Source organism: Cajanus cajan, chromosome 1, assembly GCF_000230855.2.
Source record: "Cajanus cajan strain Asha chromosome 1, NIPB_CcT2T_4, whole genome shotgun sequence".
NCBI lineage: Eukaryota > Viridiplantae > Streptophyta > Magnoliopsida > Fabales > Fabaceae > Cajanus > Cajanus cajan.
The window spans coordinates 79,839,055-79,911,143 of NC_138517.1; the positions used below are offsets into that span (position 1 = coordinate 79,839,055).

Below are 72,089 nucleotides of genomic sequence, written 5' to 3' on the forward strand. Positions count from 1 at the left end.
ATGAGGTAGAGAACCCTTGTCGCTCTCACGCCTAATGTGACCAAAGCCCACACCTAACCTTATTTTTAGCATAAAGTCTCTGCTTGACTCACGTTTGGTGTCATCTAGGCAAAAAGTTCTGGCTTGGCCATGCTAGACGCCACTTAACTTGGGACCCAACATCACCAAATTAGAGATGTTTCTTTCTCCTCACGTCTAACGCCATTCAAATCATGATTGATGTGATCAAGTCAGAGAATTTTCCTTTACTTACACCCGATGCCACCAATTCTATGCTTGACATAAGTGAGACAGAGAACTTCTAACGTGAGCCATGCCTAACGCACGAAAACACACCTGACATAATAGTGAAATATGCATTTATAACAGAATCATGATTTTGCTCAATCTACCTGAAACTCAGCCAAAATAAAACATGCACTACAAGAAAAATGATAAATTGCGACGGGCAAATTGCGACGGTTATCTAGAAACCGTCGTCGCTTTGATATTGCGACCCTTCATACGACAGTTTTTCAAAACCTTCGCAAAATTGTTCAACATTGCGACGGTTTATCGTAAACCGTCGCAAAATTTGTTTAACATTGCGACGGTTTATCATAAACTGTCGCAAAATTTGTTTAACTTTGCGATGGTTTATGATAAACCGTCGCAAGTTTAACATTGCGACAGTTAATCATAAACCGTCGCAAATTTAACATTGCGACAGTTAGTCATAAACCGTCGCAAAATTTTCAGCATTTTTTTTATTAGAATTTAAAAGTTTTTTTTTTGAAGTATTATGTATATTATCTTAATGAACTTATATTTTATTAACAATTTTATATATACTTTCTTTAACATGAGGTACACGATTTTTTTTCTTTATATAATTTCAAAATCGTGACTAGAATATAAATTTATCTTTCAACAAACTTATGAATTTATCTTGTATGTAAGATGTGTTAGAATATATAAATAAGTATAATTATCATTTTATAACTTAATTTTTGAGTTATCACATCACATATTATTGAATAATTTACAATGTTAAATTTTATAAATTTTATTTTAAATGTCCATCTTTTTAACACTATTAAAAATATAAAAATAAATATGTTAAATTTTATAAAAATTCAGTTTAATTTATTTATGATATAAATATGTTTTTAATATCTAATATATATTTTTAGATGATAATTTATTTTAAAATATATCTTATAATAACAATTCTAAATGGAACATAAATCTTCTGATTTTTCTTATTTTGATTTTTTTCTTCAATATATACAATTTTACTATTTTGATTTTTTCAATCAACGTATACAATAAATAAAAAAACACAAAAGATAAACATGCATGGTAAAAATTTTATTTTATCAAAAAACTTTTTATTTTAATATATTACATTATATATGTGAATATTAAGACACATATATATATATATATACATATATATATTATAATTAAACTTTTTTTAAAAATTAATTCATTATTAAGAAATTTTTTTTATTACAAGAGAATTAATTTCTTTCAAAAATTTGACAAATATAAAATAAATAAAAATTTTTTCTGAATCTATATTTTTATTTTATTAGAATATAATTTTTATTTTTTAAAATATATTATTTTTTTAGATAAAAAATTATGTATATGTCAAATAGTAGTGGGGCAAGTGCCCACAATTCCAAACGTACATCCGTCCCTGTATATATATATATATATATATATATATATATATATATATATATATATATATATATATATATAATATAGGGGGTTATAATTATACCAATGTAACTTTTATTAAGTATTATGTTGCTCAATAACTTTATATTAAATGTGTATTTTGTAAATCCAACCGTTAAATTGAAAGTTCATATCACTTTATAAGTGTATATCAAATTTTGTTAAAATTGAACAACAACTGGAAGGTAATCAAATTGTTTATATTTTAGTGTATTTTGAAATGAATATATTACATCAATTTTGTTTTATAAAAATGAAGTATCAAATCATCTTGGGTTAATATAAAGTTTTGTATATATAATCTATGAGAGATATGAACTTTCAATCTAACAGTTGGATTTACCAAATTCACATTTAATATAAAGTTATTGAGCGGTGTAATACTTAGTAAAAGTCACATTTAATATATATATATATATATATATATATATATGTATATATATGAGGGGGTTTATAATTACATAAGTGTAAATTTTACTAAGTGTTACACCACTCAATAACTTTATATTAAATGTGAATTTTGTAAATTTAACCGTTAAATTGAAAATCTTTTACTCATATATCATATATACAAAATGTTATATTAATCGAAGATGATTTCTTATAAAAACAAAATTAAATTTGTCGAAAAATTTATATTTTCGATGAGAAAATTTTTGTAGGAAAAGCTATATTATTGATGGAATATTTCAGAAAAATTTATATTTTTTGAAAATGTAAGAACTGGTTTTAAATTTGATATGAAAAGATTATGATATAATTAGATAAGATTTTAAGTTAGTATTTTATTAATGGTTGATAATTAAAAAATAAAACAAGGATAAATACATTTTTTGAATTTTATATGTTTGATTTAAGATAACTTACAAAATAACTCTTGGTAAAGTTATTCCGCTCAATAACTCATCGTGTGAATTGAATTTCATCGATCCAATTAATTGTTAATTTAAAAATTATTAAATTTTACTAATAATTAATATAAAAAAATTAATTAGTTTTGGAATAAATTATTTTCTAATTAACAATATAATTGAAACATTAATTATTTTAAATTATTTAACTAAAATCTTATTGACAATTTACTATATGATCTTAATATTTTTGTATAACTAATATCTGGTTTTAAATTTGATATGAGAATATTATATATAATTAGATAAGATTTTAAGTTAGTATTTTATTAATAGTTGATAATTAGAAAATAAAACAAGGATAAATACATTTTTTTTAATTTTATATGTTTGATTTAAGGTAAATAAATATATTAAATTAATTAATAATTTATTTAAAATATTAAAATTTAATTTATAAGTATGTAATAAATAAATATTTATAATTTTATAAATTATATTGTCATTATAAATTAAAAATTTTAAATAATTTAAATTATAATTTTAAATTGAAATAAGTAGATGTTAATTATAAAAGTAAGTACATATAAATAAAGAATAACTAAATATATTATTATTATTATTATTATTATTATTTGTAATATAAAATTATTATATATTATTATTATAGTACAAATATGAGATTGTATATTTGAGGATAACTTAAATGAATTAATTTGTACAAGTTATACTGACAACATACATATACATTTCGGTAACTTACTCATCAGAACTTCACAGTTAAGCGTGCTTGACCTGGAGTAGTACAGGGATGGGTGACTTTCTGGGAAGTTTCCCAGAAATTGCACAAGTAAGGATAAAACATGCTAAACAGTGAAATATCGTGAAATAAAATCCTTGAAAGGCCAAATATGAGGATTGTTACATTAATAAATTTATTAAAATAAAAAAAAATTATAATTTCCGACGGGTAAAAAAAGGGTTGTAATATTAATTTAGAGGCAGTTGGTGCGACAGTTGATGAAAGGGTCGCAATGTTAATATAGAGGCATTTGGTGCGACCGTTGATGAAACGGTCGCAATTCCAATTTTGCGACGGTTTGTGCAACGGTTCTGATAACCGTCGCAAAATTGCCTGGTGACGGACGATTCTGCGACGGTTCCCAAACCGTCGCAATGTTGTCTTTGCGGCAGTTCTAACCGTCGCAATGTAGGTCATATAACCGTCGCAAAATCGTCATTTTCTTGTAGTGATGCAACACAAGATATCACATATTCACATCATCCACAACTCATTCTCAATGTGACCAAGTCAAAGAGTTCCATTCAACCCATGCTCCAAAGACATCCGCACTTGACGCCATTCAACCCATGCTCAATGTGACCAAGTCAAAAAGTTATTCTCTAACTCATGTTTGACGCTATCGATCTTGCGCCCAACGTCAATGAGGTAGAGAGTCTTTGACCCATGTCACACTTGACACCTTGAAGTTGTGTTTGTCGCGATGGTGAAATCTACTCTTGACAGAATTGCAAAATCGCTCAATCCACTTGATCCAGAAGATTTTAAGCATGCAACACAACATTATACATCTAATCACCCTACATAACTTGTTTCTCATCAAACTAACAACATCCAACCACCAATTTGCTAAAATCATCAAAATCAGCCCATAGATGCTTCAAAACACTCAAATCTCACCAAAACATGAATTTCACTCCAAAATCATTAACATAGCCACAAATTTAGATAAAGTCAAGCTCATACAACTTCAACAATTTACAAAATTCTAGTTCTAACTTCCCTTACCTCCGAATCGAAAAAAAACAAGGAAGAAGAAGAAGAAAGAAATGAGCTCTAAACTAGTTCCACACCAACATTAATTCTCAACTTTTCGAACTTTGAATCACCAATCCTACTCAATTGTGAATCTTCACACTCTCAAGAAAGTTAGGAAAGGAAAGAAGTTTAATATGTAGAATCAAATTAATATATAACAGTTAATCTCTATTTCCGGACTTACAATCAGACATCTTAAACTTGAAATTGAGTCAAATTAAATACAGTATATTTTTTTGACATGAATTTTATCAATCCAAGTTACGTACTAAATGAAAATCATTATTTTGAAGGGACCATATATCGAACTGGAGGCCAAATTGAAACCCTAAGCAACGCAAAAGGCTTCCGGAATGAATTCAATCAACCTACTTTTGTCGGTCTTTGTTTGTCTCAATATATAATCTAATTGTTAACATTGACAGCTAAATTTCTTTAGTTGTATGGGTAGCATCTGCCTGGTTAGAACTTAGAACCACGTGTTAACTTGACATGATAATTTATTACGGATTTTTCTCAAACTTTCAGTTGAGCTTCCACCTAAATCCGTAGACTTTTTATTCCTGGCTGCACATACATTATACTCTAATTAGCATAGTTTTAAAAATCGGACCGGTCATCGAATTGGTTAATATACTGGATTAGTGGATTAAAAGTTGAACCAGTGAATCATTAGTTGAACCACATGACTCAATTTTTATTAAAAAATATTCATATTAAATATATTTTATACTTATAAATTTTAATAAATTAATATCTTATTTTAAATTTTAATTTTTCTATCTTATTGAATTTTTTTTATTTTGTAAAAAAATACATAAAAAATTACATGTTAAATTGTATATTAATACAACTTAAAAATATAAATAATGTCTACATATATAATATGCTTGCAATTGATATCACAAAATAATATATGTAATATCTACATAGATATTATATTATTAAATATATAATTTAAAATTAATAATATACTATAAAAGTTATTTAAGTTGTATATATTACAAACAAATATATTAGAACAAGTAGTCATTGTTATATTTAATAAGACTCTTTGCTCTTCCATTAAAAGATTCAATTTTCATTATTATTTTTGTGGTTTATGGTCCCCTAAAAAAAATTTTAAAAAAAGAAAAAAAAGTAGTTGAACCGATTTGACCCACGGTTTACCGGTTGAACCGGAAAATTAACCGGTTCAATCCGATTTGAAACGGGTCGACTGCATAACCGATCCAATTTAAGATTCAGACCGACTGGACCACCAGTTCCCGATCCAACCGATCTAACCGGCCGGTTCAATCAGGGTATTAAATCATTGCTAATTAGTCAATTCATACCAAAGTGTTTGATTGATGTATTTTTTTATTTATTGATTTTTCTTTAACTATAAACATCATATTTAATAAATTGTTTTTTTAACTTGTTAAAAAGTCAAATTACACATCAGATCTTGTACAACCGCGATGACCCCTAATGATTCTTGTCTCTTAGTCTCTTTCAGTATGACTAAAAGTTTCACATGACTGAGAGATTTGTTTCAATATATCTAAAAGATATTTTGGACGTAATGACCCTAACAATATTAATGAACTTTTTGTCAAAACAACATATAAAGTTATTAAACGATGTGATAGAGACCCTATGTATACGTGTGTGAATGAGAAAGAATTTATTTATTTCAAGATTAAGTTTTGATAGATTTACCACATTTAATAAATCATCTTTTACGTTAAATTTTAATGATTTAATTAATAAATTAATTTTTTTAATACATAGATTAAATTTTTAAATTTTTTTAAATTTAAAAATTATTTAATACTTTATTTTATTAATTTAAATTGATATATAATTATAAAAATATTATATATGTAAATTTGAATTTATATAATCAATCAACGTATGATTATCTATATATCCTATTCATACCGATCTTTTTCTACGCTAAATTTCACATGTAAAAGCGTTTGTTTGGGTAGAGTTGAAAACCAGGTTATAATTTCTGACTTGGTTTACATAAGATTAAAAAAATCTATAAGAGGACGAACAATGCAAGAGGACTTTAATTTTTAGTCATGTTCATGATGAGACTAGTGGGATTAATATTACATTTATCAATATCAATTTGTCATTATCCTTTTTTTCTTAATGAACACCGCATCATCCTTTAGTATGGAATCAAACGTTAGTGTAGCCGTATGATTGGTTAGGTTATTATATACCATATACAATGATGTACAAATGTATATTGTCATGTGAATAGAGTTAAAAGAAGTAATCCAATTCTAGGGTGGGTACCCTATTAATTATTGTATAGTCTGACTCTATCTAATATATATACCACTTGTAGAAAGAGAATTTTATACGTCTTACTTCGATTATATTTAAATATAATTAATTTGGAATTAATTATTAAGTTATTTTATATTTCAATTCACAATTAACCACTCCCCGGGTCATGTTCAATTGTGTGCCTGTCCTAACTAATAATGTTCATTATTCTTTTATTTGCCTTTTGAAGGATTTTTATATATATATATATATATTTTTTTTATGAAATCTGTTTGAATTCATGAAAATAGTTTATAATTTGTATAAGTTACTTGCACTTTATTTTTATAAATTATTTGGTGAAATTTATCAAAATAAAATTTGAATAAGTTTATTATATAAATATTTAATTAAATAAAAGCTTACAACATATAATTAAATTTATAATATACACATTCTTATATATGATAAAAATTTAAGTAAATATTTAATAAAGCTGTCCCAAAGAAAATATGCTTTACATTTGATAGAGGAAAACCAATATGTCATATCATCTACCAAATACACATGATCAAGAAGAATTGTGGTTGTTTGTTGAATCTAATCAAGCTATAATTGATAAAAGGCTATACCATAGACTTCTAAGAAAATTAATGTACCTAGTATGCACAAGGCCATACCTTATGTCCTAGGTGTTGCGAGTCAATTCATGCATAATGCATGAGAGGAAAATATATATATGATACAATTATGTTTTTTGAGATATTAAAGTTGTTATGGTTAACACTTAAGATTGTACCGGCAAATATTATGCCAAGTCTTTTTCTCCCATCATGGGTTATTAGCAACCAAATTCCACTATATTTTAATAATAAGGCTGCAGCTAATATAATTCATAGCCTAGTTCGACATGATTGTATCAAGTATATTGAAATATATAAATTCTTTATCAAGAAAAAATTGGATGAGATGATATTATTTACTGAAATTACATAGGATTGAAAGAATCATTTAAAAAAACATCTTAACTAAAATGATTTCAGTTCATATGTTATCGGAGGCTTTGGACAAGTTGGGTATCTGAAATAATGGATATTTATGCATCACTGTGAAGGAGGTGTTGATATTTTTTTTTTTGAAAAATAAAAATTGTAAATTAGGGGATTTTTTATTTGTTAGCACAATTACTAAAAATTAGTTTCATCTATATGAATTCGTTAACCATATATTCCTTGCATAGAATCATTTAGTAAATAATAGAAAAATATTCTTATCAAATTCAAACTATATACATCACTATTATTAAAGTCGATTCAAATGATATACATCACTATTATTAAAGTCGATTCAAATGATATACATCATTACTATTAAAGTCGATTTAACAGTAAAAATATAAAATAATATACAATCTTAAATTTAATTTTTATTGTTGTCATTGTGATTTTTATGAATAATAATAAATAGTTATAAGTATCATTGTTTTATTTGATGTGACTTTTTTCTAACTCAAATTCTTAGTAACTTTGACGAAATATTCTAATTAAAGTTCAAATTTCTCTGTTTAATGAATCAAATTCATTCATCATGTCATCCCAACACTTGGAAATTTTTACAAGTTATCACCAACATCTACATCTATTCAAAGATTTGAATTTAAAAAATGAAAGAGGAAACAAACAGAGCAAGAGTAAGAGATAGAAAGAGAGAAATTGATTACAATTTACAAAACACTATGATTCAAAATACAATACAAAGATCTCACACGTCCACAATAATAGCTTGCAGTGGGCACATGGTATGAACAATGTGCCTATAGCTTCTTTATTAGTAACCTTCAATCACATAATTTCCAATGTATATATATAACTCGTCCTAATTCATTTATATTGAGCTAACCTTACCCTCCTCTGATGATTCTTGGGAGGCCACAGTAGCAATATCAAGTTCAACAGATTTCTTGTTAACAAAATTACATTGTTTTCTGATTTCTCCTTTGTTCCCAGTTAGCACACCAATTTTACCCATTTTAATTATTGAAGTCGCAAAGCTCTTAAAGAAAGCATCTTGGTCACTGCTGAACTTGTTGACAATGCTGATGGTATCAGCACCGGCTGTGGAAAATAGCTCTTGGTCACTCTGAAGCAAGCCCTTCTTAACCTGAAGGTTGGAATAGTAGTTCTTGTCCAATGTATCAGGAGTGGTTGGGTCAAGATTGGCTAGGGTGGTCCCAGGTCCACCATTGGGGCATATTTTTCGCAATTGTTGTAAGTAAGTTGTGTCAAGAGTTGGATCGGGTTTGCCAGTACCACTGAAATTGTACAATCGGCTAACAAATGCAGTGCATTGAGCTCTGCCAAATGTATGAGCACCTGAAATTGAATGAAATCTTGTACTAATTACTAATCCATCACGTGCCATTCTTTTTATAACAAATTCTTCCAAAGTCAAATTAAGTTAAGATGGTGATTTTAGAATGAAACTCTTATAGGTGAAATTCACTAGTATCTACCTTACCCTGAATTTCAAGAATTTTCCATTTATTAATATTATTGCTGTTGCAACACATAGGATAATTTGAATTTGGGAACATCTGTTACCTGAGAGTGCAACTAGATCAGTAGTGTTGAGACCTTGAGCAGCAAAGGCTGCTTTAAGCTGAGTGAGGTTGAAGAATGGAGCTGGAAGATTTTGATTGGCAAGGGTTCTGTTTGCTGTTAAACTATCCCTTCTTCCCAAGGGAACTTTCCAGCAGGGACCATTAGCCTGTCAATATTAAATCATGCTACTTCTATATAAGAGGGATAAAACAAAAGCAATGCTAGCCCAAAAAAAAAAAAAATCTTAAACAGGGTTGAAAACTTGTAACTATGAACCAGCATCGCGTGAAGTAGGTACCACTAAGTTCCTAATTACCATTTAATTAAAATCATTAGGAGAGATTTAAGATTGAGATAATATGGATGATGTCATAAAGAATTTGATTAGTATATTCTTTAAGCTAAAAATGAAAATTCTATTATATAATAAGATGAGACGTACCAGAACAGAAGATACTTCAGCTGCAAGAGCAAGAATATCAGCGCAAGATACTACGCCAGGACAAGCTTTTTCCACTGCTGTCTTGATATCGTTCACAACATCCAAACCTCTTATTGAGTTATTGTTTGGCAAAGCTTGTTGCTCACTCACTATCGTCGCAGTGTTGTTCAACAAAATCGACCCGTCACAACCCTGGATATGCCACAAGCATCAGCAACATATATAATCAACTTATTTCTTGTTACTTCTCAACAACCACATATATATGACTTAAGTATACAAGAATCAATTTCTCTTTAACATGTTATTAGTTCCCAGTAGAAGTTTTCCTCATTCCAAACCGCTTACTTTTGCTTTTGTTGAGACAAACAAGGTGCTAGCTCACTTTTGTGGCCTTCATGCATTATTTAATTATCTAACACAAAATATATGCATGAATAATGAATTTAATTTCTAGAGTTTCTATTCTAACTTGTTATGGTATCTTAGAGAAATTATAAGACATTTGGTACCATTGTTTTTTAAGCTAATAGTTGAATCAGTTTTAACACATTAGGAGAGAGAAAAGTTTCTCAATAACAATACCAAGAGTACAATAACATTAAGTTTCTATAATTTTTAATGCAGCGAATAGCGATAGCTAGTTTTTAGCGTTGTCTAATTATATATAATCTTGTATAATACATTTGTTCACTTTACAATAATCCTTTAAAAGTTGTCACACATAAAATAATTTCTAATTAGTTAATAATATAAATACGTGAAAATTAAACTCAACATAATTTATTAGATGATTTAAATGGGAAAATAGTACCTAAGGGATAAAAATAATTAGGTTATTTGTGAGACTATTAAACCATTTTGATATAAACTAAAGTGTTTTTGGAACAAGGGATTTTTATTTTGATTTTAATTATGGGTTTCTTTTGGCATCTAAATGAGGAAAGAATTGACTTAAAAATGAGATAGAAAGAGAAGTAATTGAAGTATACATACTTGAACAAAGCAGTCATGAAAGTGAAGCCTAACGAGACTGGCAGGCAAACGGGGATCCGTTTTAGAAACTTTCTTTACGACTTTAAATACGATAGAATGCAGTTTGGGACAAGTGTTCCAGTAAAAGTAGGGATCTAGTTGTGCATTTGAGAAGGGTAACCCTCCAAGCACAGCCACCACACAGCTTAAAGCTATTGCTACAAGACCAAGACACCTCATTTTTTTGTGTCCAAATGTTGCGAGACTCACCACATTACTTGCCTTTATTTATAGAGACAAATTGTACGAGATAGAGGAATTAATGACAAATTCTTGTTAGGCACGTTAACCCAATCGATACAAGTGTTTTATATATTTTAAATGATGACTTTATGATATAGATCATGTTTAGTTAAGAGCCACTTGATGAAGGAAGGTGCCATGCTAATGTAAACAACCCCACTGTATTCGTATTGCAATTCTTAATCAACTGATATATATTACCAAGTCAATACATATCGATCACTTCTAAAAAATCAAGGCATATATTTATATATATTTTTTGGTTTGCAATGTTCTCCCATCGATGCTCAACGACCAATTATCCATTCAAGGAGTAGAGTTTACCTAAATGAATTTCGTCTTTCTCAACAAAATCTATCATTATACTTCAAAAATTCAAAACAATAATAATCATATTATATATATATATATATATATATATATATATGAAGTTAGCTAGCTTTGTTGATAGAACATATCCGACGAAAATTAAATTGATAATATATATGGATATTGTGAATTTATATCAGTAGTAAAAGGTTATTGTAACACCTTACTCATAATTCTCAACTTAATTATTTAATATTTATTTCATAAATCAACCAAATTAATTATCTTAGTTATAGGATTCATTTTTCTAAAATAATATTTTTTTTTCAAAAAATAGTTAATATATAACAAGTTATTTGTTAAACAATATTTTTATTCCTTATTACAGAATTTGAAATTGTTATACAAATTTTATTATAAAATTCTTTTTATTTATAATTTATATTTTAAAATATTACTAGGTAAAGAAACCACACCATAGTTAAATATATTCACACAAAAAGTGATTTTGGTACATCAAAATTATATATAACTGATATGATATCTAGATGAAGGACAAAGTCTTATTTTAATACAAACTTTCCTTCTTACTTATACTAATAGATTCACATCCTAGGTTGATATAGATTTATTATAGGATTGACATATGGTTAGTAAGGGGTAGATAGTATGTGACCACCATGAGACCATCAATATATATTGGAGGTTGTTGATTTGGTGAAAATACAAAGGAAGATACTAATAGTATCGAGAAATACAGTTGAAGTAACTATAGTGAAAGATCTAGGTGTAACTGGTAGGTCCACCTCTTTAAGATTTTAAAGGATACATACATATATTAAGAACAAGAAAACAAGAAACACAAAAAAAAAAAAAGAGTGAGACCATTCAAATAATAAAATTAAGAATATATATATATATATATATATATATATATATATATATATATATATTTGCATATCATTATCATTCACAAATTTAAATTTTCACTCCATGGAGGGATTTCAATTATTTTTGTAGTGACTAGTTAGGATAAATGAGTTTAATCATAATATCAAATAATACAAGGATATTTCACCTTAAGATTTACTCATTTAAATCCCTAAGGTTAAACTTTCAACTACAAATTAATTCAAATTGATTAATAATTTATTAAAAATTAAAATTTACATTTACTACTATTTAAAGATATAAATATATATGTATACTATATATATATATATAATCAATTAAATAATAGCAACTAAATAATAAGGTAAAAATATATTTAAAACGTATAAGTGATAGTTAAGATTAACAGAAAATAATTAAATAAAATAAATTATAAACACCTCATTAATTAATTAACATACATTAAACAAGTAAGATGAGATTAGGGACACCTCACCAAATAAATATATATAAGAATAATGTAAAATAGATAATTAAAATAATGTAGAAATTTTAAAGAGATAAAAGTCTCATTCTCCATACCTTAATAGAAAAATGAAATCAAGTAAAAGAAAATTTTTTTCAGTTATTTTTTCTTCCACTTGTTCTTTCTTTCTCATCTTTCTTAATTCTCTCTCTATCAAGAACTCTTATTTCTCTCTTATTCCTTTCCCCCTCCCCATGGTCCCCCAACTATGTCTATTTGTAAAAAATTTTGCAATGATTATTATTAGTTAATTTCTAATGATATATATTTTAGTTACTTTATATTCACATGAATTAATCACTGTACATTAAATGTTTTGGATAAGCACTGGTTATTTGTTTCGGTAGAAGTTTTTCTATAAAATTTTATTATTATTTTAATTATTAATGGTTTTCAATATATATATATATATATATATATATATATATATATATATATATATATATACCACGAACGGTTTTTAATGATTACGTAACCTGAATTATATATATCATATACTGTTTTCGTAGAGATATTATTAGATTTATTTAATCTATTAAAAAAATAAATTGAGAATATTAAAATTTATCTAATAATATAATTAAATATTATATTAAAAATTTAGAATATTACATTTATAACATCGTACTAATTAACATTGTAAATTTTGTCAGTACAAAAATTTAATATATGCTATCTCATATTAAACATTGATATAATGTATTATACTTTTTATGAGTTTGATTTTCATGTTTTTTTTTTAATGTAAAGCAGCACACAAAAAGAAAGTATGAAAGTTGAAGTTATAAAAAGTATATAACATTATATCAACATTTAATATATCAGTGACATATATTAATATGCTGAACGCTGATGTATTATGTTAGCATGGTTTTTAAAATAATTATTATATATATATATATAATCTTTTATATATATATATATATACAATCTTTTATAATTATATAATATTATAAAAGTTTTTATAATGTCAATTTATTTAAATTAATAAAATTTGATGTACTAAATGTGTGAACTAACTGGTTTGAAATTATTCTAATTTAATCAATAGAATCAAAATAGATCACTAGGCATACGTATTTGTTAATACTCATAATAAAAGTGAGAGATTTGTCATCTATAACGTAGTACTATCCAACTTAAGTATAATTGTTTTCAGAAGAAAATACATGTAATTTGTGTTAATTATATTTTTAATAAGTTCATATAATATTAATGCAGATTCGTGATATTTATAAGAACAATTTAATTTATCAAACATAGGTTATATCAAATAAAGTAATCTTAGTACCTAACATCCTTTTGTTATTAGCAAGTAATATATTTTGTTTTTGAAAATAACAAAGTATGATTGAATTGAGGATCATTAAATAAGTAAGAAATGAGATATATAATTTTTTTTTGTAATTTTCCATAAGTTTAAGTTAATAGTACAAAGTATATTGAAACGAGTATGTGATTAGATTTTTTTAGTATATTGAATTTTTTTATTTGGCCAATGTATTTGTGTAGATTTTTTTATGTAAGACTTCGCGGGAAGACCGGGACTAGGAGCAAGTGTACGATTACAATTTAAAAAATTCCTCGTCATGTTCGTTATATATATAGTTTTTGCATAAAATATTAAGTGGTCCATATATAATTTCCGTTGAAAGTTAAAACGAACAAACACAAATGTTACGTGGTTTCTCTATAATAATATTAATTATTTCCCAAGGATTCAACCCATCCTTCGTGGTTGTGGCTTATTATTTATTCTACTTAATTATTAGTGTGGTGGGAGTATATATTATTCAACTGGGCATAAGAGTCGTTAAAGTAAGTTGTAGTTACCAAGTTGTCTTTAGTGACATAATCGTTTTTCTCGCACATATGTTTGGATCCACACATGATACAAGTTTGGACAATTATGTCCGCACATGCTTTTGAATTTTAAAATAAGATAAAAAAGAATAACTTTTAATATTTTCTTTATCTCTATATATTATATTATTCTTCTAATTTTACATTTTTTACTCTCTTTAGAGTAAAATAATTGTATATATATGGTGTTGTTTTTAATCTTTTGATCATTGACTTCTGATGGTCTTCTTCTCCATAATATTATATTATTTTTGGTTGTCTCCTTCTATGGCAGTTAAAACCTGAGGTGAGCAGACCGAGTTTCGCTGGTAACACTCTCCACGTACGCTCTAAATTGCTGGCTAAATTAAAAGATGTATTCTTACTTGATTGTAACGCAAGCTTTCTCAATTATTTATTTATTTTTGTTTTATCCATGATGAAAATATTTGATTCAATTGTCATTTTTTTTTCAACTTTTAGCTTGGAATTATGCTTTAAGTTTTAGGTCATACATATTTGTCTGGGTTTTTCTTTATTCTTTTAATTTTAGAAATAACAAGTTTATTTTCATTTATTTATCTTTTTAATTAAATAATATCTTGAGTTCAAATCTTTTTACACTGGTTAAACTACATTTGTTTAATTACAATCAATATAATATAGATGATAATGTTTTAAAAAATTGTCATTGTACCACATATTACATTGGTCGTAAAATAATTGATATAATGTAGTGTTTTTAAATCTCATTTTTTTATTAGTAAATATAGGGTGAGTATATATATAGGTCAAGACCTGTGGAATAGTCAATTTAACTCATGGCCTGTCTATGTACGAGCTCATCTTTTTTAAATTTGTATGATCATAACAGTTTTTTTTACCTTGTATGTGACATTAAGATGTAACACTTAAATTTTTAACATATTAAGACTTTGATATTTTTGTTAAACATTGATATGTTAAGACTTTGAATTTTTATTCAAAATGTTTGATGTTGTTTACAAATGTATTTGTATTCTTTTTTTTAAGTATTATTTCTCTTTCTCATATCTCAATAGCTTAAAAAAGGAAAGAAAAAAAAAGTTATCTTGAATTTAATAGATTTTTGTTTTTTTGAAAAAAAAATCCAAACTTTTGTTAGACTTGCGGATGGACTAATTATTCGTGAATTTCGTATGTTGGAATGTGTGTCAAATTTTTTTGAATTATTTATTTTGTAAATTAGACTTGTGTGAGTCAAATCATAAATAGATCGAAATGATCCACATATCTACTCAGTGAACATTATAAAGAAATTACAAATAAAAAAAGAAAAAAAATATCATCACACGTATCATGAACACTTAAAGATAGGAATAATTCATTTTCAATCAACATTATCAATACATGTTACTAAAGTAACTAATAAGAAGACATTTTATGACGAGTGACGATTTGTCGATCATAAAATATTCCTCTTTCCATCATAAAAATGTTGAGATTAAAAGTTAATTAATATATTTTATGATAGATACTAATTTATCTATCATTGAAAAAATATTTTATAATAAGTCAATCAATATATGTCATATAATATTTTGACATATTTACAAGTATTATATAATATCACTTTTTATGTCGTATGAATAATATAAAAAGTGTATAAAAAAATTATCTTATTTTTATACTAGTGACTATTAGATTGATCTCATGATATAAGGGAGATGATATAGAATTAAAATGATATGAAAAATTTAGATTAAAATCCGTCACACTAATATAATAATTAACAATTAACATTTATCAATAAAATAAAAAAAAACTATCCATACATGCCAAGAACAAACAAATAAAACTTATCAAAGAGAAGTCTATTGATATATAATTAAGAACTACAACGTTAGCTAGCGTTTTGCCTCCTTTTCTATGTCATTACCATCTTATAAATATCAACAAATTAAATTCAAAGAAAAAATAATAATTACACACAAAAGGCTCCTGAAATATTCTCGTGTTGAACCAAAAAAAAAAAAAAAAAAGGATCTGGCGTCTGTTGTTTCTTATTAATTCATGTGTTTCTCGTATAATCAACAACTTAATTTGATTCTGCTGGATAACTGAGTTATTGTCAGGACTCAAGTAACAGATTGCCCCACACATTTCGTCATGATTGAAAGAATTGCTGGCATCATCCTAATTTTTTTTTGTCTTTAGTTAATTAATTAGTTGCTAGAATCCAAACCTTTCCTAATTTTGGAGTGGCAAAATTTTCAACTTAGTTTGGAAATTGGAATAAAGACTGCATAACCCAATTGTTTATCTAGTTTCTTTGCTTCACAATTATTCCAAAAAAGAAATGTTTATTCCAACATACAATTATAATCATTAGCATTTTGTTGAAGTGATAGTACTTTTAACTCAGCTCCATTAATACAAGTTGAAATTTAAAGCAATGGAGTTCATGTTGCTTGCGACAGGAACTATAAAGTAGTTATATATGTAGACCAAGGTGTAGATCGAACACAAAATTAATACAAAGGTTATAACGGTTCACCACATGCACATGGCATATATGTGCACATACAAAACTCTTTATTTATATTGAGCTAACCATGCCATCCTGTGATGATTCTTTGGTGGCTTGAGTAGCAAGTCCAGAAGAATTTCCATTCACAGAATTACACTGTGTTCGAATTTCTCCTTGTGATCCTGTTAGCACTCCGAGGTTGCCCATTTTTATCATTGACGCCTTAAAGTTTTCAAAGAAAAGAGTTTGGTTACTACTAAAATTGTTGATTAAGGCAATGATATCTGCATCACTCGAGTTAAATAGTTCTTGGTCACTTTGAAGCAAGCCATTTTGAAGTTGAAGATTGGAGTAATAGTTGGAGTCAAATGTATCAGGAGTGGTTAGGTCCAAATTAGTGAGATTAGTCCCAGGTCCACCATTGGGACATATTAATTGCAATGATTGTAAGAGAGTTGTGTTAAGAGTAGAATCTGGGTTGCCAGTACTGTTGAAATTATATAATCGATCAACAAAAAATTTGCATTGAGCTCTACCAATTGTATGAGCACCTGAAAGAGAAACATTTTCAATAATTAATGGTGTAATATGACCGATACCATTTTTATTAAAGAATTTTCAATGTGTACGCATGATAATTAATAGGATACAAATATTTTTTTGTTAAAAAAAATACATTTATATCATAAAATTTATCTAACTTGTTAGTTTAAGTAATCTAAGAGAAACAAACACCCATATAAAAGCTAATGTCATTTAATGTTTACTTATTTAAATTATTTAAAACATTTAACAAGGATATACTAACAAATTGTTAGTCTGGATAGTAGTAAGCTCAACTTTCTTTAAATAAAGCCTCTAAATTTTAGTTAGATAGAAAAAGTATGATTGGAAAAAAAAATATCCCACTAAAAATAGTCAACCTAATTAATTATATCTAGTAGAGATAAATTATCAATAACGTTAGTTGATACTTCACACTAAAATATTTTTTAATATTTAACTTTTAATATATTTGCAGTGCTCTTGCAAACACACATTATAGAACTTTTTTTTTGTTGAATAAATATAATAAATTTAATACCTGAAAGTGCAACCAGATCAGTGATGTTGAGGCTTTGATTAGTAATAAATGCAGATTTAAGTTGATCAAGGGTAAAGGATGGACCCGGAAGATTTTCACCAGCAAGGGTTTTATTTGCGGTTAAGCTATCTCTTCTTCCCAATGGAACTTCCCAAGTTGGACCACTAGCCTGCCAATTAGTTGTACAAAATCTCTATAAGACAGACAAAAATGCAATGCAAAAGCTTAACAAAAATGGTTGAGATCTTATGCTTTCAATTAAGATTAAAATTCCATGAAGAAATTTAGTTATGTAATATGTCCTTTATAATGATTTACTTTTATCAATTCTTTCAACCCCATGCTTATTTTCTTTAGTCTTGTTAAATAATGATCGATATAATTATAAGCCAGAAGAGACCACCAAATCGGCCTAAAAACAAATGTTCTTTAATAAGATTAAAATTAAATTAATACGAAGGAAATTAATTTTTTAATAATCAATTTTTACATAATTACTTCATCAATTCTAAAAGTATAGTAGAAAAATATACATAAAGGAAACTCTATATTTTTTTCATTAAAACTTATTTTATTAAGAGTTAATAGTATAAAGTTTTTTTACATTGACAACTAATTATATCTTTTAATTGTGTCATGTCACTGTTAAAAGTAAATGTGTTTACAGTAACATGACATAATTAAAAGATATAATTGATTGTCAGTGTAAAAAAACTTTACATTCATAGTGTATTAACTCTTTTATTAATTGAGCAAAAGTGAGAATTACTATCTATAAAAGATGATTGAGTAATAATGTAAAGAAGGTTATGAGTTCTAATTTTAGGGCCGTTATTATAAAAAATATATCAAATTAAGTGGAAGTAAATTACTATATATACATATACAAAAGTCATTGTGCAATCAGAAATCTTTGATTTACCCCCAAAGAGGAGGAAGAATTGCAATTTTAATACTTGTTGTTCCGAAAAATAAAATAAAGTTCTACAGCCTCTTTACAATTATAAAACTATTTCAAGTACTCCTTTATTAATCAACAAAATCTTTATTATAATGATAACAACGTACATTTAAAAATTTTAATTTTATACATGTAAAAATTATTTTAATTAATAAAAATTAATTTTAAATATTTTTCTAAATATTTTTATATAATATTAATTACATAAATTTACAAAAGATAAAATATTTAAAAACTTTTATATTTTTGTTTCGAAATAATTTCAGAATATTTTTCGAAACTGATTAGATTTTGAATTTGAATTAAACCAAAAGTGCGAAGGAACTCAAACCGGATCTAATTAATTAAGCAACTTTGTATTGTTTTTAATATTCACAAAACAGCTTATTCTTTCTATAAAGATTTTCATTTTTATTGTTATTTTCTATAAACTACATTGGTATGGAATTAAGCATTATATTTTATTAAATAATCTTAGACATTCAATTTATTTATATAATATGATATATGAAAAAGTAAAACTGTAAAATGAACCCAAGAAAAAAGATGAGGTGAAAAAGTTAATACCAGATCAGAAGATATTTCAGCTGCAAGAGCAAGAATATCAGCACAAGAAACTATGCCAGGACAAGCATTTTCCACCTGTGTCTTGATCTGGTTGACAACATCCAAACCTCTTATGGAGTTGTTATTTGGCAAAGCACTTTGTTCACTCACGATTGTATCTGTGTCGTTCAACAGAATTGATGCATCACACCCCTGCCGTATACAATTCCCAGCAACACAAATTTGAGCCAAATCAAAAAGCAACATTCTCTTTCTCTTATTACCGTATTATTTTCTTATATTTAACGTGTATCTTGATACTGTGATTATCGTTGGTGAATCATGTTTCTCTTAGTTAACTCTTTATCCTTGACATTTCAAACAGCATTTACTTTTACACATAATATAACAAGGAGTGGTTGAGCCGGAGGCCCCAGTTCATAGCGGAAAAAGATCACTAAGCAGGTTGATGGAGGAGACCAAATCTTAATGTTTTATTCTCTTCCCATTTTTTTAATCTTCATTACTCAGCAATTAATTTTTCGTTCCAAAATTTATTAATTTAAAATAAAAAAAGTTAAGAGAAATTTTGTCATCCTCTTTTTTTTTTTTTTTCAACTTATATAACTCCTCCTTTAATTCCACACTTTGTCTTGTTCCTTGTGCCTTAAATCATCCTAGCCTCTACCAACAACTATATGGTACAGATAATGTTACAACAAATCACGCATATACTCAACTAACATAGCAGCTAGCTAGACCCTATTGATATAAAAGATAAAATTATAAATGAGTTCTCTTGGGTAACAGAAGTTAGAAAGGATTTACTTAATTAAAAATCAAAAGAAAAAAGAGTTAGCTATGAGTGGGAAATGGCAAGAAATGGAGTTATATATATAAGATATTACTTGAACAAAACAGTCGTGAAAGTGGAGCCTGATGAGACTGGCAAGCATGCGTGGATCAGATTGGGAAACATTTGATAGCACCTCACGTACAATGGAATGAACATCTGAACATGTGCTATTGTAGAATGAAGGATCTAACTGTGCATATGAGAACAAGGGTAGTGCTCCAAGCACAACCACTACACTGCATAAAGCTGTCGCAGAGAGACCAAGGGATTTCATATTTTCTTTCTGATGTTTTTGTTTGCAATTATTATGAGCGTTGCAAGAACACGCAGATCGGTGCTTCCAATTTATAGAGTGAGTCAAATCATGACCTGTGAATGCGATGTCTTAATTTCTTTCATGCTTCCTTCTCGGTGGTTTGAATTTTCGAACAGTGTATTAATTGGAGTAGTTTGTAAAATTTGGTCAAGTTTAAGCACGATTATTCTATGTAAAATAAAAGGGTAATCATCGATCACTCATTCATTTAAGAATAATCAATAAAGTAACGTGAATATTATCATATATCTTACTTTGGTGCACTTCATCACCTTTACCAAATGAATAACCTGGAGTATACAAATTGGATTAAGTTATATGTATATGGATAGTAGTTAAAAATACTTAAATCTATAATAAAAGCTACACAAGTATGTATGAGAACGTGTATAACATATGGGGAAGGTATTACTTTAAGAGAGTTGCTATGGTACTCATGAAATTGAAGGGTTTTCGTACATTAAATTATGTGAACAAATAAATTTTAAAAAATAAATTCAAAATAATATAAATTTTAGATTAAAAATTTATATAAGATGAATTAATCAAAAAGACTAATTCAAAAAAAAAATCAAAAAGTTAATTTTTATAACAAATTTTGTTTATATGTGAAAAAATTAAAAAATTAAAAACAAAAAATTATAATAATATTATAAAAACATTAAAATAAAAAATAAACAATACAATTGAAAAACTAATTTATACTAGAAATTCAAAAAAATTATCACCAAAGAAAAACTAAAACATATTAAAAAAATATTAAAAAAATATTAATATTAAACTTTTTAATTATAATAGATGCTACATTAAGATATAAATTAAAAATATAAAATAATATAAAAATATAGAAAATTTTATACAGAAAAATTATTTAAAATATTAAATTAAAATAAAAATAAAACAAGTAATTACAAAAAAAATTAAAAATAAAATAATTGTTCTGGTACCCCACAATTATAGTAAGTACCGTAAAATTTCACTTACTTTAAACACAACACTGCTGCATGTCGCATGAATAACTTTTTTACCGACTGTACGGGTTAAATTAAGAAAAATAGTAATTAATATGTATACTATGAATCTTAAGAGAGAAAAAAATATAAAAAAAGGTATAAATATATAAGATACGTGACATTTTGTGATAACAAGAGAGATAAAAATAAATAACGAGTGTCAAATTTTGTAATTAAGAGCATCTGTAATGGAAGTTGCTTATAAAAAAGATAAAAAAGATAGATAAGAAAAATGATACACATATAAAATTAATATTTTTAATGATTATTTATCAATTTTGAATTAATGAAATAGAGTATATATTAAATAATTTATAATTTTTTTTTATAAAATTTGTAGAATTGATTTATATATTAAGAACTTTTAATTTAATGATTTAATTGTTAAAATTTGATGTAAAATTAGGGATGATAAAATAGGTTAGTCCGATACATTTTGACTCAGTTTGCAATTGACTTGTCAAAAAAAAATGGACCAAAAATTTTGGCCCGTTCCGCCTAAGGACAAGCTGGCCGGCCAGTACGTTAGCCCACAAAAAAAAGAAAAAAAAAGTTTGTATATTTATTTTGAGTTACTCTTATAACATTTTTCTAATATCTAAAGAACTTACATAAATCAATGTATCTAAATAATAATAAAAATATTAAATTATATATAATAAAATAAATCAAATGCTTAACAAATTTATTGTAAAATAAATTATAGATTATACACAAATAAATTTGAAGTGACATAGTTAAATTTATATTAAAAATAGTAAATAAATAAATAATTTTTAAAAAAATGGGCTGCCAGACCAGTCCGCCCTGACCTGTGATTTGGCTTGGCGGGTTAGGTAGACCCAAATACTTGGCCCAACCTACAAATTTTTGACAGGCCAGTAGGCCAGTCCGTAAGTCATAACCCATTTTGGCACCTCTATATAAAACATGATTATTAAGTAAAATAAGTATCAAAAATTGCTTTTAGAGTAAGTAAATTCATTTTCATACACACACAACACACACATATGAAGAGATCAAATTACATTAGTGTAATTTTTACAATTTTTTAATTTTTAATAACTTTATATCAAAGGTGAATTTTATCGATTCAATCGTTAAATTATAATTTTATATTACTTTGAATGTATATGTCAAATTTTATTAAAATTAAATAATGATAAGAAAGTAATCAAATTGTTTATATTTTAATATATTTTGAGATGTATATATTACATCAATTTTAATTTATATGAATGAAGTATCAAATAAAATTTTTAATATAAAATTTTGTATATTATCTAAGAAAACTAAACTTTCAATCTTACCAATGAATTTTGAAAAATAGTTATTCAATTAAATTTATCAAATAATATAATAATATAATAAAAAATTATACCGATATAATTTTTCTTATGGTTGAACGGCCTTGGTTTGGTCGGAGATATATTGTATTCAATACGGATAACTTCTGCCCTTAAAATTTTAAAGCAAAGTCGCGCTTACCATGTCTCTTTTTTACTTTTTAGTTGTCCTTCAAATTATACATTTTTATTTTTATTTTTAGATTTATTAACATTTAGCCATTTAGGACAGCCAAAGTCGTGTTTTAAGGAATTTCCACTAAAAAAAGAATAAAAGAATGAAAAAAAATGAAGCATTGAATTTTTTTTTTTTTTTTTTTACTTTTTAACCGGGATAGAGTTGCACAGTTTTAATTAAATCAGCCAATGGAAAAACACACCAATATTAATAAAGGGTTAAAATAAAAAATATATTTATTAATTAACTATTTCGAGAGAAAAAAAAAGTTTCTACTATGAAATAAAGGAAAAAAATGAACGCCCCACTCCTTCCAAAGAAGTTTAAAAACTCATTTTCCGCCCCAGCCTCCAAGAAAATATTCCTTGGTCTTAGATCACTATGTATTTAATTAATTATTTATAACTCCATGAATTTTTCACATTATATAAATTAAGATTTTCAAATTGAAAAAAATAAAACTCAATTATATATATATATATATATATATATATATATATATATATAGAGGATGGATCATGTTCTACATTAAATTTTAACGATCTAACGGTTGAATTTAAAGTTCTAATGCATAGATCAAATATACAAATTTTTAAAAAATTTGAAAACTATTTAATACTTCGTTTTATTAATTTAAATTAATGTATAAAATAAATTAATAAAATGAAATATAAATAATTTTCAAATTTTTTTAAAAATTTACAGATTTGATCTATGCATTAAGAACTTTAAATTCGACGGTTGAATCATTAAAATTTGATGTAGAACATAAGTTATTGAACGAAATAAATTTAAATAGAGTTACTCTTGAAGTAAATGATGCTCTTTCTTTATTTATATATATATATATATATATATATATATATATATATATATATACCTTACTTTTATAAGGAAATGGTAATATGGGACCTTGTGCATGCACTTGTTTTTTTTATTTTTCACGCGTTCATGCATGAGTATTATTGACTATTGACTACCTTTTGGATTTGGTTCAATCTTCATGGTTACTAAAATATTAAGAAATTAAAAAAGAAAAATCATTTTGGTCCACTTGTACTTTTCTAACTCACTGTTCGCTCCAATGTTACTTCATTGGAGTTCTTTAAACCTACAAATAAACAGACAGTCTGTAAATTGTAATCTACAATGAATTATCAAAGTCTCCTATGGTACCTACTTTTTGCTAAAGAGCATATTCCCACTTCCCACATTTAACATACTAGCTCTATATATTTTTTTCCTTCTAGTTTTACCCAAGAAGAAAGAGGTAATTGTTTATATCTACATAAAGTTAAAGTTACTGAATACAGAATCAAGTCATATCATCGAAAGATGAATTCTTCCCATTCTTATAAAATTTAAAAGTTTATTAAGTGAATAATTTATATTATATAATTAAGATTTTTTTACATTTCTTTTATTATAAATCTCCTGTTTAGAACTTTATACAACCACAGTTTTGAATGAATGTTTCAAGATATATGAATGAATGTAACTCAAGTACAAAATTTATAATAAAAGAAATACGGAACAAAAGAAAGAAAGAAAAAAGTAAAGTTAATAAAAAAAATGTCAATATTATCAAGAAATATATTAGTTTGACAATATTTATTTATTTTTAGACATCTTCAACTTAGAGAATGAACTCGAAAATTGAAGTGAAACCAAAAATATGAACATGCTACTAAAACTAGAATTGCTTTCAATGGATTTTCTAGATGAAATGTACTCAAAATTGATAAAATAAATGTACAGGTAGGGGGTTCGGCCACCACCCCATCGGCCGCCAAATGGCGGAACCAGGAAGCCGAATGCCAATCGGCTACCAGGATCGGCCTACCATCATTTGGTATTCTTAATCAAAGATTAGAGGTTAATTAGTCGATTAAGGTGTATTACCTAATACGGTAAATATGTCGCAGGGCCCATGGGGTCCAGGGCCCATAAATGTCAGTATAAATAGCTCAGGACAAAAGGTAACGTCACTGTTCATTAATTATCCTAGATATTCGAGCTTGTCCTGACTTGAGCGTTGGAGTGCCTTTTGCAGGTACCAACCCCTTCATCAGCGCATTGGATCGGAGCTCTCGTTCGGCCTTTGGACTACTAGAAGACTTAGTGTGCCCATCAGACAGGTACAATAAATAAATAAATTTTACAAACAGTCAAACTAGCTAGAAAGTGTTTTTTATATTTTTATTTTTTCAACTAATCTAGAAACTCTTGTCAAAATTTTCAAAATTACGAAAAACTGTTCAAATTCTAGACTACTTGATAAAGAACTGATATACACTATCCTTATGTATATTTTGTTCTTACAAGCATAATAATTTTGAGTGAAATTAAAAATTATTTATACTTGTAAATATTTAATCATATAATACTTAAATACTTATGTTTATAATTTTTTTCTATTATAGGTAAAATTTTAAAAAATTATTTAAATACTAAACCCTAAACTTAAATATTATGTAACTTTATCATTACTTAAGTTGTTATATTGACTCGGATTTGTCATGTCTTGGAGTTGGGGATGAATGAACCAACCATGGTTTTGTCGGTCTCGTTTGTCGATAATGTTGCTGACTTTTTTCTACTATGATAGGACAACGTGTCATTGAAACAGGGGTAGAACTTTTATCATATAAATTTCTTTGGATGTGATATGAACAACATCTAGAACCACATGCTATAAAAATTTCATTATTTATTGATGGTACATTTTTTTCTCCAACTTTAGTTTAGTCAGATTCCAACCTAAACCCATTAAATTTTGGGTCCCCGTTGCACACATTTTACTCTATCGCTTCAAAACCAAATCTTTTCAGTTTTAAGGTCTCCAAATTAGGTTGTCTTTTTTTTTTTTTTTTTTTAATTTTTAATTATGTTATAAGTATAAAGTATTTATGACTTTTTAACATTAAAGTCTCATTATGTATCCAAACAAATCTGGACTAATTTTATAATAAGTTCATACCTTTGTTTGCTTAATTGAATTGAATATTGTGTACACTTGTTTACATAATTCATTCATTCCATTTTTATGCTCAAATTCCTTATAGACTGTAGTAACATATATTAGATTATTTTAAGGAATAATGTTATATGTTCATAACATTTTATTAAAAATATTAAATAAAAAAGTGAATTAATATAATTAGTTAACGTCTTATATGGTAAGTATATGCTCCCAAATTCCTTCAAAATATTCTACAGGAATAAGATCACTTGTAGAAAGAAAACGGGGGACAACAAATAACTATTTATAATATAAAAGACAAAACTCTCTCTCACACACACACACAAAAAAGAGGAACTTGTGAAAAAGAAAATGGATATAGGACAGATAGAGTGATCTAACAATATATTATATTTTACTTAGTTAACTTATGTGGTACCGGTTGTATTTGAAATGGAATTGGTTTTTGTTAACATTTCTCACTTAATTTGGCAACATTTTAAATCAAACTCAATTATTATTAGTTAAAACTATATGAGTTATTATTTTAATTTTCTTATGTTACTATTTCATTTTATTAAAAATTCGGATAGAGTACTCAACTCTTAAAAACATGGATGTGATTATAGAGGTACGTGTCTCAGTCAATATTGGGCATGTTTGATGTTGATGATATATATAGCATATTTTTATGTACGTATTATTTAGATTTAATTGTAATTTTGGTGTTCTAGTTTGATATATATGAGCAATTTTGATTCCATAATTTAATATTTATTATTTATTTCAAAATTCTCCAATCACTAAATTATGAGATAAAAATGCAATTAAGACTATTTATTATTTATTTCGGAAGTTCTAATCCAATACGCCATTTATAAGGAACGGTTTTTTTTTTTTTGAATGTTTCTTGCTTATTAGTTTATAATAATTAAGGAAGTCAATGTCATATCTTAGTTAGTATATTGTACTTTTTTAATATTTCAATCAATACTCAACCACTCCCTACTACATTTCTGTATTCTAGAATCTTTCCTCAGTTGCTTATTCATTTAATACTTTTTATATGTTATTATCCTACTTGGTGCTTCTACTTGTTTAATGATATTCCCAACATCACTTTATTTTTATTTTTTTTATTTTTTAAATCTGAGTTTGATTCAGAGTGCAAACTGCAAAGAATATTTCACTGGTATTTTTTATTTTTTTGGTAACGTTTAATTTTTTTTTGGTAACGTCACTTGTATTTGTTTGAAGTTTTATTTATTTATTCGCGGTATAGAATCCATATATTTTTAAATTTCAGGATTAGGACCAATATTTGCTGATTTCCTATGTAGAAAGACTAGGCTCATCTATCTTCATTTCCAGCCCATTTTGGAACAATAGGCCCAACTCAATATATACACCGGTAAGTTATTTTTTATTTTTTATTATTATTTTTTAGTTTGGTAAAAATCATTAAAAAAATGCAACAAATTTTATAATTAAATATTCTATTTCTAAAATACCCTTTTAATAAATTTTATAATAATTAGGTAAAAGTTATGTTAATTGTGTTTCCTATCTTAGGCTGTGTAGTTTTCTTTTCCATTCATTAAATTGCATGATCCCCGTTCTTTGTCCTCACTCAATTACATACTTAAATCCAAACCTTAGCTTACAACTAGCAAAATGTTCCAGATATCTATAAATTAGGAAGGTAAAAGTTATATTCAAATGTTTTTGATATAATAATCACAAAAATATTGGTCAAAGTTTTATAATATATGAAATAATATATTTATTTAATTTACCTTTATCATTGCTACAATCAAACAACACTTAAGTATTATGAATAATATTTTATAAACAATAATGAATTTGAAATAATATAATATTTTGATATGATTTAATATAACTAGTGAAGTATTGCACTTTTAAAAAAAAAAATTTTTTGCAATAGTTTTATTTTTAAAAATAAATTTAAATCTTCAATATTGTAATATTCATTAGAGCTTTACACGGGGTGCATATCAACATATTGTTGTAATTTTACATTCATTTGTTGTTAAAAATTTAACCCAACTTCATTAATTCATGCAAAAGATTAAAATCACATTAGTTCATGATATACTTATAGTAATTAACAATAATTAGTAGTTCGGCCACATCAGATACCAAATATGAAATACCCCAGCTTTTTACCATGGTACCTTGTTACATGTTCATCAACATGATAATAGAATTCTCATAACATAGCAAATCACATCTTTCAAATACAGTGACAGATGAGCTTAATGCACAAATGTACAAACAGACATATATATCATGATTCACCACAGGTGAAAGGCATCATGTATGTGCCTATTGAACTCTTTATTAGGTACCTTTTCTGCATTTTCAAGCATACACTATAACTTTGTTTTGTTAATTTATTTAGATTGAGCTAACCATGCCATCTTCTGATGATTCCTTGGTGGCCAGAGTAGCCAATCCAGCAGAATTCCCATTAACAAAGTTACACTGTTTTCTGATTTGTCCTTGAGATCCTGTTAGCACCCGAATGTTGCCCATTTTGATCATTGAAGCCTTGAAGTTCTCAAAGAAAAGTGTTTGGTTGCTACTGAACCTATTGACTATGTCAATGGTATCAGCACCTGTTGTGGAAAACAACTCTTGGTCACTCTGAAGCAAGCCCTTGTTAACTAAAAGATTGGAGTAGTAGTTCTTGTCAAATGTGTCAGGTGTGGTTGGATCAAAATTGGCAAGGTTATTAGGTCCACCATTGGGGCATGTTGTGCGAAGTGTTTGTAAGTAAGTTGTGTTAAGAGTTGGATCAGGGTTTCCAGTGTTGCTGAAATTGTATAATCTGTCACTAAAGAAAGAGCACTGAGCTCTGCCAAATGTGTGAGCACCTGAAAAATTAAAGGGTCAAAATGCCGTGTCATTTTTTTTTTAACTATGGAGATAATTTTTGTGAAGTGCCAAAATGTTGATATGTACCTGAGAGTGCTACTAGATCAGTGGTGTTGAGACCTTGAACAGCAAAGGCTGCTTTAAGTTGAGTGAGGTTGAAGAATGGAGCTGGAAGATTTTGATTGGCAAGGGTTCTGTTTGCTGTTAAACTGTCCCTTCTGCCCAATGGAACTTTCCAATCAGGACCTTGTGCCTGTGAATAGTTGCAAATTATTGAAGAGATGAAGTAAGGTTAAAAAGTCATACATGTCAACTTAAACTCTGATTTAACACTTTGTACATGAAGAATGTTGTATTCAATTTTCAAACTTGGGTGCGAGTAGACTTTTTTATTTAATGATTTGTTTTAGTTAATTCATTAATCAACATTCATTTTCTCTCTCTCTCTTTTCTTAAATGGACAATTAATTTATGAGCATAGGTTTAAGGGAGACCATAAAATTGGCTTTAAATATATGAAAAATTGAGGAGAATTTTAAAAAGGATTGCTAATGAAATCAAAGGAAAGTGATTCTTAAGAAGCAAAACCTCCTATCTTATGTCAATTAAAAATTAAAATGACACATTCTAAAAACTAAATTAAAGAAGAAAAAAAAGGGTAAACTTTTTGGCATAATTAAGGATTACAATTGTGATAATATGCACATTTGGAAAACATACATGGACAAAGTCTCAACTTGTAAATTTTATATCTACTCCATTGTTATTTTTTATAAAGTGAAAAGTATCAAAGTAATGGAATGGTTTGAGAGGAAAAATATTTTAGAATTGGATAGAACATACCAGAACAGAAGAAATTTCAGTAGCAAGGGCAAGAATATCAGCACAAGAAACTACATCAGGACAAGCACTTTCAACCGCAGTCTTGATTTGGTTCACAACATCCAAACCTCTTATTGAGTTGTTGTTTGGCAAAGCTTGTTGCTCACTCTCTATTGTGGCAGTGTTGTTCAACAAAATTGATCCATCACAGCCCTACAAGCCAAGATTAAGCATGAGAAAGATAATGAACTTATCTCTCGATCATTCTCAACAACTATTATTCCAAAAAATATAAAGAGTTTGTGAAAAATGAATGTATATGACGATGACACGAAACATAGGAGAAGTGATGAAGAAACATACTTGAACAAAGCAGTCATGAAAGTGGAGCCTTATGAGACTAGCAAGCATTCGGGGGTCTGATTTAGAAACGTTTCTAATGACTTCACGTACAATAGAATGCACATTGGGACATGTGTCCCTATAAAAGGAGGGGTCTAACTGTGCATCTGAAGAGAATGGTAGTGCTCCAAGCACAACCAATACACAACACACAACTGTTACTTCCACACGAAGGGGACTCATTCCTCTATTTGTTCTAAGTGCTGATGAACCTGGTGGGTTTGTGAGAACCCCCCAGATGAGTGTTGTCTATTTATAGGGACAGATAAGCCTGAGTGCAATGTCGTCCCTTCATTTTGTGCTTTAGTGGATATGATTTTCAATCATGCCACTTGAGAGAAAAAACGTGTGAATTGTGCAAAGATCTCCAGAGATTTCTTGTGTTAGAAGAGGTTAAGTTTTGACTAAACTTTCAATTTGCTTCTCCAAATTACACCACTTTTCTTATAAATATATTAATTGGTATAAATTATTTATTATTTTTGTAAAGTGACTAATCTTCATCTTCCTTAGAACTTGATTGACAATAATAGAATTTCTTTCTAATTCCCCTCTTTGGGGTTTGCATCCAACCGGTAAGTTTATCTCATAAATCCATAATCTTCAACTAAGTTGATTCATAAATTAAAATTGACATTAATGGTAAGTTTAATTTCAGACTTGACAAATAAACTGATATAAGTGTGTGTTTGGATTTAAATTGAAAAAATTAAGTTTAGTTGAACTTAATTTTATAAATTTAAGTTTAGTTAAAAGTAAATTTAGTATAACTTGATTTATGTTTGGATACTTTTATTTCAAAACTACTTTGTTGAAATGAAAGTTGTTTGGATAATATTAATGAAAAGTATCTTCATATGTATAATTACTAAGATGAATATGTATTTTATAGTGACATTAATATTGTTTTTTATTTATTTATTATTTTTAGTATATTTGAATTAATGAAGAAAGTTTATTATTATTATTTTATCTTTTGATATTAATATTATTAGTCAAACTTATTTTTAATAAATTTTGTTATTAAAAAAATCAAATAAAAATGAATACAAGACTAAATTAAGTACAATAGAATACATAAAAAAAAACCAATTAATTGTACATATTATAAAATAAAATACAAGTTAGGAAAACATAAGGATCAAAATAAATATAAATAACATATAACCTATAATTTGGTCTCTAATATTAGATCTAAAATCAGAGATCCCACATATTCAAAAAAGTTGAAACATCCAAAATCAAAGAGCTCACATGCATATGGAGGGGTATGCCCAAGGAATTTCGAAACCAAGTAATATGTTAGATTTATTACTTCTTCAAGTTGGTAGGTGAGAGTAATGGTGTCAGTTGCACTAGTTAAAATTTAAATGCTACATGTTAAGTTAAAGGGGAGTTGAGAAACAAAAACTTCTCATTCAACAAAAAAAAAAAACAACATAAGTGTTGCTTTGGATGCTGCATTCATTCAGAAATGAACGTTAATTCGACTGTCCAAACAGTAAACCGAACATAGCCTAAGCCGTCCAATGAACCGGTATAAACCGTCCCATCTCTTTGTAGTTTGCATTGTAGTATTGTAGTGCCACTGGTATAAACCGTTTCATCTCTTTGCATCATTTGAAAAATGAACCGGTATGTCTCAGTATAGATGTGCATCAGTAAAATATATTTTTATAATACATTATACGTTTATTTTTATTTTTCAAATATAAAATTGTTATTTTTAATTCAGAAATTTTTTAAAATTTTGTTTTAATTTTTCAGGTTATTAATAACATCTAAAAGTATTAGATTGAGATAGCATCGTAAGTTTTTAATGTAATATATTTACTAATAGAGATACTAATAGATAAATTTTATGTAATAGTATTTAATAGATTTTTTAACAAAATTTAAATATAAAAATTAAAAAATATATATATTTTTAAATTATAGGAACAAAAAAACTAATTTTAAATTTGAAAAATAAAAAATAAATTTATGTTAAATTTGAGAGATTTAAAATATACTTAAATCTTTATAATATATATTTTAAAATTATATATTTAATAATATATTAAAATTTTACTCGCTGTGTTAATCGAGTCTTTCCAAATTTTAAAACACTTATTCTCTCATATTAATTTAATTTCTTCGATTTATTTATTTATTATATATATGTAAATTAGTTTAATTTTATCTTTTTTAAAAGTATTTATAAGAAAAGTTCACATTAATTAAAAATTAAATCTCTTGTGTATATAAAAAAAACCATAATAAAGAGACATCTCATTGAAAATAAAAATAGTAATATGAAGTTTCTCGACTCAAACAAAATCGATTTTGTGTATTAAGATCACATCTTATGATGACAATTACAGAATTACTAATATACTTAAAGTAATAAGAACTACACGCAAGTCAGAAAAACAAAAAGAAGATTGAGATGCGATGGAACATTGTTTATAGACTTGTTTTTTTTAGTTTTCCACGCGCTCTTTTGGTCAATGTCCATTCATTATGTCTGAAAGTTACTTCCTTAAAGAAGTTTTAAAACATTTTAAGGCTAAAAGTTAATATTTTTCTTATAGTTGGATTTGTCATTCAACCGTTTATTATACTGGTTTAAAATTTAATAGTTTTTATTAATTTTTAAATAAATATATTAAAGAGAATGAAGTAATCTGGAATCTCATTGAAAATCTTTAAAGAATTTGATGATTTGTTCTAATCTTATATAAAGTTTTGATTTACCTTAATATAAATTTTATTGTAACAAAAAAATATTTTAATAATTTAATCTAAGTTTTTATTAATGCATCTTAATATTTATTATTAATAATAATTTATATTTAAAATAGTAAATAAGACGACAAAAAATTTAGGTTAATTTTAATTATTTTAAAAAAATTATCGACTCACTATGATTTTTGAGCAATTTTTGGTCTTTTTTCTTTTACCATTGTTTTACTAATTTTTAACTAATTTTTTGTTTGGCCGACCGGTTTGATTTTTTTAAAAAAATATATAGGAAAATAAAACAGGCAGCCTTTTGCCAGAGGTTTTAAGTTACTCAAGGGTAGACTCTTTGTCAAAAAATAATCTACATGAATTTATAATTATTATGTTTCAATAATAATTATCTGTTCGTATTATTCATTTTTATAATATCTTGAGGATGGCAAAAGGAGCCTAAAACGATCCACGACCATGCATGTTTAGATTATTGTTTTACTATTCCGAAACATGATTTAGAGGATGAAGAGGTTAGTTCTTTTTTAAAAAAAAAAATCGAAATTAATTTTATCAAGATCAATAAAATATTGGTAGTGTAAAAGTTAATTTTACAGAATTAAATATTTTCAAGTCTTTATAAGAAAATATTTATTTTTTTCTTTAATAAATTTAAATTCCTTTTTGTTTTATCACTTATAAAAAAAATATATCAGCTGTAAATCTTTGTCATGAACAAAGTTTGTTCCCTCCTATTTAGTATTTATGAAAATAAGAATCATATATAGCACACTTCTATATATGAATGATAGGGTGATTTTTTTTTGAAGCACTAGATATTAATATTACCTTATTTACAAGAATTAAAAATATATTTAATTCAATTAATTTAAATATATCTAAATAAGAATGTAATTTCGACTACCAAATAATTTAAATAAATAAAAAAGTATTTATTATTAAGTGAAACCGTTGTTTGCTTATGATAAACCTGACACACATGAATCTTGGGTGGTTGGGGATCTAGTTTGTTTTATTAGGATATCTTTCTTCTTATGCCTTGTTAGTATATTAGGAATATATAAAGTAAGAGATGTATATATAATTTCATAAAATTAGAAGGCAATGGTGTAATTTATTCTAGAATTAAAATTTTGTAAATTAAAAAATTTAATATTTCAGATGCAAATTAAAAAAAAAATCCTTAGTTTTAGCTTGTCTTTTTTAATATTTTACAGTATATACGATTAATGATATAAAAACATTTCATACTGTCATCTAATTTTTTCCTAATAAGTTTATAAGGTATAAATAAATTTTACCGAAGATGATGCATAAAATTTATAAATTCATAATTTTTATCAATCTTACAATGATACCATGAAAGAAAATGATAAAATGGGATTGGAAATTAGTGTAAAAAATATAAGAAGTAAACTAAATCAAATAAATTATAAACCCTAAACCTAAAATAAATATTATAATTATATTTAATCTTCTAAAAACAACATATTTATTTTCAATTCTTATTAATTTAAAGATTTTCATTAACATGTCAATGAACAATAATGCCTACACGTATCATGAAAGTTTGAATACAGCTAGCATGTTAAAGACATGAATGATGTGACAAAATTAAACAGCTTGCATCTCTTCAAACTCTTGCTTCCAATATTTTCTTTAACAATTTGAGGGCATAGACTAAACTAAGAGTTGTTATACAATAATTTATTTAAAAAAACTTAACTACTTAGGTAAATGACTCGTAGACCAACACATAATGCACATATTTTAGACACGAAAAGAATCCACGAGATCATGGGGAAGAAATTAAACCTACTTTTGTCGGTCTTGTTTGTCTACCTTACTAGGTTTTTGATGAACATTTTTTCCAGGAAGAAAGAACACGGTGTTGGTGTGGTAAAACATTATGTGCTCGAGGCAGACACATGCATCTAACTTGGACAACTAAACTTTTTTTGGTGAGAAGAATATATCTAGAACCATTTGTGACATAACCCACATGGTGACACACAATATATAATAATTTATGACATTGTTTTCAAACTTTTTATCCCATTCTTTCAAACTGTTCCGTTAAGATCCAATCTAGACCAGTGGACTTTAGTGCACGGTTGCTATCAAACTCCATTTGCCCAAGTGTGCCTGTTTGAATTCTATCTTTACTTTTGAATTTGTCAAGTTTGAACAAACATTTAAAAAAAAAAAAAATACAAATCTTGACTCCTAGTGGTATCATTCCTTGTAAATTTGTTGTTTTCATTTCAAAATTAGTTATAATAAATCTTTGGGAGGAGCTTGCAGTATTCTCTATATATGTACATTTCTTTACTTTAGAGAGTGTATAAATATTGGTTAAATTAAGATTAGATATGAATTTACGCTATATTTGGTTATGTGTTTAAAAGTTTTAGAATGTATGTTTTACTTTTCAATGCATAAAATATGAAAGTTAAAACACTGTTTGTTGCTGTGAAGTTAACGTGAATTATATTGAACACGCACATATATTGACTTGCAAAACATTACCTCCTCTAATTCTATAATCAATCCGATTTTGAAATATTGTGAATAACACATCACTTCAACAAAGAAAAATGAAACAATGTTGAAAAGATAAGAGAATAACATCCACCTAAAAATTGACCTTCCTTGCGTATTTAGTTCACCATCGTTAGCGTGTATACCGTGCAAGGTGTGGATTAACTGGGAAAAAAAATTACATAATTGTGTGTTAAGTTTTTTTATTGCAAAATTATTATTTGACAGAAGAAGAAGAATACGATCAAATAATTTTGAATTAATTAATAAGCTATCGAGAAAAAAATTATACATTATGCCAAAAAGACACAACTCATATATACTTGAGTATAACATTTAAGCTTTTTTAAAAAAATAATAAAATTTCTTTACATGTCTTACACCATATCTTTAGTTGCGATTAGATATGCAACTTATATCTGATAGAAAGAATTAGACACAGTTTGAATAAATTTCTCAATACATATCTATACGAAAAAAATAAGTGTTGTCAGTTCCAAATTTGATTGATTAGTCGTGAAAATGGCCAATAACTAAATAGTTGATTTCTTTGTAGACAGTTGATTTAAACAGAGAGTTTCCTTTGGATTGAGTTCCTAGTCTAATTTTTTTTTTAATAAATAATAAAGTTTAGATTGAAACAAAAGAGGATCTTGTGCAAAGTTAAAAGTCGCCCATCAATATTTATAAAAATTTTTACTCTACTTAAAAAGTTTTTTCTAGTAGTTATTGATTAAAGATTGGTTAAACTACCCCTTCTATGTGAAATTGTGATAAAAGGATCACAATAAATAACAAAAATTTGAAAATGAAAATAAATGATTCATAAATTCTAAACTATTTTTCATCTATAAAAAAATATAAAATGCAATGAAGATCAAATCTAAATTCTCTCACATTTTTTTCCAACTCCTTCTCCCCTCTAAATTCATTGATGTTAAACTAGATTTTGATTGAGAATCCTAAAATGATGGTAAAAACTCCCATTTATATAGAGACAAAAATCATTAGTTGTATACATAACTATCTAGTTCCCATGTTTTAAGGAGGTAGGAAGTAGTATCTAATAGGGTGGGTTTTGGGCCAAAAGGAAAAAAAAATTAAAAGTTTAATGAATTTATATGTTAGTCTTTATTTTTTATTTTAATTCTTAAATCTAAACAATAACACTTGTAAGGTTATTATCCAAATGTTGACATCAGCTAAGTTATATAAGTCCATTCCCCTTACATATGGGGCATTAATAAAAGTAGGGGTGTTCATAGATCGATTTTTAAAAAAATTTAAATCAAACCAAATCGAACTATTTTATAAAAATAGATCGGTTAACCAATCATTTTTTTATAAAGTGAATCAGTTTGATTTTTTTAAAATATGGATCGATTTTTTTAAAATTAGATTGGTTTGGTATGGTACAGTTATCCATTTTTTACTCATATATGGATCTATTTTTTTAAAAAACCAAATCGAACTGAACCGATCCACTTTGTAAAAATGGATCGAATAACTGAACCGATTTTATAAAGTGGATCGGTTCGTAGTTTTTTTCAAAATGGATCAAATTTTTCAATACGAATCAAATCGGTTATAGATCGGTTCGGATCACTTTAAATTTTTTGTATACACCTAGATGAAAGAATTTTTTGTATACACCTAGATGAAAGAAATATCTCGATGTCTATTTTATATTGTTTTAGCTCTTTTATGGCGGTCTTAAGAATTATAATAGCTTAATTGTTAGTTTTCTAACATGTGTGCTTTCATCCGACTTACCCTATCTTCCATGCCCATGGAAGACATTCTCCAAATTATTTCATCATAACTAAACGTTATGCATTATGGGAACCATAACTAGATTATACTTAGATCATTTCATCTATGTATAATTCAATAATAGAATATTTTCTTTAAATTTTACCAGCTATTTTTTTATTAGCTTACCTTTTCTATTATGTAATCAACATACAAATGATTGATTATATTTTAGTTTTAGGATCGTCTCAAAACTAGAGGAAGGAGTCAAATAGCGTAAGTTAGCTAGAGGCACATACAGAAACTGATTATGAACACTACATGATTCAAATTAGAAGAAAGAAAATGTAACACAAACACATAACAAAACAACTAGTGGCACAGCATATAGCTTCTTTATTGGTACCCTCTAATCACACCAGTTCAAGTGTAATCATTCCTAATTCATTTAGATGGAGCTAACGCTACCCTCCTGTGATGATTCTCGGGAGGCCACACTAGCAATATCAAGTTCAGCAGATTTCTTGTTAACAAAATTACATTGTTTTCTAATTTCTCCTTTGGTCCCAGTTAGCACACCAATATTGCCCATTTTAATCATTGAAGCCTCAAAGCTGTCAAAGAAAGCTTTTTGGTCACTACTGAACTTGTTAACAATGCTGATTGTATCAGCACCAGTTGTGGAAAATAGCTCTTGGTCACTCTGAAGCAAGCCCTTCTTAACTTGAAGGTTGGAGTAGTAGTTCTTGTCGAATGTATCAGGAGTGGTTGGATCAAAATTGGCAAGGTTGTTAGGTCCACCATTGGGGCATGTTTTTTGCAATTGTTGCAAGTAAGTTGTGTCAAGAGTTGGATCAGGTTTTCCAGAACCACTAAAATTGTACAATCGGTCAGTAAAGAAAGCGCAGTGAGATCTGCCAAATGTATGAGCACCTGAAATTGAATCATATAAAAAATCATATACTAATTAATCCACCATCTGTTGTCTTTTATAACTTTACCCTGAATTTCAAGAAATTTTCCATTTATTAATATTATTTCCAACACGTAAGATAATTTGAATTTGGGAACATTTGTTACCTGAGAGTGCAACTAGATCAGTAGTGTTGAGACCTTGAGCAACAAAGGCTGCTTTAAGCTGAGTGAGGTTGAAGAATGGAGCTGGAAGATTTTGATTGGCAAGGGTTCTGTTTGCTGTTAAACTATCCCTTCTTCCCAAGGGAACTTTCCAATCAGGACCACCAGCCTGTGAATACATATATACTTGTATCATTTTAAGACTAATAAAGTAAAAGTTATTCTTAAGCATGACTAATAATGATATGTCTTTGAGCTAATCTTGTGATGTAATAATCAATGTTAAAAGATCATATGGACTTCATAGACATTTGAATTAATATCTCTATGAAGAAATTAAGTAAAGATATTTTTCTGAATGATCTTTAATTAGACTCAGCACACAAATAATCAGTTTGAAATTGCATTTATACCAGAACAGAAGAAATTTCAGCTGCAAGGGTAAGAATATCAGCACAAGAAACGACGCCGGGGCAAGCATTTTCCACTGCTGTCTTGATCTGGTTCACAACATCCAAACCTCTGATTGAGTTGTTGTTTGGGAAAGCTTCTTGCTCGCTCACTATTGTGGCAGTGTTGTTCAACAAAATTGATGCGTCACAGCCCTACAAAAATACAATAATTTTAGTTTCTTCAAAAAAATAATTATTTTAATTTAGCTTATGAATAGTAAAACTTATTTCATTTTTTTTTTCTTTTACAAGTGCTTAAGGAAGAAGTTACTATTCAGAGTCATAATCAATTTATTTCTAGTTCATTCTCAATGACTACATATGTGGCCATATCAGTATGGTGTGTCCGGTGGTCAAGCAATTTATAGGAACTTTTTTTGTCTCTCGAGTTTCATTGTAAACAACTACATATGACCATATGGTTGTGAACTAAGTCACCGACACTTCTGTGTATGACTACATTACACTATATAGGTTGAAGTTGTACCTACAAAACTTTAGGTTCAAATTTTGTTATTGTCACTAATTTATAATATTTTTTTTTCTGTTAAAAAATAAATATGACCGTATTACACCTCCCTTTAAAGAGTTGGGTTGGAGAGCTTATACTAAAATATGTGATAAAATGAAATGAAGGGTATGTATGTATATAATTACGTACTTGAACAAAACAGTCGTGAAAGTGAAGTCTAACGAGACTAGCAAGCATACGAGGATCTTTCTGAGCAACGCTACTCACGACTTGGCGAACAATGGAGTGAACGTTGGGACAAGTTTTCTTGTAAAAGGAAGGATCAAGTTGTGCATCTAAGGAGAGTGGTAGCACTCCAAGCACCACAACCATACAACACACTGTGACATGGAAGAAACCCCTCATTTTTCCTAATGTTAGACTCTGCGTCTCTTGTTGTTAATGTTGTGAACAAGGAGCCTTTATTTATGGAGACAATTATCACGGATATTCCTTGCGTCGGCTACCCATGCTATATTATAATCTTATTGTGTCTGCTAAAAGATAAAAAGTGAAAAGACAAAAAAGTTTTAGAAGTAATGAATTCGAGCATAACTCAACATTACAAAAAAAAAAATTATACGGGACGAATTATTTTATTATTAAATTTAGTACGTGAATAAATAATAAATAATTATTTTTAATAATCTAGAATAATAAATTTATATATAATTTAATTTTATAAAATCAGTTTAGTAAAAATTACTTTCCATTTATATATTATTTAATTATTTAATTTTTAATCGACATGAAATTTAAATTTTTTAATAAAAAAAATAGGTAAATATCATAAGCTATATGATTAACAAGATATGTGTGAAAAGAACTAAAAAGAATTGTCAATGATATGTGAGTGTTTATTACTTTATATATATATATATATATATATATATATATATATATATATATTTCTTTTTATTTTTCATTACATCTCATTTATTATAATTATATTTTTAACCCTTTTATTTCTATTTTTTTCCTTTTCACCTCAGCTCAAAATAAGATGTACTTGTATTATTATTTGATTCAAAATATGAGGAGTGTGCATGTTAGTAATAATATATTGGACACTATCTTTTTTATTCTTTACTTTTCTTTCTCGTTAGTTAAAATTTACCGAGTATCACTAATTTAAAATTAAGCATAAACTCATATTTAATAAAAGTCACATAAAAACCCATCAAATAAAAAAGATTTTATGAAAGAATAAAAGTTAAAAATGGTGTTCATAACATATTCCCTTAAAATATTAAGGAGTACTTTAATAAGTTGTTGTTCCAGTGCGTAGCTAGTCCTACTGTCATGTGGGTTTGCCGTAAATTAAGATAGAGCCCATTGTTGTGATTGACACCAACTGAAATTAATTTCATGTAGTACCATATTATAGAATCAACTATATTGAATTAATTGATACTCGACTCAATTTTTTAAAATAAGATTTTAAAATGAAAAGAATATAGTAAAAAGAAGTATTCTACTAAAAGGGATGAATTAAGTGTTGATTACTGTATTCAAGTCATGCTTTGCAAGCTCTGACACCAAGTTGTGGGTCACTAATAGTATACGGAGTTTTTCAACTTTTCCATTCACTCTCTTCATTAGGCATGCCAACCGCGTGGGTCGAGCGCGGGTCGGGAGCTCCCACAAATTTAAAATTATTATTGCCTCCACCTTTAATACTTGTTAAAATAAAATTTGGGTACCTGTTCGGTATGCCTAAAAGTCCCACATCACTTAGAAGTCGAGGCTAAGGGTAGTTTATAAACACTCTTCCTCCTTAACCCATAGAGGCGCCTTTTCAAGGACAAAATCGTGACGGCCCAACTAGTGCCAAAGTGGACAATACCTCGGATGCGGTGACCCTAACGATGATAGCGGACTTACGGTAGGAACATCTCGGATGCGGTGACCCTAACGATGACAGCAGACTTACGGTAGGAACAGTACCTATTTTCGTCTGGTAGGATTCGAGTTTTCCTGGCCCGCTCCCACTCTCTTCGTATTTTTTTTTCATTTTTTTTAAATAAATATGAACAAATTTAAAAAAATGAAAGAAATGTAAAACAATACAAAATTTTACATATAAATATTTTGAATTTTGATATATATATATAAATAATTTTTAATTATATTATTAAGCAGGGTAGATTAATGGTTCTAACATTGATTAATAAATTTTATTAGGGTTCTTGTCTAAATCAGTTTTAGAAGTGATTTTCAACAACAATTAATTCCAAAAGTTCAATTTATGGGTGGGTAAGGCAAAATAAAAATTAAGAAAGTAAAAAGAATAATTAACTGAATAACGTTAATGAATAATTTAAAAATAATAGATGGAGTCACATCAATTCCTATAACACTAATAAATAAATCGCTCATAACTAATCTATGATGTAAGAAGAGTGAAAGATGGAGGCTAAGGGCGATGCCGTGATTAAAACTTTCGCTTTTCTCATTCTCTTTCAAAAATGCCAATGTGTCTCTCCGTAAATAATGAAAGAGTTTCTCTTTACGAGTCTTGTGTATATGTCTTTAATATTATGCCTGTCAACATCATTCACATAAGTGAACAAAAAGCCCGATGGAAAAATGTGTTATAGTTTATGAATCATTGAGCGAATCAATCATAAATTCAGATAATGGTGCATTATAATTGAAATATTTTCTTTAACTTTTCCAGCTATTTTTTTAACTTGCCTTTTTAATTATACAATCAATATATAAATGATCGATTATATTTTAGCTTCTTAAGGATCTCTTTCCTAAACTAGAAAAAAGCACACACAAGGAGCGAAAGTTAGAGGCACAAAAAGAAATTTGATTATGAACACTACATGATTCAAACTACAATAAAGAAAATCTTACACAAACACAGTGCATAACAACTAGCTAGCATCGGGCACATGGCATGAATGTGCCTGTAACATCTTTATTGGTGGGGTCTAATCACACCTTTTCAAGTGTACACTAGTCAACCCTAATTCATTTAGATTGAGCTAACCATACCCTCCACCGATGAATCTTGGGAGGCCACAGTAGCAATATCAAGTTCAACAGATTTCTTGTTAACAAAATTGCAATGTTTTCTGATCTCTCCTTTCTTTCCAGTGAGCACATCAATTTTACTCATTTTAATCATTGAAGCCTCAAAGCTGTCAAAGAAAGCCTTTTGGTCACTGCTGAACTTGTTGACAATGCTAATGGTATCAGCACCAGTTGTGGAAAATAGCTCTTGGTCACTCTGAAGCAAACCCTTCTTAACCTGAAGATTGGAGAAGTAGTTCTTGTCCAATGTATCAGGAGTAGTTGGGTCAAAATTGGCAAGGTTGTTAGGTCCACCATTGGGGCATATTTTTTTCAATTGTTGCAAGTAAGTTGTGTCAAGAGTTGGATCGGGTTTTCCTGTACCACTGAAGTTGTACAATCGATCAGTAAAGAAAGCACAATGAGATCTTCCAATTGTATGAGCACCTGAAATTGAATCATATGCTAATTAATTCATCATATATGTGTGGTCTTTTATATCTTTACCCTAAAAATCAAGAAATTTTCCATTTATTATTATTATTATTATTTGCAACATATAGGATAATTTGAATTTGGGAATATTTGTTACCTGAGAGTGCAACTAGATCAGTAGTGTCAAGGCCTTGAACAGCAAAAGCAGCTTTAAGTCGAGTGAGATTGAAGAATGGAGCTGGAAGATTTTCATTTGCAAGGGTTCTGTTTGCTGTTAAACTATCCCTTCTTCCAAGGGGTACTTTCCAATCAGGACCACCAGCCTGTGGATACATATATAATTGTATCATTTGAAGTCTAGTAAATTAAAAATTGCTCTAAATTAAACATGATTAATGTCTAATAATATAGTATAGATTTTGACCTCATAGAGTTTTGAATTGATATCATTTGTAATAATATATATTTTTTCTTAGAAACTTTCATTTAACCACGTACATACGTTACATGCATCATTTGTAATTGATTGCAACCTTTTGGTTAATATATATTGTGATAATGTGATTTTATAGTTGGTATAACTTATAAGCAAAATAAATTGGATATAGCATTTATACCAGAACAGAAGAAATTTCTGCTGCCAGGGCAAGAATATCAGCACAAGAAACCACTCCGGGGCAAGCATTTTCCACTGCTGTCTTGATATCGTTCACAACATCCAAACCTCTTATCGAGTTATTGTTTGGCAAAGCTTGTTGCTCACTCACTATCGTCGCAGTGTTGTTCAACAAAATCGATGCGTCACAGCCCTGGATATGCCACAAGCATCAGCAACATAATTTATAAGATTTGTGAGTAAAAGTAATATTATTCTTAGAGTTCTAAATTTTAGACAACGGCACAATATAATCACATGATGGACACTTTTCATTAATTTCTACACTTCTTTTTCTTTTATCTTTATCTCTTCAGATGTGTACCAGTAAAGTAGCAATACATGAAACATTTTTTAATTGCTGAGAATCATAGAGAAAAGGAGGTTATAATGAGATGAGATTGAGGGTCGCTAGCTGGTGCTCGGGAACATAGCCACCATTATTATTCCCTCAATAAATTAGACCCTTCAATACCTATGGTTGAGAATGAAAGTGGTCCCATTATTTATGGATTTAGGAGTGGTGAGTGGAAGCTGTCAAAAGACATGTCATTTATGGTGAAGGAAATGGTATTTTCTCATCTTAAAGTGTATGCTTTTCAGTTTTCACATATCTTGCTAAAAGAAATGTCGTTATAGTTAAAGTAAGGTGCATACTACGTACGAGTGAGACCAAAAGGATTATGTTATTATGTAAATGTCTGTCGTTTAAACTTTAAATTGCTTTTCCTACGGATACACAAATAAACGACATATATTTTATGACTGCATAAAGAAAAAGAGTAAGTAATAACATATATTATAATTGAAAAAACGTGTGAAAAAGTTAAAATTATTATGATTACCGGGTTAAATCTTATAAAAATAATAAAGAAATACTTAAATTTCAACAGGTTTAATTGATTTTTTTACTTCTTATATTACAATGAAATTTTCCTTTTAGTTACTATAATTAATGTATTTTATTTTCTATATATAAAATTTTATTTCTATTAAATCTACATAATTTCATAAATTTTACTTTTTTAATTTTATAATAATTGTACCAAAAATTAAAATATAATATATATATATATATAAAGACTAAAATAAAACGTTTTTAACTATGAAAATTAAAAAATAAAATTTATAAAATTATAAAGAGAAATACAATAATATAAGATAACAACTTCATCTACTGTCACCACTTTGCCATAAATAACAAGTATCATATTTAGAAAGACCATTACCTAGAACATATAAGCTAAATCCTTTAATATTAAAGTAGTTTTTTTTATATATATATTTAATAGGAATTAAGGTATATAACCATTTTTTTACCATAATAAAGATAGAGTGATATCTTTAGCAGTGATTTCACGTCGAGATTAAAGTTCAAAATATCAACTCTTAATTAAAATATACAAATTTCAAACTACTTATGGTAACAGTTTTGTAAAGAAGGGGTTTTGAAGCAAGGAAGCATAAGAAGAGAAAAAAGAAATAATGGTGATCGAGGAAACAAAAGTCTGAGTGATGATGGATTAAGTTAAAAGCTTACGCACTTGAACAAAGCAGTCATGAAAGTGAAGTCTAACGAGACTAGCAAGCATGCGGGGATCTTTCTTTGAGACGGTTCTGACGACTTCGCGAACAATGGAATGAACCTTTGGACAAGTGTTTCTGTAAAAGGAAGGGTCAAGTTGTGCATCTAAGGAGAGTGGTAGCACTCCAACCGCAACCACTACACAGCACAGAGCTGTCACTGTGACATGAAAGGACCTCATTCTTTTCTGTTTTCTTCTTCTCTTAGACTCTGCTTTTGATGCTGTTGCAAACTAGGCAGAAAATGAGCCTTTATTTATAGAGACAAATGACCATCATGGATATTCGATATTGCTACCGTCGGCTACCATCATTTTCAAAACAAAAGAAGGAAGATTCATGATCATTAATACAATTTTTTTATGTAAATTTTATATAAAAATTTGCAATAAATATTGTTTCTACAAAATTTTATCTTAAAATAATATCTTTATAAATAACATATTTTTCTAAATTTTAAAATTTATAAAAAAAATTATAAAATTTCTTGCGAAAAAAATTTATAAAAAAATAAAAAAAAATAATTACAGAAAGTTTATTACGTAAAAGGTAATTTTTAGGTAAATTTTATTAATAATTCTTTAATTGTTAAATGTTCACAATGAATATACTATTTTTTAAAGTCTTAAATTATAGATTATAGGTCTAACACCCAACCACACAAAATTAACTTGTAAGATAAGTATTGTCTTAATTTATATACTATTTTATTATTTTATTTTCAATCGATGTGGAACTTGAATTTTTTTATAAATATTAATTAGATGATGTTTTTAGAAAGAGAATTAATTTAATATATATTTAACAACAAAATTATATTATTATAAATTACTTTAACTCTTAAAATATTTAATATTTTAAAAAAAACTATTTATTTATTAATTAATTTTATTTTAAAAACTATTATTAAATTAAACTCATCATCATTAATTTATATATTTAATTAAAATAAATATTTCATGTATTAATATTTTAAATTAAAATTAGTTTTTATTAAATATTTATAAATAATTTAGTAAAATAATATTTTATTAAGTAAATAGATTTAATTTTAAAATTTATAAATTATCGTTAAATATAAACTCATTATCATTAATTTATCATATTTGTAAAATTTTATATATTTAATTTATTTAAAATAAAAAATAAAAATTAATTATATTGATATATTTATGAATAATTTAGTAAAATAACATTTTTTAATTAAATATTTTAATTATTAAATTTATAAATTTAATCATTTTTTTAGCAGATTAAAATTGGTAGAAAAATCTGCAAAAAAAGTTACTTGTAAATTTATTTTACCATTTAGTAAACATTACTTGTAAATTTATTTTTACAAGAAAATTTGTAAAAAATAAAATAAAATTCTTACAACATTTTATGCAAATTTTTACCATGAAAAAAAAATCTTTATGATCACTAAAATTGTAGTAAAATTTACAAAAAATTTTTATAGATTATTTTTCATAAAAATTTTGTAAAAAATATCTGTATATTATTTTCACAAATAATTTTATAATTTTTTTTGTGAAATTATTATTTTAAGAAAATTCATAAAAAAAACTATAAATATTTTTTTAAGTAAAATTCGCAAAAAATAACACTTTTTTAATAATAGATAATTCACGTGACTATGGATAAAAAGACAAACATATAAAATTCTTGAATTACTCCCTTAAATTAAGTGAATTTTAAAAAAGTTATAGAATTTAGGATATATCAATTGTATTAACCTAAAATTATCACCAAACAAGTGGATTATCTTACATGAGATTGTATCAATAATATTTTAACTTACATGAGATTGTATCAATAATATTTTTCCTTAAATTATTATGTAGTTAAGGTGTTGCAATGCGTAGCTAGTGCCTAGGGGTACTGTCATATATACATGTGGACCCCCTAAAAGCAAAAGTCTACTATTGCTGATTGCCACCAAATGAAATTTATGTTATTATATCATAAAATCAAGTGGTCCTGATGAGGTGACACGTGGGCGGCACGACCAGGATTTGGTTTGCACTATCTAAATTTTCTTGGCATTTACGTCATTAATTATATTGCAAAATGGCATGGTGGAAGTATGTTATTCAACAAAACATAAGTGTTGCGTTAAGGTATGTCGTGTTTTTCAATCTCTAACAACGAGTTGAGTTAGTCTATGCAGTTTTCAATTTTTTCACCCATTTCGTTTTGGTGATTTTGGCTTGGTCTTATCTTGCATTATTTTGTTCAACCGATGCTTACTTTCTGGTACAGTCATTATTGCCGCCTTTAAACATTAGGTGAAGCCATTTACAACAATAATAAACAAATGAGTGGAACATTTATACTTTTTTAATGTTAAACTAATTAAGAGTTTGGTCACACTTAACAGAATAATATTTTAGTTATTTTTTTGAAAAAAGTAAAAAGTGGTAAAATATTATTTATTTATGTTTAGATACATGCAAAATCGTAAATCATTCTAACAAGAAGATGAATATGAATTTATATATACACGATTATCTTTATTAATAAAAGAGGGTTTTTTGGCCTAACACTAACAGTAAAACTATAAAAGTTTTATTCTGTATGTTTTTATTAAAAACCTTGATCAAAACACTTGTTTAAGTTTGTTTAATGTCATAGATCTCATACACAGAAAGCAGCCAGAAGAAAAGAGAAAGTAAAAGTGGAAAGGGGTTAGAAAAATATAAAGAAAACTCCGTCGATCTGAGATATATTTTCTTTTTGGTAAATAATAAGACTTTGAATATTTTAAAACCTGAAATAATTAAGCTGGTGGCTGGCTTTCACTAGAACCGGTAATTAATAAAGTATCATGCCATTTATTCTTTGCTAGCTACAAGACATGTTTCCACATGATTTTTCAATCTCTCCTTGTGTTACCCACCATGAAAAGAGAATTGTTTCGTGCAAATATCATTTAAAAATTACAATCACATGGTGTAGAGAAAAGAACAATGAAAATCTCATGAATTTGGGTTGCAAATTGATGTGATTGAATTTTAAAATTAAATTGTAAAAAAAATGATTATAATTGAAGTAGTTGGATCTATTAAAGAACGTTATGGTACATATATTTACCACTGCTGAAGGGAAGCATTTGAAATTTTGAAAGCCTTTTATTGGTGCTGTGGCAAGACAGAAAGATATATATCTAGATCAGCACTTACCAGGTTCAAAGAACGAGAACGTTGAAGAGTCAAATTAGGAAGCTATGTTGGGATTTAGAAAGTTGAGCAAGTTGTTAAGGTAATTTTTTTATTATTGGAAATTTAGAATCACTTTGAATTTAGTTGCTGATTATATATAATTTGTGAAAACTAATAAGTAGCACTTAAATATTCAATAACTAAATTCGTAAGTCATGAACCAACAAAAGAATGATGAATACTCCAACAATTGTTTTTCTATTTTTGTATCAAATATTTTTTATTTAAATTTTCCTTTTTTTAATTTTTTTTATCCTACCGTAACCGTAGCTGATGAATACAATTTAATTCTGAATTAATTGTGATGATTGAGACTTGAGATATGGATAAGAAGTGAAAGATAACTGTAGGCAATCATTTCGTACAAGAGCTGATTTTGTCAGTAGAAAAGAAAGGACGTCACGTGGTAAGTAAATTTCTTACTCCATGCAGATAACTTGGACAACACTATTTATTTTTCTTCTCTTATATTTTGCATTAAAAATATCATAGATAATCGGATACTAATTTTTTAGAAATAGAATTTATCGAAATCAATTTAATCTCTTAATAATTTATTTCCAATATTTATGAGATCAAAAACTGAATTCCTTATAATATATTTAAAATTTTCAACTATCGTTTTGTCTTTTGATATGTTGGAGATTGAAGACTATGAAGAGGCATGTGATATTTTAATGTAACAGCCACTTGGTGATATGGTAATGGTAGTTTATTACAAATTGTATTAGAATTACGACTGTGAAGTGGAATACTCCATTATCATCGTCTCATCATAAAGCCTACGGTCGTCACTGATGGCTCACGAGTTCATCGTTTTCTTCCAACATTTTGAGTCGTACTCACCTTTATAATATATTTGAATGGAAGAAAATAAAATATATAAAAAAGTTATTTTTAGAAATATTCTTTAAACAAAATCATTCAAATTTTCTTTTAATTTAAATTTCAAATGCCAACCGAACATCGGTCAAATAAGCCTTATGGTGTGTTTAGATGGGAAATTTATATAAGGTAATTCATTTATTTGAAAATTTTCAAATTTCTTGAGGTGAAATGCTTTGTTTGGACGAGGAATTTACAAAGAATTTAAAATTCAAGCATTTGTGAAATTCTTTCAAGTAGTAGAATTTCAAATTCTCCCAAAAATAGGAGAATTTAAAATTTCTCATATTTGTTTTCTTATTTCACCTATATATTTTATCTTATCTCTTCATTCTTTTAATTATTGAATATTCAAAAATATTTTTAAAATTATTAAATATTATCTAATATTAATTTTTAAAATTTTTAAATATTTAAAAATGGATTAATATTTATTTTTATAAAATTTAATTTTAAAATCTCAACATATAAATATATTTTAAAATCAATTTTATTATGGTGAAATCAAATTATCATATTCAACCTAACAATTTAAAATTTAAGAAATTTGAATTGACTCATCCAAACAAAATATTTTAAGAATGATAGAAATTGAAATCAAAGTAATTCAAATACCAAGAATTTAAAATTTCTTAAATTTATAAAATTCATCATCCAAACACATCATTAGACAGTTAGTTCACTTAGCATCCCAATTTTGAGTCTCGAAACCTATTTTGTATTGGTGAACATACGAGATCCAACTATAGTGAAAAGCCCATGACCCAACTCAGTTTTTCTTACAAATTTTAAGAGACTAAAAAAATTATCATATCTACTCACAAATTTGTTTTAATTTGGTTTCAAATTGGTAGTTAGGGATTATAAAATGGATTAACTCAACATGTCATTCATTAATTTGTCAAATAAACTAGTTAAGTTAGATTAAATTATTTTTTACAATATGTATCAAAAAAAATTATTTGAGAATGAGATTCCCAACCCAACCCTAGATGAGTTGCAAGCTGGATTAGGTTAATTTATCAAAAAAAAAAAAATTGAAAATAATAGTTAAAAAAAGTAATTTATAAGAGTGACTCGTGTTGACCTAAAAAAATTAAATTTGAAATAAAAATCATAATAATAATAATAATAATAAATATATTAAAACAATCAATTGTAAAAAAAATGTCAATTATATCACACAGTTTAATACTCTGATTTAAATTATGTATTTACTTATTGAAGATATGACTGGATATGAAAATTCTCTATGCTTTATTAAAGTCTTTGCAGTTGAAAAGTCAAGTTTTTTTTTTTTTTAATTTGATCACAAGTACAAATATTTTAGATTTTCAATTAAACAAACTTAGAGATCATAATCAGTCATTTTTGTTATCATGACGACAAATAAGACTAAAACACACTATTTATTAATCTTAAGCACCTCGTATTATGAGCTTTGAGATTGGATCAACACTATTTTTCACACAATTAAAATCAAGTGTCCCAAATTAATTATAGTTGATCATATTATTAATGAACTTAAATATAAGCAATGGATGATAATATTAGTCTAGTTTTTTTTTTTTTTTAAGAAATCATAAGTGATTACAGCTCACAAGAATTTATAAGAAAAATTCTAAAATCAACTACTTAAAATATCAAATACATCTACCATTAACTTTAAAAGGCTAAAATTAGAAACTTAGTACTTTATTTTATTAACATTAAGAAAAACTATTAAAAAAAAAGAACTTTAACATATTACAATAAACACAAGAAAAATTTAAAAGAAAACGATATAATAAGTGAATCTAACACAATGTGACATAGATAATGTGAGACCCCCACACTCGCAGCCTCTCTCCCTCTCTTTTCTCTACTCTTCTCCCCTTATTTTCCTTGCTCACTCTCTCAAGCCTCTTAACTTGATTTTGTTCTCCTTTCTCTTCCCCAAGTTGAAGCAGTGAACTTAAGTGGTGGTGCTGAGTAGAAGGTGATTTCTAGCTGAGCCGTGCGGAGCTTCTCTTCAAGCTTCTTCTTCTCCTTTCTCTTCCCGGAGCTCGGAATCGTCTCACCAAGGTAAGGGAAGCTAGGTTTTGCTGGATTGTGTGGAAATGAGTTTAGAAACTCATGAGGGGTTTGATGTTGGATGATTGTTGGCTGAGATTGAAGAAATTTCATTTTCGGGGTTTTAGGGTTTTGGGTGAAAATTTGGGATTTTCATGTTTTGATGGTTTCATGTTGGTAAAGCTATGGTTTTTGAGTTGTTTGATGTAAATGTAGTTCATTTAATGGATTGCATGTGTTTGAGTTGGCTAATTTTGCAGGTTTTGGTTGAATTTTTCGAAGTGGTGAGGGTTACTGTTTGAAATTGCGCCGGGCGCAGTTCTTCGCGTTGGGCGTGAGTTGAAATGGAGAATTCCTGGGTGAATCACGCCGGGCGTGGGGAGAACCACGCCGGGCGCACTATCAGACGTGAATCTTATGTTTTTGTTACTGATATTGCGCTCGGCGCAAAAGACCTCTGTAGGTCTTTGGTTGAGATTTGCACCGGGCGTGATTTTAATGCGCCGGGCGTGCGTTTGCTTTCAGAATTCTTTATAGTCTTCATGAAAGTTGTAGTCTTGGATGTTAGCTTTCCAATGGCGCTGGAATCACCCAAAAAGGAGGTCTAGAACTCCAGATATGGCTGTTTTAGTGAAAAGGGATCAAGCTGCCAGTATTGCTTATAGCTGTTGCGGTTTTTAGAATTTTTAACAAGGTAGATAAAGGAATTAGGACTTGGTGTCTTCATGAGAGTTGTAGGAAATATTCTTATCTTTCATATGAGATAAGGATGAGCATGGTAGGAGTAGTATAACTTCTAATACGTTGTTTTATGTAAAGGTTTTCATTTCACAAGGAGTGATTTGGATAAGTCGAAGGCTGTCTTGGGTGCGTAGGTTGATTGGTGTTGTTTGGGTGGGTAATTTGGCATAATAGATGAGTTGTAAACAAGATGGGTGAGTCGTATTATGTGTTGAATATGTTGTATGTTGTAAAGTTATTGATCATGTTGTTATTGCTGTTAAGCTAAGCTGTGCTGAATGTTGTTTATGCTGATTAATATTGTTGTTAATGCCGTATGATGAAAAGTTGAGTTGTGTTGTATGTTGTTTATGTTGTTAATGATGTAACGCTGAGCTGTGCTATATGATGTTAATGCTAAATTTTGTTGTTGATCCGAACTGAATTGTATGCTGATTTAAGTTGTTAATGATGAATGTTGTTAAGCTGGTTGATGATGAATTGTGTTGTGAGATGTTCATGCTTAATTAAAATATTGTTGTGTTGTAAGTTGTTTAAGTTGTACTCAGTGGCGGAACTTGAAAAAAAATTTTAGGGGTGCCAGATTATTTTTAGAAGTGTCAGATTATTTTCATATATGTATAAAATTATAAATTAATTTTTTATTAGTTAAAAAAATAATAGAATTTCTCTTTTTTTAACTTAGTTTTTTTAGTTTTATTATAATTAATGATATAATAATATATAAATATAATATTAATATATATATATATATAAAATAAAAAAAATTAGAAAAGTTTGGGGGAGTCGTGGCTCCCCCCTGTCCCTATGAAGATCCGCCCCTGGCTGTACTATATAATGTTGAGCTGTACTGTATACTGTTATTGCTATATGCTGATTTGTTGTGCGGTGTTGCATGCCGATATAAACTGTTGTAGGCCGTAAGGCTGAGCTGTTGTAGGCCGTAAGGCTGAGCTGTTGATCACTAAGACTAGAGGAGATGTTTTTCGAAATCACTCATCCCATTGTGTGGATTGAGGTAGTTGTGGTGCTCTTAGAGCCCAATTTGTTGAAAACCCTCCCTGGAAAGCTGACCCTTGGAGTGGTAACTATGTTATTCTCCTCTAAGTTCTTAGTGGTCCCGTGTGTGGGCAAGGTCGAGGCACACGTGTACAAAGCGACCACGGTATAGGGGCCAGGTCGAGCTATACCGATTACAAGCGACCAAATCTAGCTAATATGCGTGACGACGCATTGTGTGTTTACTGTTGTTCATGTTGTATATGTGATGAGTTGTATGCTGATGAAGTGATGATAGTTGTAGCTGTTTACCATTCATGTATTTATATATATGTATGTTGATTCTTTTCACTAGCCTACCCTTTGTTGTTTCCATGTGGTTTGGATTACGATGATCATACGGTGTATGGGAGCAGAGCAGGGTTAGGTTGGTGATGAGGCAGGTCTGCAACTGGCAGATGCAGAGAATGTATTTTGATGTTTTGTTGTATTTAGCTACTTAGTGTAGCAATTGAGCTGTAATTTTATTTACTCTGATTTTCTTTAAGCCCCATATTAGACCTTGTGTATATATTTTAGCTGCTATATATATATACTTGTTCTTTTCTGTATGGTGTCGTGGTGTTGTGCTGTCTGTGGTGACCAACTGGGTCGTTACAGATAAGATGTCTTATACAAGAATAAGTTAACAGTTCTAACTTAACTCATATTTTTTTTCCGATCGAGTTGATGAAAAACTATTAAGTAATTTAAGACTATCAAATTTATATGATCTTTTGTTTTCTAAAATTAAAAAAAAAATACTTAATTATATGTATGTCAAATAAAAATTAATTAAGATTCATATAATTCAGGATCATTTAATAATTTATCTTATTATTACTAATTTATTTTGTTAACATTAAGAAAAACTAAAAAAAAAAAAAAAAAGAATTTCAACATATTACAATAAACACAACAAAAATTTAAAAGAAAACAATATAATAAGTTAATCTAACACAATGTGCTATAGATAAGATATCTTATATAAGAATAAGTTAAAATTAACTTCACTCATATTTTTGTTTCGAGTTGTTGAAAAACTATTACGTAATTTAAGACTATCAAATTTATATGATCTTGACCAACTTTTATCTAACATGTATTTGTTTTCTAAAATAAAAAAAAAATAATCATATATATGTCATATAAAAATTAATTAAGAATCATATAATTCGAGATCATTTAATAATTTATCTTATTAATACTAGTGTAGACCGACTAAAAATTGCTTAAGATTTTAGATACGAAGTACATTTTGATCAATTAAAATATGCTTTAAAAGTTATTAATTTTATTGAATATATTTTTTAAACATTATATCTAAACCTTTTATCTTTTTTAACACTGTGTTATGATTAATTGCTTATTTAATTTTATTAAAATTAAATGATATATGTTGATTTGTTGTTTTAATATTTTTAAACTCTAAGAATTAAGAAGTTCTTATGAGTTTAGTTATTTGGAGTTATTTTGTGTTGATATTAAAGTTGACCAAATTTAGGAAAAGGTACATAAGATTTTCTTAATATTTGAACTTTATAAGTTCATATCTTAAATAATTGTAGAGAGAAGTTTTGAGTTGCTTAATTATGATATATATGTGTTAAATTAAGAGTTGCATGTTGAATTGAAGAATGATTCTAGTAATTTTAGAGTAAATGTAGATTTCAAAGAACCCAAGTCACAATTCTAACAAGTGTAGAAATTGCTATAGCATTGGGAGCAACATATGGAGCCAGGTCGAACCATACTAGTTTAGAAATAGTCAATTTAAGTAAGGTATGGAGTTGAGTAATAAAATTCTTAAATAATTACTAGAAAAGTGTGCAATGTATGGGGGGGTAGTCGTCGTGTTAATTAATTCCATATAGGCTTAGTTGATGTATACTAATGTTGTAGGAGATTTATACCCAAGTTGTTATATTCCTGATAGAGATATTAGACTTCCATAGTTTAATTGGAAAAATTCAAAAAATCATGTTGTGTTGTGAACTGATATTCAAATTTGTTATTGATCTAACAAACTAAAAAAATTGTTATTAAATTGATTCGATAAAGTCAAACAACTTAGATTATTTACCTACATTGTAAAAGATCTTTTAGTTAAAATGCATGACAATGCTCAAAGTCATGGTGTTGTTAAGTTGTTGTAATTGTTGTGTTGCTCATATTTTGTGATGTTAAGTTTTGTTATTCACATACTAATTTGGTACAATGACAAGTTGTATAATTATGTACGTAAATTAAAAATACTGTTATGTTGTAAAACTATGTAGACCTATTGATTTGTGTTGCTAAATTGGGCCTTTGGTTGTATGTTGTATTGTATGATAAAGTTGTATATATAATTTATTTATTTCTATATTATGTTGTTTTCTTTCTTATTGAATTGTGATATATAATCATATTGTTATGCAAGTAAGGCAATATTAGGTCAAAGGATGAGTAGGATTTTGGGTGTCATGCTAAAGATGATAGTGTAATGATTGTGCTATTTTGAGACAATATCTGTATAATAATTATTTGATCGACAACTTAAAACTTTATATTTTATATTTTGCATAGCTTTGTGTGCGTGTATTTATTTGTATAGGATTTTTAACATATATATATATATAGAGTAGATAAAAATAAATTTTAATGATAAATATTATATTCTTATGTAATGTATCTTATTAATGACAATTTTTTTTATAGTGTAAGTTTTTTCTTTTTAAAATCCTTTTAAATTTTTGTGAGACAAGATAGTAATATATGTTCTCGAACACATTTTTAATATAATATTTATATTTATCTAAAATTTATTAAAAAATATAAATTTAATGAACACTTCTTATTTAATAACCTTCACTTTTTTTTATTATATTTATAAGTCATTTTAGTACATATATAAAGATCAACGTTAACGTGACTCGTGATATATATATATATATATATATATATATATATATATATATATATATATATATATATATATATAATATCTTCCGTTCGTTTCATTCGTTTGTCTTCGGAAAATTATTATAAATGGTAATATTATTGTAAGTATATATTGATGTTACTGTCTCCCAATACACGAGCGAATATACCAGAGTGGCAGAAAGAATAAGAGCTAGATACCTTATATAAAACAAAGACTCTTGCACAATATTTAGTAATCGGTCACACATTTAAGGTTTTTATACTTTATTATTTTACAATTGATTTGGATCAGAGCAGCCCTCCTCCCACCCTATAATAATAATAATAATATCATTCTCCTTTTATAAACATATCCTTGTGACCATATAAAAGTCCAAATATTTTATATTAATTGTGGAAACAGCAGATATGGTAACAAAAGGACAAGAGAAAGAAACCTAAATTAGTTGACTCATTAAATATTATTATATAGGAAATATGTAGAAAATCGTTGCCTCTTGTATTTGAATTGGTTTTTGTCGCATCACTGATTTAACAACTATAACATTTTTAAGACAAATTTTAGTGTGCACCACTCTATGACTTTAATGTTATGATGTCTTTCTATATACTATCACCTTCATTAATAATACTTAACTATGACTTTCTCAACAATGTTGTTGTTACTATTCCTCCTTCTTCTTCCCCTCCACATGACTATCTCCATATCTCGCTAGCTTCTGAATATATATCAATCTGGCCTGCATCGTTCGAACTGGATCAAGGTGACCCGATTTGATGTTCCAACATGTGTTACACACTTTCTAAATGACAACATTTTAAGAACCTTGAGGTCCTTGAATTTCACGAAACAAAACACACAATTAATGTGCATGGCAGAATATTGCTGGGGATAAGATATAGGGTTGATGATATGACACTAGTTAGGGCGAAGACCTTGATGAAGCATATCCTTATAGAAAGGTTAGCATCGGTATTCTAAAAGATGCATCAAGAAAGGTTAACGTAGTTTTGACGAAAACAACGAAAGAAGATTGAGCTTTCAAGAAAATTTAAGATTTTATCAAAAGAAATATCACTGTAAATTTCTTGAGTCTTATATCTTTGTAAATACTGTATAAAAAAAATAATCAAACCACTTTATAAATACAGTTTGATTAACTGAAAAAAAAAATAATCAAGTGATTTGGTTTGTTTCAATTGAAAAATAAACTGTATACGAGTATACAGTAAATAATCTAACTACACTTAATCGATTTATTTTAACAAATTTAAACATTTTTTATTTTAATAAAATTGAGCCAATTCACTTTATTAAAAAGTCATTTGATCAACCGATATTTTTATAAAATGGTTCCTCTTAAAGAAATCCATTTTATGAAAAAACGAATCGTAAACCGTCCTAGTTCTTTATCAAAGAAACTGACTCTAAAAAAGAATAAAATTAATTTCCTCTCAAAGAAATTGATTCCCTGTAGAGGACAGGCAGTTTCAAATTTTGTTTTCAAAATTCAGCATTTACGAAAATTGGATCAAATCTGTTTTTGATGGAGAAGGTAGGAGAAGTGGAAGTAGTGGTTCTCCTTAGCTTCACCTTTGCTCGAATCTTCTTCAAGGAGATGGAAACCACAATGATAAACACTAGATGGAGGATGATTCACGGATTGGAAGAAGGCTTATGCCTTGGATGGAAGCATCCAAGCTTAAGGTTCAAGGGAAAGCTCACTTCAAAGAGGAGAAAAACCTAATGGATTCCTAAAAGTGTAGCTCTCTCTCACGGTGACTTTCAAGGGAAAATTGGGCTGAATAAGCTCTCCAATTTTATTAATCTCAAAAGTGTATACAATGAGTGTAACACACAGTTTATATATATATATATATATATATATATATATATATATATATATATATATATATATTCTTATACACCTAATATTTGTGAGAAACCTAATCAAAAACTGCTTATATTTTACATTGATAATATTTATTACAAACTATTCTAATATTATACAAAGATACCTATCTTACATACTATATATATATTTATTTTTTAATACTTTCATGATAGTTATTACATTGGAGGCGGAAATAAGTTTATAATGGGGTTAACATGGTTGGCGGGTGGTAGGAAGAAAGTTACAATAATATGTCTATCGATATGAATTGAATTTTCATGGTTAGGGAAGAAAAAGAACGTACATAATCCTATTCCTTGGAATGTAACAGAGTTGTTGATGGCGTCAATACCCCAATTCCCTCCGGGAAAGACGGCAGTAATCACGACGGTAAAAGGACCTGGTATGGCGGGAATACCCATCTATTTTTATTATTATTAAATTTTTCAAAACAAGAAATAAGGAGTGAGAACACTTATTAAATAAATATAATTGATTAAATAAGTAACAAGATTATTGATATAGAAAATTAAATAATAAAATTTGAATCATTTTTATAGTGACTAGTCAGGATAAATGAGCACTATGAGAATATCAAATAAATATCAACAGAATATTTTTCCATTAATGCATACTCATTTAAATCCCCAAGGTCAAACCTCTAGCTATAAATAATTCAAACTTTATCTTCTATGGCCATAGAACAATATTTATTTTTAAAACGAGTCAAATATATTTTAATAACATTATATTATAATCAATTAAAAAAATAATAACACTAAATAAAATTTGAGAAATTATCATTATTTAATCTTTAATTAAATAACATATACGTAATTAAAAAAAAATATTAATAGCACCAAATAATTAAACAATAATGATAGTTATTATTGAATAAATAAACAATATAAACTATGAACATTTTAATAATTATTATGAATAACAATAAGCATAGAATAAGGAAATAAATGAGGTTAGGAACACCTCACTAGATAAATGAATCAAGAAAATAACATAAATAAATAAACATAGTCATAGATAAAATTTAAAGAAACAAAATTCTCCTCCCCCTTACCTTAAAATTGTTTATCTTTCTTTTTTTCCTTTATCCTTCTTTTTTCCACTTTCACGTTAACAAACCTCCAATCTTTCACTCTCGTTAAAAACTTTCAATTTATATTGAGATTGGCTGCATAGTTATACACTGGTAATACATCCGTAACTCACCTGGAAGAAGAATATTAAAATTATTTTTACCATTAATAATTGTTTTTTAAAAAAAATTTAGATAAAGCCATGGTAGGATTCGAGCCCAACACCAAACACTAGAAGTCCCTAAGTACCAGGAATGAAACCACTAAACTATTTCATTTTATATGTTTATAATGTCATACAAATTTGTAATAAGTTATTTATTTATTATTATTTTTTTTATAACTAAAATATAAAATTTTGATCATAAAATTATATATATTAGGTGATTCTATTTTATTAACCAATTCATGATAATTATATAATTAGAAATAAATATTTTATAATTTTATTTCACTAAAAATGTTATAATAAAAAATATATATATAATTATCATAACTAAAAAAAATTTTAATACCCCTAATAATAATATTGGGAATATTGTTAAAATATTAGGATATTACAATTCTCCCCTACTTGCAGAAATTTCGTCCTCGAAATTCTTATTGCTTAAGAATAAATAAGGATAGTTTTCCCTGATTTTTTCTTCCACTTCCCACGTAGCATCTCCAGTAACTTTATTCCAGATGACCTTTACTAGTGAAATTTGTTTGCCTCTCAACTGCTTGATCCTCCTGTCTGTGATCTGTACAGACATTGTTTCAAATGTAAGGTTATCCTTTAACTGTACTGTATCAGGCATTATTACATGAGATGGATCAGAAATATATTTTCTTAATTGAGACACATGAAAAACATTGTGAAGATTAGAAAGAAAAGGAGGTAGAGAAATTTGGTAAGCAACAGGACCTATTTTTCTGAGGATTTGATAAGGACCAATAAATCGAGGTGTGAGTTTCTTTGATTTCATTACCCTACCAATTCCAGTTGTTGGTGTAACTTTCAAAAATACATGATCACCCTCCTGAAATTCAAGAGGTCGTCTTCTTTTATCAGCATAACTTTTCTGCCTGCTTTGAGTTGTTCTCAATTTTTCTCGAATCATTTTGATCTTTTCCGTGGTTTGTTGCACCAATTCAGGACCCAAGATTCAATTTTCTCCTGTCTCAAACCAACACAAAGGAGTTCTACACCTTCTTCCATATAAAGCTTCATAGGGTGCCATACCTATGCTAGAATGAAAACTGTTATTATAAGTGAATTCAATCAGAGGTAGATATTGATCCCAACTACCAGAATTTTCTATCACACAAGCTCTCAATAAATCTTCTAAGGATTGAATGGTTCTTTCTGATTGTCCATCGGTTTGAGGATGATAAGCAGAGCTAAGGCGAAGCTTAGTTCCTAATGCTTGATGTAAACTTCCCCAAAATTTTGAAGTAAACCTAGGATCTCTGTCAGATATAATACTAAATGGTACACCATGCAATCGTACAATTTCCCTTATGTACAATTCAGTCAATCTCTCTAGTGAATACCTAATGTTAATGGGTAAGAAGTGAGCAGATTTTGTCAGTCTATCCACGATAACCCATATGGAATCAAATTTATGAATTGTTCGTGGTAAACCAACTACAAAATCCATTGCTATACTGTCCCATTTCCATTCAGGTATATCTATGGGTTGCAACATTCCTGCTGGCTTTTGGTGTTCTATCTTGGCCTTCTGACAAATCAAACATGTAGCCACATATTGTGCTATTTCCTTTTTCATTTTTGGCCACCAAAACATTCTTTTGAGATCCTGATACATTTTTGTTGCCCTAGGGTGTATACTCAGCTTGCTCTTATGTGCCTCACTTAAAATTATTTTCTTAATTTCAGAATCATTTGGCACACATATCCTATCATTAAATCTCAAAATTCCTCGTTGATCTATATTAAACTTTTCACCATCTTTTTGACCTATCAATCTCTTTTTCTTTTGAATGAATTGATCAACTACCTGAGCTTCACCAATTTGTCTATGCAAGTCACTAGTAATTTGAACCGCATGCAATTGTATTCTATCCTGACTTACTGTAGTTGATAAATTCATATCTCTAAATTTTTCTATCAAATTTATCTCATGAATCATTAATGAAGAGATATGTAAAGATTTTCTACTCAGTGCATCAGCTACAACATTGGCTTTCCCTGGGTGGTAATGTAATTCAAAATCATAATCTTTCAAAAATTCCATCCACCTTCTTTGTCTCAAATTCAATTCCTTTTGATCAAACAAATATTTTAAACTCTTATGATCACTAAAAACATCAAACTTACCACCATACACATAATGTCTCCATATCTTAAGTGCAAACACAATCGCAGCTAGTTCTAGATCATGAGTTGGATAATTCTTTTCATGAGCTCTCAATTGTCTAGAAGCATATGCTACTACCCTTCTATCTTGCATAAGAACACATCCTAATCCCATTTTTGAGGCATCACAAAATATGACAAATTGTCCATTAGGATTGGGTAAGGCTAAAACTGGTGCAGTAGTTAATCTTTTCTTAAGCTCTTGAAAACTATTCTCACATTTTTCTGTCCACTCAAAGGGTTGCCCTTTCTTGGTGAGTTGAGTTAAAGGCATAGCTATTTTAGAAAATCCCTCAATGAATCTCCTATAATATCCTGCCAAACCCAAAAAACTACGGATTTCTGTTACCGTCTTTGGAGGTTCCCATAGTAGAACTGCTTCTACTTTAGACGGATCCACAGACACTCCGTCTTTCGAGATCACATGACCTAAAAACTTAACCTCCTCTAACCAAAATTCACACTTAGAAAGTTTGGCATACAATTGTTTATCTTTTAGGATTTGCAGAACAGTTCGAAGGTGTTCTTCATGCTCCTCATGAGTGCGAGAATATATGAGGATATCATCTATAAAGACCACCACAAAATGATCTAAATATGGACGAAAAATCCTATTCATATAATCCATGAACACTGCAGGTGCATTGGTTACTCCAAAAGGCATCACTTGATATTCATAATGACCATACCTTGTTCTAAATGCAGTTTTCTGTATGTCTCCTGCTTTTACTTTGATTTAATGATATCCTGATCTTAAATCTATCTTAGAAAACACAGTGGCTCCTCTCAATTGGTCCATCAAATCATCTATTCTAGGAAGAGGGTATTTATTCTTTATGGTAAACTTATTTAATTGCCGATAGTCCACACACAGCCTAAAGCTTCCATATTTCTTTTTAACTAACAAAACAGGAGCACCCCAAGGTGATACACTAGGGCGTATAAATTGTTTTTCAAGCAACTCTTCTAATTGTTTCTTCAGTTCTGCCAATTCAGAAGGTGACATCCTATAAGGTGCCATTGAAATTGGCCCAGTTCCAGGTATTAAATCAATTGAAAATTCAATCTCTCTGTCAGGTGGTAAACCAGGAATATCATTAGGAAAAACTTCAGGAAAATTTTGAACAACAGCTATGTTTTTCAAGTTGACTTCCTCTTTAACTTCCGTAGAAGATAAAATTAAATATCCTTGAACTTTACCCCAAGAAAACTTGCTTATTGGTTTGGATAATGAATTCGATAGATCCTTAGAATCAGAAAACATTACAGACTTTTCTGCACAATTGAGAAGGACATGATTGGAAGATAACCAGTCCATACCGAAAATCACATCTAATTGTGATAAAGGTAAGCAAATCAAATCTACAAGGAATTTTTTATCACCAATAAAAATAGGACAGTCTGAACAAACTTTATTGGCAATTACAGATTTGTTTGTAGGGGTTGAAACGATTAAATTATTTTCTAAAGAAGAAATTGGTAATTGGAGGTGTTGAACACAATCATTGGAGATAAAAGAATGAGTTGCGCCTGAATCATACAGTACATTTAAAGTTTTGCCTTTAATGAAACATTTACCTTGTATTAGATCGTTATTTTGAGCAGCTTCAGTTCCGGTTATGGTGTAAACTCTTCCAGTTGTAGGAGGTCTCGATTTGGGTCCAGAGGTATTCGCGTGTGCCTTTGGTTGTCCACACTCGGAAAACACATGGCCAGGCTTTCCACACTTGAAACAAACAGGTCCTTTGAGATGGAAGTCTTTAGTATAATGACCATGTCCACACTTAAGACACTTAGCTTGATTATTCATGGGTCCACTAGAATTTCCTGCAAATTGAGAAGATTGGGGTTTCCATTGAGGTCGATCGTAAGGTTTTCCTTCATTATTCTTTTTCTTATTAAACTGAGGGCCAAAGGATTTTAGTCTATTATCCTTATTATGATCAAAGCCTTCCAAAAATCGACACTTGTGTACTAATGTGGGAAAATCAGAGATTTCTAATATTCCTACTGCCTTTCTTAATTCTGGTCTAAGTCCATCTTCAAATTTAATACACTTCATTCTCTCATCAGGGTGATAAAAGAAAGTAGAGTATTTTCCCAATTCCTCAAACTTAGCAGCATACTCTCCCACCGTCATGTTTCCTTGTTTTAACTGCATATATTCTATTTCTTTAGCCCTTCTAACATCATTAGGAAAATATTTTTCAAAAAATTTGGCTCTAAATACTTCCCATGTAATAATTATTCCTCCTCCTTCTAACAACCTCCTAGTACTATCTCACGAATATTTTGCTTCTCCTACTAGCATAAACACTACATAGTTTACTTTTTGGTTATCGGGACAGTTCATGGCTCAAAATATTTTTTCTATTTCTTTAATCCATAATTCAGCTTTTTCAGGATTATATCCTCCATCGAATTGGGAAGGTTTATTGTTTCTAAATTCTATTAATCCCTGTGACTCTCCCATTCTTTCCGGTTGTTGATTCCTTAACAAGGCGGCAGCCATGTCTCTAATAGCCTGCACAGCCTCCGTCAGATCTGTATTTCTCCTTCCTGCCATCTGAAATTTATAGGTTAGTTATTATACTAGAAACATGGTTAGCACATTTCCCCAAGTTACACATGGAACGTTGCTCTGATACCATTTAATTGTAACACACAGTTTATATATATATATATATATATATATATATATATATATATATATATATATATATTCTTATACACCTAATATTTGTGAGAAACGTAATCAAAAACTGCTTATATTTTACATTGATAATATTTATTACAAACTATTCTAATATTATACAAAGATACCTATCTTACATACTATATATATTTATTTTTTTAATACTTTCATGATAGTTATTACATTGGAGGCGGAAATAAGTTTATAATGGGGTTAACATGGTTGGCGGGTGGTAGGAAGAAAGTTACAATAATATGTCCATCGATATGAATTGGATTTTCATGGTTAGGGAAGAAAAAGAACGTACATAATCCTATTCCTTGGAATGTAACAGAGTTGTTGATGGCGTCAATACCCCAATTCCCTCCGGGAAAGACGGCAGTAATCACGACGGTAAAAGGACCTGGTATGGCGGGAATACCCATCTATTTTTTTTATTATTAAATTTTTCAAAACAAGAAATAAGGAGTGAGAACACTTATTAAATAAATATAATTGATTAAATAAGTAACAAGATTATTGATATAGAAAATTAAATAATAAAATTTGAATCATTTTTATAGTGACTAGTCAAGATAAATGAGCACTATGAGAATATCAAATAAATATCAACAGAATATTTTTCCATTAATGCATACTCATTTAAATCCCCAAGGTCAAACCTCCAGCTATAAATAATTCAAACTTTATCTTCTATGGCCATAGAACAATATTTATTTTTAAAACGAGTCAAATATATTTTAATAACATTATATTATAATCAATTAAAAAAATAATAACACTAAATAAAATTTGAGAAATTATCATTATTTAATCTTTAATTAAATAAAATATACGTAATTAAAAAAAATATTAATAGCACCAAATAATTAAACAATAATGATAGTTATTATTGAATAAATAAACAATATAAACTATGAACATTTTAATAATTATTATGAATAACAATAAGCATAGAATAAGCAAATAAATGAGGTTAGGAACACCTCACTAGATAAATGAATCAAGAAAATAACATAAATAAATAAACATAGTCATAGATAAAATTTAAAGAAACAAAATTCTCCTCCCCCTCAGGGACGGAGCCAGGATTTCAATACTGGGGGGCCGAGAATAAATTCCAAAGTGATACCACATAGCAGGCCGTACCAGAAGTCCAAAAGTTGAATAAAAAAATAAATTTGGGTTATTCATTTAATTATACATATGAGTTTATATTAAAAATAGGGGGTGCCATATAGTAATATATATGTATATAAAAAAAAATTAAAATTGTTGGGGGGGCCGTGGCACCCGTAGGTCCCCCCTTGGCTCCGTCCTTGCTCCCCCTTACCTTAAAATTGTTTATCTTTCTTTTTTTCCTTTATCCTTCTTTTTTCCACTTTCACGTTAACAAACCTCCAATCTTTCACTCTCGTTAAAAACTTTCAATTTATATTGAGATTGGCTGTTACAGTCCACTATTTATAGGAGAAATTTTTTTGCATAGTTACGTAAGGGAATGCGTAATTTTGAGTACGGGAGAGAATATTTTTACTGAAGTTAATATGTAACATTTATTACACTGGCTATTGTTATCCTGATGCCACATTAATAGCAGGTGAAAGGATAAGATAAGATACCATGGACCCCACATATCTCAATTAGAAGGATGACACCACGTAATACATCTGAAACCACTAAACTATTTCATTTTATATGTTTATAACGTCATACAAATTTGTAATAAGTTATTTATTTATTATTATTATTATTTTAACTAAAATATAAAATTTTGATCATAAAATTATATATATTAGGTGATTCTATTTTATTAACCAATTCATGATAATTATATAATTAGAAATAAATATTTTATAATTTTATTTCACTAAAAATGTTATAATAAAATATATATATATATATATATATAATTATCATAACTAAAAAAAAATTTAATACCCCTAATAATAATATTGGGAATATTGTTAAAATATTAGGATATTACAATGAGTAGAAGAATCACTTAAGTAGGGTTCCAAATGTGCAACTTTGGGCGCCTAAATTCAAGGGTACATGTGGCGCCCAAAATTTGAATTCAAACTTGAAATTTGAATTCAAATTTTGGCTCCCATGTGCTAGTCAGAAAATTTAGGTGTCTAGATGCATTTAGGTTTGATTTGAGAGTCATTTAGGGTTAATTTGAGTGGCACATGTTCAGCCACCCATGGTGCTAAACATGTGACTCAAATGTAACTTAAATGACTTCCAAATTAAACGTAGTTTAACCTAATTTACCTATTTAAGTAATTCTTGTATAATCCTAATCTAATGACCTAAATACAATTGTCAAACAAATACAATGGAAAGGAAAAATTACAAGAATGAAAATGAGCCCAATATTGGGTACCAAAAGCCCAAAGGCCCATGAAGCCCAATACTAGGCCCAACAAGCCTAAAACCTAAATTGCTACTCTATGTGGTCCAAAATACAAGACCAAAATATATTCAAACTATGCTAACAAAAATATAATAAGAATGTTAAAAACAATATAGGCCCATGTTGAAACTAAGTTTGGGCCTTCCAAGCCCATAGGGCCCATTGGGCCTTGACTGGCCCAATCTTCCATGTCTAGCCCACTCCTCTTGGATCTTTGAGTATGTCACCTCTTGCACTCCAAAGCATGATTCCATCATCCCCTCCCTCTTGAAAAGGATTTGTCCTCAAATCTCGAGGATGAATGGAAGAAAAATCAACAACTACATGTATAACATACGATGGATAAGAGATGAAAGTTTCATAAATCCTAAGAGGAGTCCTTCTATCTAGCTTAAGAAAGAAAAATAAACTGTCAAAATTAGACTCCCTAAAAATAGAAATAGGCTCCTCTTCTAAGCACAACCTAGAAGTAAAACCTAAAAATGTAAGAACACTATGACTAAGACAATGAAAAGAATGATTTTTAAACACTACAATATCTTGCCTAAAATACCCTAAATGGTAACCTAGACTTTTCCTAAAATATAAAGAAAAAACTACGAAAAAACGTCCTAAACAATTTTGGATTTGATTGTTTGTTAGATATTCATGATCATATAAACTATTTTTGTCTTGTAGGGAAGGAATCAAATTAAGTTTAATGGAATATTGACTTCCCCTAAGATCAAACATAGAATATAGAACACTATAATTGGTATCCAACAAACAATATAACCCAAAAATTGAGTGCTTTAAATCCACAAAAATACTTTCTTCCTTGTGCACCACCAAGGAAGTAGTATAAGGAGTAAAACTAGAAATAGTCCCCTCCTTCTTCACTATATCTCGAAGTTGAGAATTCTTTGCTTGAAATTGATTTTGTTCCCTATTCACAACTTTGAGATCAGTGGCAGCATTAGAATAAGAGTTAAGACTTTTATAAACAAAGAGAGTTCTTTTCAAGGATTGTTTATTAATAAAATAACTCTCTTTGGTCACCAAGGCCTTAGTGGAATTCCCATCATCCACACTCTTTCCTAATTTATGTTCTTTTCTTTCTTTATTTCTTTTTCTTTTCATTTGTTGATCCTCAAACACTTGGGATGGTGTTAAAGGATTAAAAACAATTTCCTTATTTTTATGAGTGAAGGATATTTTGTTAGTGAGACCATCATGTATAGTTTGTTTATCAAATTGCCATGGCCTACCAAGCAAAATATGACAAGTTTCCATAGGGATCACATCACATAAAACTTTGTCTTTATAATCCCCTATAGAAAACTTGACCTTCACTTGTTGATTTACCTCTAATTCCTCACCTTCATTGAGCCAATGAAGTTTATAAGGGTGAGGGTGAGGAATAGTGGTAAGGGCTAACTTGTTAACCAACCTTGTACTACAACAATTAGAGCATGATCCACTATCAACAATAAGAGAACAAGTTCTTTTGAAAACTAAACATCTTGTGTGAAAGATGTTCTCTTTTTGTGATAGTGAAGTGGGACAAAGTTGACTTCCAAGAAGCCTTTTTATCATAAGAAGATCACCATCAACAGGATATAACTTTTCAACTTGATGATCTTCCTCACTAGTCTCACTATCACTTGTAGTGGTAGAATTAGATTCATCAAGACTACTATAAATGTCTTGTCCTCTCAAAATCATTACCTTTTTAGTTGGATATTGAGAAGCTATATGGCCTCTCCCAAAGACATTTAAAGCATTTGATGTCACTAGTTTTACTACTAGAAGTGACAACATTTTTATTTTTTTCTTTTTCTATTTCTTTTTCTTGACCCTTACTAGAGTTTTTAGAAGAGTCATATTGACCCTCCCTCTTGTCTTCCTTCTTAATATAAGAGCTAGTTTGAGTTTTTCCTTTGAAAGAATTTTTTCTCAAATTTTGTTGTTCCACCCTTATACAAAGTTGGACCAAATCATCAAGGTCCCTATAAGGGAGTAATTCAACCCTATCTCTTATATCAAAATTTAGACCACTTAAAAACCTAGCAATGGTCAATCTTTCCTCTTCCCTTATTCCAGCCCTCATGAGATATAACTCCATTTTTTGTCTATACTCCTCCACACTCATGTTCTTTTGTTGGAGTCTTTGGAGCTTATCCATAAGCTCCTTACTATAATAAGAAGGTATGTGCCTTCTTCTCATAGCACTCCTCAACTCATTCCAATAAGTAATAGGAGGGTCATTGTGAAGTCTTCTCTCTCTCTCCAAGGATGTCCACCAATACATAGCTTGTCCTTGGAAAGCTAGGGTGGCCAAGGGAACTTTCCTTTCCTCACCTACTTGATGACAAGTGAAGATTTGCTCCACTTTCATCTCCCAATCTAAGTAGGCATCCACATCCTCTTTACCATGAAAGTAAGGGAGATCAACCCTTGATTCCGGCACTTTGGGTTCCTTAATGAATCTTCCAGGATGGGGTTGGTAATATGCATCAAGATTTAAACTATCCTCATTTTGGCTAGGAGAGTCATTGGAACTCTTGGTTGAACTCTTTGAAGAATTTTTTTGACTTTTGCTTTTATGGATTTTTTTTAAAAGTTTTTCTTCTCGTTGCTTAATCTTTTGTATCTCTTCCTCTAAAGCAATAAGTTGTACTTCTCTTTTAATCTTTTCTTTTTCTTTTTGAAGTACCTCTTCTTGCTTCCAAAGTTTTAGTGCTTCAACCACTATAAGAAAAAGTCAAATTTCCCACGGACCAAAATCCGTCGGAAATTTCCCACGGATTTAGATCCGTGGGAAATTTCCGACGGAATTTCCCACGGATTTTTACATGAAGGAATTTCCGACGGAATTTCCGACGGATTTAAATCCGTGGGAAATTTCTGACGGAATTTCCCACGGATTTATATCCGTCTGAAATTTCTAACGGAATTTCCCACGGATTTAAATCCGTCTAAAAATTTTGACGAAGTTTCCCACGGATTAAAATCCGTCTGAAATTTCTGACGGAGTTTCTCACGTCTCAAATTATTAAATAAAATTTAAGCCAATTATTTTTCAAATGCAACCAATCCTAATCGCATCAATACACACAACAATGCACTATATAATATTTTCATTATTATATGGGTGTTTTCAAAATATAAATAAGATAAATATAAATCAAAGTGTGTGAGGTATGACTTATATTACCTATATATAATTATATGTTTAGGTTATTATAAATTATAAACTAATTAGCGTAAATGTGTTTTTTGTTACTTATCTTGAAAAATATCAACACGTGACGTTCAAATTTAAGAATAACACATCTTTTCTTTAATTTTTAAAAATCACTCATCTCTTTGAAAATAACGTTATTAATTAAATAAGGGGGAAAAAGTTAAATTATGTTCTGCAAATCATATATATGTATCTATCATTTATTTCTAAATTACATCCAATACTATGTCATTTTGATGAAAACTTTCATTGATCTTCAATTTTGAAAATAAGATTTTTTTCAATTCATTTTTAAAATTATTACTTAAATTTAATATATTTTTTTCAATCACAGTGTGCATGATATTTAAAATAAATTTCAAAAAAGTTGAAATAATGAAATAAGAGATCAAATCTCATTTAATTATTGATATTTGTATTAATAAATCATTTTCTCTTAATAGTATATAAACAGTATTATCTTATATAAGTAGTTGTATGTGCCACTTAAATAAATAAATAAAAAAATTAATACTCACTTAAAAATTTGAGAAGAGATACTTAAAAATTTGAGAAGAGATATATGTATGACGTTATTGAGAAAAACTTCAAGTAGGGGTTAATGGATTTTTTTCTAGATTAAATCTTCTTTATTTAAAACTTAAAACATTAAAGTTAAAATAATTATACTAAATAATTATTTTTGTTCCTAATAACTGATTGATTTAAAAATCTCTCTTTAAGTTGTAGTAATTTCTTAAATTTACATTTTATTGATTTCTGAATTTTATATTTAAGTAAATCAGTAAAATACAAAGTAACGAGTATAAATATGAGTATTTAAAACTTCAATGAATCTATATATAGAAAGTAGAGATAAAGACAGAGAAAATGAATAGAAGAAAAATAGTTAAATATATAGTTGTTTGATTATCTATAGTAATAGATAAAGGGAAATATACGTCATCTTGTAACTGATTTTGTCTAAAAAATAATAGATAATCATACCCTTAACTAATTTTTATTTTATATATTCTAATTTTATTTGAAATAATATGATTATATATTTAAATAGTTTAATTTTAATAATTTTTTAAGTATATTTTTGTCTTTTCACTTAAAATATTTGAATTTCTATATTTTAATTTGAATTATTTTTTAAGTATATTTTTGTCTTTTTGTCTTAAATTTTTGAATTTCTAAATTTTAATTTTAATAATTTTTATTTCTATTATTTATTAATTCTTTTCATTTTAAATATTTTATAACATTAATAAAATTTTATAATTTTAATCTCTCTAATTTTATCTTACTTTTTATTTTATAAATATAATTTGGATTATTCATTTTATAATTAAATTAAATTTTTTAAATTTTTTATGAGTTTACATTCTAAGAATGTATTGAAATTCCTTAATATTTGATTATTAGATAGTAACAACATGGATATTCTGATTATTAGACATTATGTTATAATTCTACTACTGATCGTACTATATGTTATTTTTAAATTTGAACTCCTAAACTTTATTTGTTATGTATGACATTTTATTTTGTATGAATGAACTTGTTTTGATTTACATAATTATGATTGATTTAATATCTTTAAATAGGATAATTATTTAATAAAATTTTGAATTTTAAAAAAATAATTTTTCACAGAATTTCCCACGGATTTCCCACGGATTTATCCATGGATAATTTCCCACGGAATTACCCACGGATTAGTCCGTGGGAAATTACCCACGGACAAGTCCGAGGGAAATTACCCACGGATAAATCCATGGGAAATCCGTGGGAAATTCTATGAAAAATTATTTTTTTTTAAATTCAAAATTGAGCAGTTTCAATACATTCTTAGAATGTAAACTCATAAAAAAATTTAAAAATTAATTTAATTATAAAATGAATAATCCAAATTATATTTATAAAATAAAAAGTAAGATAAAATTAGAGAGATTAAAATTATAAAATTTTAATAATGTTATAAAACATTAAAAAAGAAAAGAATTAATAAATAATAGAAATAAAAAATTATTTAAATTACAATATAGAAATTCAAAAATTTAAGACAAAAAGACAAAAATATACTTAAAAAATAATTCAAATTAAAATATGGAAATTCAAATATTTTAAGTGAAAAGACAAAAATATACTTAAAAAATTATTAAAATTAAATTATTTAAATATATAATCATATTATTACAAATAAAATTAGAATATATAAAATAAAAATCAGTTAAGGGTATGATTATCTATTATTTCTTAGACAAAATCAGTTACAAGATGACGTATAACTTTATATTAAATGTGAATTTTGTA

The 72,089-nt window shown here is 27.8% G+C and overlaps 5 protein-coding genes and 1 long non-coding RNA gene across 6 annotated transcripts; 1 reads left to right on the plus strand and 5 right to left on the minus strand.

The window, feature by feature from the left end:
* Positions 1-8,378: 8,378 nt before the first annotated feature.
* Positions 8,379-10,975, minus strand: LOC109789375 (peroxidase 15). The gene is made up of 4 exons (XM_029269431.2): positions 10,726-10,975; positions 9,730-9,921; positions 9,288-9,453; positions 8,379-9,059 (listed from the first exon to the last, which is right to left on the minus strand). The coding sequence occupies exons 1-4, from the start codon at positions 10,942-10,944 to the stop codon at positions 8,572-8,574; spliced, it is 1,065 nt and encodes a 354-aa protein (XP_029125264.1). The 5' UTR covers positions 10,945-10,975; the 3' UTR covers positions 8,379-8,571.
* Positions 10,976-16,897: 5,922 nt separating this feature from the next.
* On the minus strand, positions 16,898-20,934 carry LOC109789376 (peroxidase A2). The gene is made up of 4 exons (XM_020348305.3): positions 20,584-20,934; positions 19,697-19,888; positions 18,169-18,337; positions 16,898-17,635 (listed from the first exon to the last, which is right to left on the minus strand). The coding sequence occupies exons 1-4, from the start codon at positions 20,803-20,805 to the stop codon at positions 17,154-17,156; spliced, it is 1,065 nt and encodes a 354-aa protein (XP_020203894.1). The 5' UTR covers positions 20,806-20,934; the 3' UTR covers positions 16,898-17,153.
* Positions 20,935-28,503: 7,569 nt separating this feature from the next.
* On the minus strand, positions 28,504-30,712 carry LOC109789377 (peroxidase 15). Its single transcript, XM_020348306.3, has 4 exons — positions 30,430-30,712; positions 30,088-30,279; positions 29,332-29,497; positions 28,504-29,243 (listed from the first exon to the last, which is right to left on the minus strand). The coding sequence occupies exons 1-4, from the start codon at positions 30,649-30,651 to the stop codon at positions 28,765-28,767; spliced, it is 1,059 nt and encodes a 352-aa protein (XP_020203895.1). The 5' UTR covers positions 30,652-30,712; the 3' UTR covers positions 28,504-28,764.
* Positions 30,713-37,802: 7,090 nt separating this feature from the next.
* Positions 37,803-39,959, minus strand: LOC109789371 (peroxidase 15). The gene is made up of 4 exons (XM_020348301.3): positions 39,688-39,959; positions 38,988-39,179; positions 38,578-38,743; positions 37,803-38,430 (listed from the first exon to the last, which is right to left on the minus strand). The coding sequence occupies exons 1-4, from the start codon at positions 39,901-39,903 to the stop codon at positions 37,946-37,948; spliced, it is 1,059 nt and encodes a 352-aa protein (XP_020203890.1). The 5' UTR covers positions 39,904-39,959; the 3' UTR covers positions 37,803-37,945.
* A 2,375-nt stretch (positions 39,960-42,334) lies between these two features.
* Positions 42,335-45,482, minus strand: LOC109789370 (peroxidase 15). Its single transcript, XM_020348300.3, has 4 exons — positions 45,196-45,482; positions 43,614-43,805; positions 43,154-43,319; positions 42,335-43,008 (listed from the first exon to the last, which is right to left on the minus strand). The coding sequence occupies exons 1-4, from the start codon at positions 45,415-45,417 to the stop codon at positions 42,524-42,526; spliced, it is 1,065 nt and encodes a 354-aa protein (XP_020203889.1). The 5' UTR covers positions 45,418-45,482; the 3' UTR covers positions 42,335-42,523.
* Positions 43,714-44,053, plus strand: LOC145951823 (uncharacterized). Its single transcript, XR_014429760.1, has 2 exons — positions 43,714-43,847; positions 43,969-44,053. It is a non-coding gene; the product is annotated as an uncharacterized LOC145951823 (long non-coding RNA).
* Positions 45,483-72,089: the final 26,607 nt, after the last annotated feature.

Excerpts from the sequence above, each read along its gene's own strand:
- LOC109789375 (XM_029269431.2), bottom strand. The coding sequence starts at position 10,944 with ATGAGGTGTCTTGGTCTTGTAGCAATAGCTTTAAGCTGTGTGGTGGCT. Across the intron at positions 9,922-10,725 it reads TTCATGACTGCTTTGTTCAA|GGTTGTGACGGGTCGATTTT; the intron begins GTATGTATACTT and ends TGGCATATCCAG. Across the intron at positions 9,060-9,287 it reads TGATCTAGTTGCACTCTCAG|GTGCTCATACATTTGGCAGA; the intron begins GTAACAGATGTT and ends ATTCAATTTCAG.
- LOC109789376 (XM_020348305.3), bottom strand. The coding sequence starts at position 20,805 with ATGAAATCCCTTGGTCTCTCTGCGACAGCTTTATGCAGTGTAGTGGTT. Across the intron at positions 19,889-20,583 it reads TTCACGACTGTTTTGTTCAA|GGGTGTGATGCATCAATTCT; the intron begins GTAATATCTTAT and ends TGTATACGGCAG. Across the intron at positions 17,636-18,168 it reads TGATCTGGTTGCACTTTCAG|GTGCTCATACAATTGGTAGA; the intron begins GTATTAAATTTA and ends TTTCTCTTTCAG.
- LOC109789377 (XM_020348306.3), bottom strand. The coding sequence starts at position 30,651 with ATGAGTCCCCTTCGTGTGGAAGTAACAGTTGTGTGTTGTGTATTGGTT. Across the intron at positions 30,280-30,429 it reads TTCATGACTGCTTTGTTCAA|GGCTGTGATGGATCAATTTT; the intron begins GTATGTTTCTTC and ends CTTGGCTTGTAG. Across the intron at positions 29,244-29,331 it reads TGATCTAGTAGCACTCTCAG|GTGCTCACACATTTGGCAGA; the intron begins GTACATATCAAC and ends TTAATTTTTCAG.
- LOC109789371 (XM_020348301.3), bottom strand. The coding sequence starts at position 39,903 with ATGAGGGGTTTCTTCCATGTCACAGTGTGTTGTATGGTTGTGGTGCTT. Across the intron at positions 39,180-39,687 it reads TTCACGACTGTTTTGTTCAA|GGCTGTGACGCATCAATTTT; the intron begins GTACGTAATTAT and ends GTATTTTTGTAG. Across the intron at positions 38,744-38,987 it reads CTGAAATTTCTTCTGTTCTG|GCTGGTGGTCCTGATTGGAA; the intron begins GTATAAATGCAA and ends ATGTATTCACAG.
- LOC109789370 (XM_020348300.3), bottom strand. The coding sequence starts at position 45,417 with ATGAGGTCCTTTCATGTCACAGTGACAGCTCTGTGCTGTGTAGTGGTT. Across the intron at positions 43,806-45,195 it reads TTCATGACTGCTTTGTTCAA|GGCTGTGACGCATCGATTTT; the intron begins GTGCGTAAGCTT and ends TGGCATATCCAG. Across the intron at positions 43,320-43,613 it reads CAGAAATTTCTTCTGTTCTG|GCTGGTGGTCCTGATTGGAA; the intron begins GTATAAATGCTA and ends ATGTATCCACAG.